This window comes from Pinus tabuliformis, chromosome 9, assembly GCF_031772625.1.
Source record: "Pinus tabuliformis cultivar Carrire ecotype Pingquan chromosome 9, CPIR1, whole genome shotgun sequence".
NCBI lineage: Eukaryota > Viridiplantae > Streptophyta > Pinopsida > Pinales > Pinaceae > Pinus > Pinus tabuliformis.
In genome coordinates, this window is record NC_142307.1 from 609497278 (window position 1) to 609569366 (window position 72089).

The following is a 72089-nucleotide window of genomic DNA, read 5'->3' on the forward strand; positions in this document are numbered from 1 at the left end:
ATGCAAGCTCTTGCATACTTTTAATTTTCATTAAACGATACTTGTGGCACATGACATAACTATACATATAAGTAACCATCGAATGGGAGCATACGAGATTGACATTTTATCCAAGTGATGTTGTCGTCATCGACTAACGCATTCCATTAACACACACATGGCATTGGGATTGTATTTTAAAGAGACGTGTTGTATGGAAGTGCTAAAGGAAGGGTAACATGTTTGGCACCTAACAATGCGACCATGTGAAGTGATTAAACGTTGCACTAGGAGAATACAATGAGTATATGAATAAAGGAGCATTGACAAACTTCTATAAACATCCATCGACTATTTAAAGTACCACAACGCACTATAACAGATAGATGGATGCGCTATGTAGAGAGAAACACCATTATTTAAAGGATAATGATAGCAAAAGAGGTCGTATTTCTTCATGTGCCAAGTGAAGTCAAGTGAAGACAAGGGTGGGGCATTATTGTAAGGATTAAATGGATGTGTTCATTGAGTAATGCACACAAAAGGCTGAACTCAAGACAAAATAAAGGAGGATTTGCCATTTTATTCTGACAAGAAACTCTTTCCTTTTGGATATCGAACATTGGGCCTTTTAGAAAGGGAAAACTAGAAAAAAAAGATGACAACTCTCTTTGAAATTAGTCAAAGTTTTGAGTGGTATATATATGTGTGTGTGTTACTAGACATCACAATACTTGAGTGCTAACATATGGAAATATTGAATGTGAAGGATGGATAAGAAGGATAAGTTTCCAATAAAGCAAACTTCGCCTTTATAATGTTGTTGCAGGAAATTTCAATTGCAAAGTAACTCAACATGTGCAAGATGCAATTTATTGCATCCTTGTAATCGCATAGTCACATAATCATGGCTTATGAAGGTAGGAAACTATGCAACTTGGCCTTTTATGTGGCCCTGTGACTCATCCTTTTATGCGACATTGCGACTTGCTCTCATCATAAACTATGACCTACCTTGTATTTAAAGATGTAACCAACTCTGTCCGTCAAAACCATCCACCTTTGGAATCCATTACATTAAAGATCAAAGGTTCTTGGAAGCATTTGAAACTGAAGGGAGTTGAAAAGGATCATTATATACCAACCGATTTTTATGATAACGTCACAGATGCGTAGTGGAATGCGATGGAGGAATATGAGCATTCTCTGAAAGCTTTATATGATGGAAAAACAACTCGATTCGACATCAATTTTATACATCACTAAAGCATAGGCCAATTTTATATGGTTCAAGAGGGAGGCTTCAGTGCCTAGTCCCAAAATAAGTTGAATAGCCAAACTGGAAGATCGAGGAGAGCTCCCAGTAGCACTAGAAGCCATATTTTCTCTTGGACCTGAAATACAGGGAAAGCATGAGGATATGTTTTACACGACACCTGAGAGCCTTCCATTTTATTGTACGAGGCCTTCCCCTATTGCATATGATGAAATAAAGTGGCCAAGATTTCATAATGAAATGGACAATATTTATATCTCTACAAAATCAATGATGGTGGGACAAAAAAAACTTGTCAACATATGTTGAGCTATATACAGTTCCATGCAATTTAGGATCATGTAAAAGGAGTTGATAAAAGGTCAATACAAGTGTTTCATTGAAATGTTACATAGGTCACATCTTTTAATCACACCTTCACACCTTCCAATTATGACTTGGATGGAAGGTCACACCTTCCCACCTTCTAGTTGTGATTACACTCACACAATGCGACTTGGACAGAGTCACATCATTACCCTTCACAAGGTTTACAACTAGATCGCTATGTCAACTCGTAAGTCACAATATAAAGCCTTAGACAAGCATAATGAGTGTGACCTTCAATATATTGTGACCATGTGACCTCCATGGGTCGTGTGTATGTTTGTTTCACGTCATTTTGTCACATTAGGAAAATTACCATCAATCTAGATCTTTCTCTATCCATCAAAGTGTTCCAAAGAATCCCCCTACAAGGCTATAACCCAAACAATTCCAAAGAGAAATAAATTTCTTGATCTCAAGGCTCAAAAATCTATTTTTGGCTTCCTGCACAGTTCCCTAGTCCATTTCTACACATATGCAGAAGAGACCATTAGAAGTTGCACAAAAGTGTGCTCTATCTTACACTATGGCCTACGCAAATGACTTAACACAAGTAAAAATAAAAATTAAAGTCTAGAAGCTTTTTTAGCCGAATATTTCCCAACTAACAACTTCAAATGGATGCTTACTCAAGCTTGATCCCTCCCATCATGGAGCTACTTCCCTCTCTTTGTGGATCTCCTATCCCACCATTTGTGCATCTCATCGCTTAGGAAGAGGATCCCAAACCTCCTCCTCTTGGCCTATAAATCAAAAACCGAACTGAGGATTGGAGAGGATCATTGAAGGTAGGATTATGTTGTAGAAATAAGGTTATGAGGCTTTTCATCTAAGTCGAAGGTTGGAGATTGTGAGAAGAGGCTTGTAACATCAAGGATTTGAGGTTGTAAGTTTGTTATCCCTTTTATTAAATAAAAAGAAGCCGTTATTTCCTAATCATGTCTTTTCTGATATCATTTGTGGGATTCCTTGATAACTCACATAGGTTATGATTGGTTATTGATTCAATTTATGATAGATGTTGAGTTAAGTTTTGAGAAAAGTTGGAAATTATCATGTAAGAGGAAAATGAAATTACTCCCATTCACAATTTTCATAAGTTCCATACTTTGATATATGAGGAAGCACACGATAGTATAGATTGCATTTTAGGTCTATAGGCAAAGGCCTCAAGGTTACCAATACAATCCATATAAATGGAACTCAATGGAAACCAATGACAGTTATTGCACCAAAACCATGGAAAATAACCAACCTCACTTTCTCATGAATTACTTGTGGCCTGTGCACATTAAAAAAAAATTCCTTCAAACTAGGTGTTCTTTGGTAGAAGTGGTTTTAGAAAATAAATTTATGGATCATTTTCTAGATAGTGTTTCCCATAAGGAAGCATTAGAGGAATTCACAATTGGATTGGCCTTTCTTATTTTGTTGGTTTTCTCAAGCTATGGACATGTAGCACAAGCCATGGGTTAAATTTTTCATTGTGTGAAAAATATAAAAGAGGACATGGTATGCTCATCGCCCTAAGTCTAACATGACTAAGAAAACTCGAATACATAGCAAAGACATAATCCAATTTTATAGCATTATGCCCCTTGGAAATACAAGACAGTGAAGCTACATTCAACACTTGTTCTATGGGTGATAATAGGCCCATGGATGAAAAAAATGATTAAATAAGCCTAGAAAGACCCTACAAAGGCCACTTTCTCTGACAACATTGTTACACAAAATGGGACTATACAGGGGTCCAATTAATGTCTGTCTTTCAGTCAATTGATTGTGTTTTAACATATTATTTGTCTACAAACATGTATAACCATTGTAATTTTCATGCAATATGAAGAAGGATGAGAAGGCCGACCTATGTGGAGAGAGTTAGGGTTTCTCACAAGAGGTTTTGTAACTAGGGTTTCCATCAGCAAGCGATATGGCTACTTACAAGAGTCATGATACTTTCAGGAATCTCAAAGGCATGGCATCAATGTTGGTTGCATGTAAATGAAGGGTAGTAGCAGACAAATATATTTTTAACTCTTAGTTCATTGGCCTATGGAAATTTCCATATCATTACAAAAGCATTGGCAACAAGGATTCTAGGGTTTCCAAGAACCTTATGTACTCTCCTCATGTCTTATGTGCTATCATAATGTAAATATTTCTCATCATGATGCTAGCAAATTTACTGAGATTGATTCGAGCATGTAATAGTCCTTAGACGAGAGAGCAATGAGGAAGCTCAAGAGTTGTGAGGGTATGTCAAAGGTCATGATAGGTGAACAATCACCTCACCTCTATAAATGTACCCTCATGCCTCATTAGGAGGGGACTTTTAGCACTTGAGCTAGGACTAGCATTAGATAGTTGATTTGTGCTTGAGATCTAGAGGCACTCAGGTCTTGGCAGCTAGTAGGGTGAGTAGCCAATGTTCCACTGTTGGGATTCGATGAATTGCAGGATATGTACTTACATTTTCACCAACGCTAATAAAAATTTCTTCATTTCTAGAACTGATTCCCATGCTTACTCACAGTGGTTGTAATGGTTGTATGGTATTTTCATTGTATTCGTATGTGTGCTTTCATACAGGAAATGTGTTATGGACTGGTATTTAGTTGCTGCATGTGTATTTGCATTTGAATATGTGCTTATGTATTCCATGCCATGTTGGTGACATATTGTGAACTAATTTACAGTGAACCTCGGGAATGTTCTTATTAATATATGTCTAAGCCAGTTTCAACCAACTGATCCTTCTCATGGCATATTACTTCTTATTGTTATTGTGACTCTCTTGTACCTTTTTCTGTATATTGTCAATATCGGATTGACTTTGTTTCATTGTCCAAGCATACATTCTTGTCCTCGCTTTAACACCATCACTTTTTGTCCATATGGTTTGGTTATGTTGATTTTTTTCTTCACCTTTTACACAATCTTAATACACATCGCCTTCTTTCACATTCAAATGTCCAGCCATGACATTACTCACTTAGTGAACTTATCACACAACAACTTTAAGACAACATTTTACTCATAGTTTTTTATCGTGGCTTTAATGTAAAAAAATTGAGGGCATAAAAACAGACTCGGGTAAAAACCCCAAAACTCAACTTGTGTTTATTATTAGGGGCCCGGAAAATTCATGCCTGCCAACAAATGAATTACATTCCTATTTGTATTTAAAGAAAGAAACATTTTGATGGTTCAAGGAATAAAGGAATCCTCTCAAACTTAAGTGTGTGTGTGTGTATGTGTGTGTGTGTGTGTATATATATATATATATATTCAGTATGCTTTTGCATCAAACACATAGTTGAAACTTCCCGTAAGCATTTCTTAAAGTCAATTGTTGTTGAGAATTCCTTTAAAACTTAACATTTTCCCCTTTCTATCATTCCCACATCATTCGAGAAGCTCTAGAAATAAAAAAACACCTAGATAATTTCAATTGGGAAGATGGCTATAGGCTTGGCCAATCATGAAAACCTATTATTCAGTGCCTTCAATATTAATAAGATTTATTCCTTTTTTATCTACCTCCTTGGATTTTATATTCGTATCTTTTCTTTTCTTGCTTAAACCCAATTTTCTTTGTGGCTTTATTAATTAATATTGTTTATTTTACTTGATGTTATCATTAATTTTGATATTCTTACTATTATTTTCTTTTCCATAATTCCTTTTATTCCTCCTCTACTATTCATCCCTATAAGGGAATCATCCTTGAAGACACATGCAAAGTTGTTAGAGTAGTACCTTTAGTCCTAATAGACGACTTTGCTTTATGGATTGATGGAAGAATACAAAAAGTCAGTGAGAAAATAAATTGGACTAATACTGCTCTGAAAGGATTGAAATTACATTCATAAGCAACCAATGCACAGATGGAACAAGTAGACTCTTTATAGGTCTCTGTAAATAGTGTAAATAAAAGTATGAATTAGTTTTAGTTTTTTGCTTCTACTATAGAAGGCTTTCTTCAAGAAGTTTATAATGAAGCAAAGACATTGTCAGCCAAAATAGATAGTCAATTTGAAGAAATAGAAAGTGAATTTCACAAGGGATTTGTTTTAACCATACAAAGATTGAAGACCTTTCCTCACATTTTTAAAAAATGTCTTTGACAAATAAAGACAAAGAGTTCCCTTCTTCACTATTATTTAGCCATCCTATTTCAGTACATTCTATCCAAAAGTCCATAGATAAATTTCCCAGTTTATTCCCAAAAGAAAAAACAAAAAAACTAGAATCCTCATATGATTCTCATCTTTTGTCGATCTATGAACCATTACCTAGCCAATTATTATGGTATTCTGCCCCTGATTTGAGCGGTAAAGGAAGTTGCCTGAATCCCACACATTTTTCACTGATGCCCATAAAGAGTGGAACATTGATAACCTAATCTCCAGCCAAATAAGGCAAATGATTGATCAAATGTTCATAGAATATAAATTGACATGAATCAGGGGAAAAAGTGAAGTAGAAGCCTGTAAGACATGTTGGACATTGGATAAACCAATGCTCCTTGTGTGTTTCGTGACATGGAAAAAACACCTCTCGTGGATCCTTATCTCTAGCGATGCAATCGCTAACTAACACCTTTGAGTTTTGGTCTAATGAAAATCATGGTTCCCAATAAGTGGTATTAGAGTGTAGGTCACGAGTCTGATACACACTCGACTTTCATTCAGGGGGAGATTGTTGGACATTGGATAAACCAACACTCCCCGTGTGTTTTGTGACATGAACTAACTACCTCTTGTGGATCCTTCTCTCTGACGATTCGATCGTTGACTAACGCTTGCGGGTTTTGGTCTAATGATAATTGTGATTCCCAACAACACACTGATTCAGTGTTTTACTAGTACCCTTTAGAGATGGTGGGAAGTAGAATCCTCTCCAACACTTGTAGGCAAAATGGCAGAAGAAAGAGTTAAAGATGAAATAAGAGATATTGTACATAATGAATATGGGAATCCACAAAACAACATGATAGGTTCTCTAACATAATTCATTCTTAAGCACTGGTGTGGTGCATAGACAAATATTTCAGATAAACACCCCCTGGTTTTAATGAATCTCAAATCCAAAATGATGTCCCAATATGAATATTTTCATAGGGATTGGGTCCAAATAATATATGAAGTGAAAGATAGCAAAAATATTTTATGGAAACAAGTATATCTTGTCGTTCTTCCTTCCAAATTTGTAGACTACTTGAAGATTCAAGAAGTTTTTTCAAAATCCCTGCGAATATTATACTTGGGGAGAAATGTACAACCTCATAACCAAGGCTTTGTTAGGACTCTATACAAGCATGAAAGTGAAAAAATCCATACAAAAACTATCTAAATTGCATGACAACAGATCTATCTATAATAAATATGGTCTATCAATAGATGATCCAGTTGTACATAGGAAAAGAATGAAAAATTCCATAAAGAAAATTTTCAAAAAAAAAGATGAATTATTTTGTTAAGCCCTACAAGTCCAGAAAATAAAAAGGATATTACAAAAGGATTCCCAGATCTCACTATTATGGTCCTCAAGATATTCATCTTAGGACACATAAGCAAGAGTCTTGGAATAAACTCACCTATTGGTTATGTGGAAAATAGGGGCATACTTCAAATAAATGCCCACAAAGAGAAGAATCAAAATTGCATAAAGGGAAAAATCACAAGAATTCACTAAGAAATACCAACAGTATAAAAAAAAAAAAGAGAGAAGAAAGGAAACCACTAGTCCAAATTAAATGTTACAAATGTGGTTCTAAATTTCATAAAACTAAAAATTGTCACACTTTTTAATTCACCAAATTGTAAGTAAAAAAATATGTACTAACAAAGAAAATGGGGGTGAGAATCTGCATTTTTCTAAATTGGTGAATTTAGATATAATTTTTTGAGATATTTGATTATATATTATTGAGATAAAAGGAACAAAATATTATTATTATTTTTATATTTTAAAATATTTTTTATCAAGTTATATGATTATGTAATAAGGTGTTTTTATATTATTATCAAAATTTGCTTTTGGTTTTACTTTTACTTGGATTTTTAATTTGTTTTATTTCATAATTTATTACTAAAATACATATTCAAAAATTTATTATATTCTCTTTATTTTAAATCTAAATGAGTGATTCAAAAATATTACATAGCATGAGAACTTAGTCTCTTATTAGCGATACCTTGTGAGTTGCAATAGAAAAGAGTTTTTGTCCATAATGTTTGTGAAGCACTGTCACTTTTGGTAAAATAACAAGAGTGGTAATTGCAATGCAACGTTATCCCTACTTCTTTTGATAGTTATCGATATACTAACGTGATCAAGGCAGTGTAAGGTCCACGTTTTGTTGTTATTTGAGAATCCTCCATTTCCATAATAATTTTTGCAATTTGTTGTTATTCATGCTTCTACACATTTCTTCCACACATCTCTACCTGTAGACGATTTCTTCTACATAGGAATTATTCCACACAATTGCTCTCGCATTTTTTTTCTTTCTCAGACACTTTCCTACTCAATGCTATTAATCGTTTCTATGCCACTTGTCATCACAACAAAGATCATGGTAGTTATCAAATCAATTTTTCATGTAAATCCAGGATTACCATATGACCTAGTCCATTTATTGTACATGTAAACCAAAATTTTCATGCGGAAGAAGTGATGTGCAGGTTGGATATGTGCAAAAGAATGGTGCAGAGAGGATAATGTATGGGAAGTGATGATGTGTGCAAAAGGAGGAATCATCCAGAAGAGACATCCACACTTCCACACCTTCCATGGGTACAATAGATTTTAATAGATAGTTATAGATATGTTGGCACAATTAAGACAATGTGGGCTTTGTCTCTTGTCATTTTTTCGAGAATGCTTGATTTCTATAATCATTTTCACAATCTCTCATTATTCTCGCTTTTGCATGATTCTTCCATACATCTCTACCCTGTGGACAACTGCTTTTGCAACAGGAAATATGTTGCAATAGTGCTTTCTTGCATTTGTTCTTTCTCACATTCTTTCCTACAAAATGTTATCAAGTGTTTCAACACCACCTATTTTCATTACAAATATTTTGTGGCAATTATCAGATCAATTGTTCATTTCAATCCAAAATTTCCATATAACCTAGTTCATTTGTTTTGCACATAAACCGAACTTTTTCATGTGGAAGAAATGTTATGCAGATTGGAGGTGTGTGAAATAAGGGTGCAGAGGGGAATTTGTGGGAAGTGGGGATGTGTGTAGGAGGAGGAAGAATGCAGAAGATACATCCACACTTCCACACCTTTCACACGTGTAGTAGATTTCAAAGTAATTTCAATAAATAGTTATTGATATGTTAGTGTGATAAATATGATGCAGGGTCTGCGTCTTGTCTAGAGTCTAGTTACATGTCAACACACCAATTTGTTGGAAAAAAAGTGAAAAAAACTAGGGTTCACATCTTGTCCTCATGAAAATGGATTTTGTATTGGTTTAAAGTAGTAAGCCAAATTATTTTTTTAATATACACTAAACCATGCTTTGGGAAGTTGATTGCGTTTATGTGACAATGTAAGGTCCCACCTTACCAACCATCAATAGTATAGAGAAGTAAAGGTCACATTAAATACTATTACTCAAAAAAAAAATTAACTCATAATATGACTAACTTAGTTATCATGTAATCATGTTCCTTCAACTATTTCAATGTAAGAATATAACATAAGAAGTTGGGGATAAATTTCCCTTAAAACCAATTCCAAAACACACTTCTCCTCAAGTTTAACAAAAGCATGTGCTCTTTTCATACTTATATGTGAGCTCTAAGTAAGATTGACAATAAAATCCACCATGATACCATGTGCGAGCATTAAGCTAGATCAACCTATTTGATCTCCTAGATTATTCTAAATAAGTTCTGCTTATTGACTTTTGACATCATAACCACAAAAGTATGCCACAAGAACCTAAAATATTATGCTTCTATCACAAAAATCACATATAAGGGTATGAGTATTAACCTACTTGTAACATGATAAATGAAAGAGGAATATGCCTCTCTTCATCAATAAATCTAATAAATATGATATGTTTATTGATTCATCAATTAAAAATTTCCAGTGGCATTGCTTCAATCATGAGACTCGTATAATGAATGTTGCAACAAAAGAAGCCACTGTTACAAATTCAGAAGCATATTATTCTTCAAAAATAGCCAAATAAAACAATGGACTTGCCAAAATTGGGAACAATAGTTTTCTACAGTCATTAAAGCATAGGACTGTACCCATAAATACATGCAACTCAGATGAAACTTATTATGTTCACTTGCACAAAATCCTACAAAATTAATCACTATAAAATTGTTTCCAACAAAATTAATCACTATAAAATTGCTTCCAACAAGAACCCAATTTTTATATGAAAGCTTCAGATAATAAAAGTAACAACTATCCTATTCTCTATTCACACTTCAACAACTTATTAAAAGAAGAATTCACATTCATAAAAAAAACTTGCAGAAATAGGACGCTACATCCATTAAATCATCTCTTCATAAATCTCTAGTACATGAAAGCTACAGTAAGTAAGACATTTACTCTAACAATTTATATGAACAAAAGCTATAGCCATTAAGGCCTTTTGAAAAACACTTTGCAAGCATGCAATCTACAACCATTAAGCCTTTTTGAGAAACAATTTCCAAGCACACAATCTATAGTCATTAAGGCATTTTGTCAAACATTTTGCAAGCATGCAATCTACAACCATTGAGGCATTTTTTCAAAAATTTGGCAGTAATTAATTTGAGATTCTTATTCTCATAAAATTCATAAACTGAAATTAAAATGTTGCCGTATTAAAACAGGGATTTTCACCCAAAAAAAACTCGACAACACGCAAACATGGTTAGCAACAACAATTTAAAAAACCACTCTGCTTTACGAACCAGGTTCTGAAAATATTTTTTTTAGAATGAAATCGGCAGTGACATGGTCATATGGTATGAATACCCCCTGATGTTGAGTTGAATCGCAATAAAAAGGAAAAAATATTCAATTCTTTAAAACAACAAAATTTTGGATCTCATTTACCACTTTTGTCAAACACATAGCATGCAAACTTTCATGTACAACTCTACATGAAGAAAGATAACTCAAAATTATGCTACTATGGGTTGTTTATATAATTTACAAATTTATGTGTTCACTATATAAATTCATGATAAAAGTAATTAATCAAACATTTTACAACCTACAAAGTTACTTCCCTTTACATAAGTTGACAAACTTATTGCAGCCACTGCTACAATTTGGAAAACACATGGCAGCCCTGAATGCTACAGTCATTAATACTTTCTATCAATTAATTTGCAACAAAACAACAATAAAAACTTACATACAATAAACTACATCCATTGAGGAGTTTCTTCAAACATTTAGTGTGCAACCTTTTTTTTTTTTAGAGATCTAAGTTTCAACCAACAACCCAATTCACAGGAAGCAAGAACCATGTATTAAATTGCTAAAAGGGACAATGAAATGCTATCAAACATAGAATATTAGCTTTAGATAATAGACATGACCTGCTATGGACAAAATTTCATTATAAGAAGAATTTGAAATCCTTGGCAACACATTCTTCTTTTAATTCCCTGCATGTAAATTCTCATACATAGCTGCCATGAAACTGTTAACTCATTGTGGGTTAGCTCATAAATAAATTTCTAAATATTTCATAAATATTCATAATTTTGTAATAATTTAAAGTAGCAATAATAAATTTAAAATCTCAACACTTTAAAACTAATAAGAAACCAAAATTTCAAGAGCATTTATAGATATACCTGAGAATATATAACTCGAAAAAGATGAGAGTATGCTCCAGCTCCAATGCCCTTACCAACTCATTATGAACCATTCGGTTTTCCACCACCTCATAGCCAGGGAGAAATTCACCCCCCTAGAACCCCTGAGTTGTAAGAGCTCCCAAGCAGTACCAAAATATAACAGTAGAGAGATATACAAGGCAAATTGAGGAATATAAGTTTCACTTCCTCTCAATACTACTCATGGACAACTCCACTAGGTAGAAATACTTAGTAATTTATTTTAGGAATTTCATATTCATTTCAACAACATTTGGCTACTCTCCAAGACTCTCCCTCTCACAATCCTCTTCAAGTCTCTCCAACCCTTCGTATTACAATGCACCTCCCCCAATTGAGAATACATGAGACATATATATAGGAGGAGCAACAAATTCTTTTCATAAAGGAGGAGTAATATGCATGCCTTGTATTCCATATAGAGGACTGTAACTCATGCCATTAAGGAGAGGTATGCATGCCTTAGTTAAGGAGAGTGTAACTTATGCATTAAAGAGAGCGTAAGAGGAATCTTTTATGACATGTCTTTAATGAGTGTAAGAGGAATATGTCATTCTTTGATGAGTGCATAAAAGAGAGTGTAATGTATTGTTAAAAGAGAGAGACTTACATAGAGACATGAGAGACATCAAGGAGAGGTGTGACGTAATTGAGAAGATGAAGGTGACTTGTAATTCCCTTTTAATAATAATATCATAGTTTCACAAAAGATAATGATAATATTAATAATATTAAGGATTAAGTCGAGATTGAACTATTAGGATTGATTAATGATAAGTTAAGTGATTTTCCTTCAACTATACTTGATTACCCATTGATTGAAGGTGATTTACTATTTTTGGAAAGTCATACTTGAGATGCTAGACATGACTTTCTATTTTTAGAAAGTCACTCCAGAATTGTTAGAAATGAGATTTTATTAAGGAAATTCATCCCTAAGTTGCCCATGAGTGGTATTTTTCTTCTGGAGAATAGGGATTCTGCATCCCTATTGCATACATCTTCGTGCCTTAGTAGATTGAGGACTCTGCGCCCTGATCTACTCCAAGGATCCAAGATTCCACACCTTGATCTTTTAAATATTTAGGACTTCACATCCCAATCCTTTTATTATAGATCCAAGACTCCACGTCTTTATCTTTCATGGATTTAGGACTCCACACCCTAATCCTTTTATTATAGATCCAAGACTCCACGTCTTTATCTTTCATGGATTTAGGACTCCACACCCTAATTTCCATGGCTTATCATCTACTCTACTTTGAAACTCCATGATTCACCTTAAGGTATTGATTGTGAGCTCATACCCATTTGATGGTTTGTTGTTAAGGCATTTTTCCAAGACTTGCACACATCACAATCTCATAGATCAAAGGAATCAAATGAATTTCATAATTAGCTTATTCAAATTTTATAAAATATTACGCATGACTTCCATAGACATTTTGGTTCTGGAGAAATGAATTCTGCAGCCATTTATAATTTGAACATCCTTCTTTGCAAATAACCACGTTCCCTATCACATCTTGCTCAATACAAGATTAAGCATATATAATCATAAAAATAACATATCATGACTTCTATAGTCATTTATAATTTGAGCATCATTGTTTGAAAATAACCATGTCCCCTGCCACATCTTGCTCAATACAATATTAAACATATATAATCATATAAATCATGTATCATGACATCCACAATCATATATATTTTGAGATCATGGTTTACGAGTAACTCGGTCCCCTGCCACATCCTGCTTAGTACAATATTATGCATATATAATCATACAAATCATATATATTCCATTAATCATAATTAACAATATGTTCCACATAACCATGATCATCCATGGATATATGTATCTCAATATTGGATTGCCATCCATGTCATACACCTATGTCCAAACTAGGATACCAAAAGAGAAAACATCGATAATATGATCTTAACCAAAATCAATCTTTATACACACAACCATAGATATTATCATAAGCGCATAGCAACCATGTGACCCAAACTAGGTCTATATCATATAAGCATGTACATAAGTCTCTCATGCATAATCTTATATCATTACATCAAAATCACCCTATCTAAGTGTCACAAAACTAACCCTGACAAGGTGGGACACTGCATACTCCCCCTCTTGGATTAAACTTGCATGAAGTTTTATTAGAGTCGTTGGATATATATATATATATATATATATATATAGTTAGGTTGTCCATGAAGACCAAAAATACAATTATTAATCAAGTACCATATATAGTTATTCCATACTAAATAGATATTAACGTACACTACAATATATACTATATCAAAAAAATTATCTAGTCAAACATATTATATCTAGATACTATTATTTGACAATGATCTCATATTACAAATGATTGTCTTTTCCTTATCTAATGCATTATGAATTAAATAATCTTTATTGTGTCATTCCCTTAGGTTTCTATAGAGAAATTGAGCTTGCCAACTCACAAAGAACTCCCACATTAGTTGTATAAACAACAATGATTATCCATCCCATCTCACAATCAAATTTGCATACAAGAAGCATTAAATCATCCACATGCAATATCCATTGAAACTATGCAACAAAACATGTCATATATATAACCCACTCTTACATCCCACTTGATTTATGTCTCTTCTCAATCCGATTTTTCCATTTTTCAATCCATAAGGCACCCTTGCAATCAAAATCTTTAAGATCTACCTACATTTTTTTACTAAATGCTACTCTTTAGGAAAAATCACAATTTTAGGTTCAAGACATAATATTTTTTTTCTTAACAAGCTAAGGTTTCATACAGTCCTCATTGACCCACTTTTATATTATACACCATTCCTTGAATTCACATAATCTTCATTTTTATTCACTTCTCTTACTTGAAAATCAATTATGAATGACTCAGTTAGAAGATATCCATTCCATAAACAACTAAATATATCTTTTCAAGAGTAGCTTGTAATCAAGAACAACTTTCATAATTATACAAATACAATATCTATATTATTGAATCTATCTTGATAACTTTCAGTCAACTTGTTTTCCCACTGCAAAATCACTCATGATTTTTATTCAATAATTTAAATCAATTCATTTGGTTTCGTGTCTTATTCCTTACTATTGATACATACACAAAAAAAACAAGCTACGAAAACCTCACATTTCTCAAACTACGAAGAATCTTGTTGATTTTAAATAATATTTAGACTATCATAAAGACATTTCTAGCCTTTTCAAAAGATTACAACCTTTTGCAAGATTACTAACTACTCATACAACTATACATCCAAGCACAAAATTCCTAAATCCATCAATCTCTTCCATTCCACATATAATACAATCATCTTAGGCTTCTATTTATCATGCAAGAATTCCAATTCATCAAAATGTGATTTCACTCTCCTTCAATTTCTCCCTTAAAAAATATCACAACACATATTCTTGTAAAACAAGAACTCAACTAAGATTTTCATTAATATCATACCTTTTTCTTTAAGTTCAAATAAAACAAATTTCTCACCACATAAAATGTTTATCTTCCAAACATGTTATTATCTTAACAATTTACAAGTTATAGATTTGATGCTTTTGTGATCTACATTTTGTGTAGTGATGTCTTCCAGAGTCATTGCATTCATGTTTTATTGTATCAACATTTCGAACCAACCTCTGTGATTCATCATAAGGATTAGATGTGTGAAAAAGTCAAAGAGTGATGGGTAATAAATAGAGGAGTGGGTTGGGATGGTAATGTATGGAGCCGACAGGTTTGATAATGTTAAGAAATAAATTTAGTTTAATTAATTAAATTTTATTGTTAAATTTTATTATTAAGTTTTTATTTTTGTTTCTATTAAATGTTTATATTTTTATTGATGATTATTAGTTTATTTGATATTTTTATTTGTTGAATTGAGGCTTCTGTGATCCATATCAAGTTTATGAGAAAAAAAATTCGGCGTAAATCACATGATAATACATTTGCCGACGCGTTTTGAACCAACGAGTGTGGTTCATTGTCAGGACAAGTTGAAGAATCAAATCATGGTTGCATATTAAATAGTGAGAGCAGATCAACAAACGGCTAGGTTTGATTGAAAAAACGGCTATACTAGATCATACTAGATACACGGTTAAGATTGACCAAGAACGGCTAGTTTTGACTATACAAGTTGTATAATTATATAATACTATTATGCTAAAACAAATATTATTTTAATGCCTCTCATATGTTATTTAAGTGAAAATTTAACCATATTAGAGTTAACAATATTACTAGGGAATATTTATAATAAAATTGTTTGAAATGTTAACATATAATAATATATCTAGTGAAAGTAATTGTTAGTAATCAAAAGGATTTAATAATAACTAATAATGATTAATATTATATTATTATTATAATAACATTATAGTATTAATTTTATTATTAATGTCTTGTGTAACTAATTAATATAAATTTAATAGTAAGGCTATTTAATTGGAATACGTATTAATAGATCTAGGGATATTAGTAAAAGTAAGGATTTAACATTAACTCAAATAATATTAATTAATGTTATATTATATATACTAGATCTTAACCGTGTATCCAGTATGATCTAATATAGCCGTTTTTTCAGTGAAACCTAGCCGTTTGTTGATCTGCTCTCACTATTTAATATGCAGCCATGATCTGATTCTTCAACTTGTCCTGATGATGAACCACACTCGTTGGTTTGAAACGCATCGACAAATGTATTATCATGTGATTTACGCCGAAATAATTTTTCTCATAAACTTGATATTTTTATGTTTATATTTTTATTGATGATTATTAGTTTATTAATTAATACTAGAATGGGTTAACTAAGGTTTAAATAAAATTATTTGAATTTAAGCTTAATAATTTTTATTTTTTTTAAAGGGATTGAAAGAGTACAAGGATGGGTTCTTGATTAATGTTATTTATTCAAATATTATAATGTAACATTATAATATTATAATGTTATTTATTCAAATATTGTAACGTTATTTGTCCATTAACTAAAAGTTTTTGTATTAATTAGTTTTGTTGACATTAAGATTATTAATGTTAAATTTACTCTGTATTAACATTAATGTTTTAAATGTTGCAAGATTTTTATTTTATAATTAAAACATGTTATTTAATAATGAAACTAATTTGGTCTTATATATATTACTAATTGAATGTTTATTATTTTTCTCTTTATTAATTAATAATTATTAAGATATATTGCTAATGATGTTCCTAAGTTTTGATGCTAGATTAATATTATATATCGATCTCGGTTTTTAATTAATACTAGATTGGGTTAACTAAGGTTTAAATAAAATTATTTGAATTTAATCTTAATAAAAAATTTAGGGATTGAAAGAGTACAAGGATGGGTTCTTGATTAATGTTATTTATTCAAATATTATTTTAATGATTTTAGGGATAGGTGAACCATAAGGAGGACCAAGAGATAATGGGGCCAGGAGCATCTAGGAGACAGTAGAATCCCCAGTTAGCGTAGGAATCCAATTATCACTTATTTTCCAACCATCATCACGGTTGAGGTTATTGGGGTGTTTTCCTATTTCAATAGCTTCTCTAAATTTTCTATGGTGATAATGATCAATTTTGACTACAACACAAGAGTTTGTGATGCAAATATGATGATTGGTTTGACTAGAGTGCTCGGCCAAAGCTGAGGTTTTGGAACGGTTATGGTTGATGTCAGCGACATGCTCTTGAATACTAGTTAATATAGAACGATCGGTCTCACCAATGTAGTCTTTGCCACATGAACAAGGAACCAAATAAACCCCTTTGTTGTGTTTAGGATCAATAGGATCTTTTATCAATTTTAGACATCTGCTAATTGTATTCAAGGGTTTGAAAGTGGTTTTTATATTATTGTTTTTTAAAATGTGTGAAATCTTATCAGTGGTGCCTAGAATGTAGGGAAGGTGAACCTTACCTACAAAATCATCCATTGGTTGTTTGTTTCTAGGATTCTCCACTTTTTTGAAAGCTTTGATCCTTTGGTGTCTTCTACATCTTCCTTTTTGAAATTCAAATAATTTTATTTAAACCTTAGTTAACCCAATCTAGTATTATATTAAAATAATAATCATCAATAAAAATATAAATATACAAATATCAAATGAACTAATAATCATCAATAAAAATATAAACATTTAATAGAAACAAAAGTAAAAACTTAATAATTAAATTTAACTAATTAAATTAAAATTATTTCTTAACATTATCAAACCTGTCGACTCCATACATTACAATCCTAACCCACTCCTTTATTTATTTCCCCATCAATATTTGAATTTTTCACATATCTGATCCTGATGATGAACCACAGAGGTTGGTTCGAAATGTCAATACAATAAGACATGAATGTGTTGACTCCGGAAGACATCACTACAAAAAATTTACAAGTTAATCAAATTCCAAGAATGTAGTTCATCACGTTCATAAACAATATGAATTTTAACTAGATCACCTAACTAACAATAGTTTAGAGCAGTTCATGAGTTCAATCCTCATAATTTCTCTAATTAATTTGGTTAAATAGAATTCAACCAATATTCAACTGACAAAATCATTAAAGAGACTATTATGGCTTTCCTAGACCTAATTTGTCTTAAGCCAATAGAAAAGATATTTCATCAACTTATCACAATAATATTTTTCTACATTTCAAGCATTTGAAAATCATTTTAATTCTATCTAAATCCAACACATACAAAAGAATTACAATACTAGAGGATAGATACCTAGTTCACACTTGACTCCATATATCAAAATCAATTATTCCAAACATTCTAAACCACCTAATGGTGTTCAGTATACCAATCTTAGTATATTATTTTGTAATAAAAATAAAATAGTGTAATTTATATGTCAAGAAAATTTATGTTACGGATCTCTATCCATTTTACTTTAATTACACATAATTAATCCTCCTTAATCATGTATATGAGATTCCATCCAAATATTTTTGTTCATTCTAACTAGAAGAATTACTTAGCTCATAGATATATGTTAGTATGGATTTCACACCCATACCTTACCTCATTACTTAGCTCATAGAAATATGTTAGTATGGATTCCACACCCATACATTTTCTCATAGATATATGCTAGTATGGATTCCACACCCATACATTAGCTCATAGATATATGCTAGTATGGATTCCACACCCATACATAACTTAAGGAAAACATAACCTTCAAGTGTTCCTTAAAATGGCTTCCACAACCCTTCATGCACCAATCATTTAAGCCTCTTGTTTATTAGGAAGGTCATACCTCAACCTAGTATTTGAGTAATTTCAAGTTATTTGATGCATAATGTCAACCCAAACTACACAAAATCATGTCAAAGAAATCATAGGAATTCCATTCTTACTCATTAAGAATGTATTCCCAAATCATATTTTAACACATCAAATTAATGCACATACATTTCTCTTGAATCTACATTCACAATTAAAAGTGACATCCTTCAAGGTAGCTTCTGTTAAGTTTCCATTAGTGTAAGTAAGAAAAGAGTCAAAATTAACATGATGAACTCAATCATCATGTTAATTGAATCTTGGCCTTACACTTGTTACACATTCCCAAAGCATACACACCAAGTTCATCATACTATAGTTTAGATTAGGCCAATATTTTTCTTGGTAGATATGATTTCAGCTAGTAAAGATGGCCAGTAGGCCCATATCACATTGATAATGCTGCATTGAACATATACGCAACCATGCATCCACTCCACATATCTCACTCACCCATTGATAATCAAGTCATTCACATGCTTGGGTTTAAACCCAACTTTCTCAATCATGTCCTTTCTGAGAATGTCTTTAAGTCCTTTACAATATTTCTAATAGTTTGTCTTAACAAAAATATAAAGGAATATAAGAAAACATTATTTTTCTTTCATGAGTTTCTAAATGACATAATAATAATAATAATAATAATAATACCCCCTATACAACCAATATGCTTTCAAGTCAACATACACAACAATTCAACATGCATGCAAATCAACATTCACACATCATCAACCTACAAGCAAGCATGTTGGCCCATTAGGCCCTAGTGTTGTAGTTGGCTCTGATACCATATGTAAAGTCCCACCTTACCAACCATCAGTAGTATAGAGAATTAAAGGTCACGTTGAACACTATTACTCAATTTTTATTTTTATTTTAACTCATAATATGACTAACTTAGTTATCATGTAATGATTTTCCTTCAAATATTTCAATGTAGGAATATAACATAATAAGTCGGGGATATCTTTCCCTTAAAACCAATTCCAAAACACACTTCTCCTCAAGTTTAAAATCATGTTCTCTTTTCATTCTTATATGTGAGCTCTAATTAAGATTGACAATAAACTCCACCATTATACCATGTGCAAGCATTAAGCTAGATCAACCTATTTGATCTCCTAGATTATTCTAAATAAGTTTCGCTTATTGACTTCTCACATCATAACCACAAAAGTATGCCACAAGAACCTAAAATATTATGCTTCTATAATAAAAATCACATATAAGGGTATGAGCATTAATCTACTTCTAACATGATAAACGAAAGAGGAATATGTCTCTCTTCATGAGTAAATCTAATAAATAGGATATGTTTATTGATTCATCAATTAAAAATTCCTAGTGGCATTACTTCAATCATGAGACTCATATAATGAACATTGCAACAAAAGAAACCATTGTTACAAATTCAGAAGCATATTATTCTTCAAAAATAGCCAAATAAAATGATGGACTTTCCAAAATTGTGAACTATAGTTTTCTACAGTCATTAAAGCATAGGATTGTACCCATAAATACATGTAACCTAGATAAAACTTATTATGCTCACTTGCACAAAATCCTACAAAATTATTTCCAACAAGAACCCCCTTTTTATATGAAAGCTTCAGATAATAAAAGTAACAACTTTCCTATTCTCTATTCACACTTCAACAACTTATTAAATTTGTTTTCAGATTCATAAAAAAAACTTGCAGAAATAGGAAGCTACATCCATTAAATAATCTCTTCATAAATTTCTAGTACATGAAAGCTACACTAAGTAAGACATTTACTCTAACAATTTATATGCACAAAAGCTACATCCATTGAGGCATTTTGACAAACACTTTGCAAGCATGCAATCTACAACCATTAAGCCCTTTTGACAAATAATTTGCAAGCATGCAATCTACAGTCATTGAGGCATTTTGTCAAATACTTTGCAAGTGTGCAATCTACAACCATTGAGGCATTTTGTCAAACACTTGGCAATAATGAATTTGATATTATTCTTCTCATAAAATTCATAAACTGAAATTAAAATGTTGGCATATTAAAATAGGGATTTTCATCCAAAAAAAACTCAAAAACACGCAAACACGGTTGGTAGCAGCAATTTGAGAAATCACTCTGATTTACGAATCAGGTTCTGAAAATAATAATAATAATAATAATAATAATAATAAATAATAAATAAAAATAAAAAATTGGAATGAAATCAGGGGTGAAATGGTCATATGGCACGAATACCCCCTAATGTTGAGCTGAATCACAATAAAAATGTTGAAAGATTCAATTCTTTAAAGCAACAAAAATTTGGATCTCATTTATGACTTTTGTCAAACACATTGCATGCAAACTTTCATCTACATCTCTATGTGAATAAACATAACCCAAAATTATGCTACTATGAATTGTTCATTGAATTTATGATTTTTTGTGTTCACTATATGAATTCTTGATACAAGTAATTAATTAAACATTTTACAACCTACAAAGTTACTTCCCTTTACATAAGTTGACAAACTTATTGCAACCACTACTACAATTTGGAAAACACATGGTAGCCCTAAATGCTATAGTCATTAATACTTTCTATCAATTAATTTGAAATAGAACAACAATAAAAACTTGCATACAATAAACTACATCCATTGAGGAGTTTCTTCAAACATTTAATGTGCAACCTTTTATTTTTTATTTTTTTAGCTATCTGAAATTTCAACCAACAACCCAATTCATAAGAAGCAAGAACCATGTATTAAATTGCTAAAAAGGAAAATGAAATGCTATCAAACATAGAATATTAGCTTTAGATAATAAACATTACCTGCTTTGGACAAAATTTCATTATAAGAAGAATTTGAAATCCTTAGCAACACATTCTTCTTTTAATTCCCTGCATGTAAATTCTCATACATAACTACCATGAAACTGTTAACCCATTATCGGTTAGCTCAGAAATCATTTTCTATATATTTCATAAATATTCATAATTTGGTAATAATTTAAAGTAGAAATAATAAATTTAAAATCTTAACACTTTAAAACTAATAAGAAACCAAAATTTCAAGAACATTTATAGATATATTGGAGAATATATAACTCGAAAAATATGAGAGTATGCTCCAATTCCAATGCCCTTACCAACTCATTGTGAACCATCCAGTTTTTCACCCAACCATATCCAGGGAGAACTTCTCCCCCTGGAACCCTCGAGCTATAAGAGCTCCCAAGCAATACCAAAATATAGCAGTAGAGATATATACAAGGCAAATTGAGGAAGATAAGTTTCACTTCCTCTCAATGCCACTCATGGAAAACTCCACCAGGTAGAACTACTTAGTAATTTAGTTTAGGAATTTCATATTCATTTCAACAACATTTGGCTACTCTCCAAGACTCTCCTCTCACAATCCTCTTCAAGTCTCTTCAACCCTTCGTATTACAATGAAACTCCCCCAATTGAGAATGCATGAGACACATATATAGGAGGAGCAACAATTCTTGTCATAAAGGAGGATTAATATGCATTCCTTGTATTCCATATAGAGGAGTGTAAGTCATGACATTAAGGATAGGTATGCATGCCTTATTTAAGGAGAGTGTAACTTATGCATTAAATAGAGCATAAGAGGAATCTTTTATGACATGTCTTTAATGAGTGTAAGAGGAATATGCCATTCTTTGATGAGTGCATAAAAAAGAGTGTAATGTATTATTAAAAGAGAGAGAGATTTGCATAGAGCCATTGAGAGCCATCAAGGAGAGGTGTCAAGTGATTGAGGAGATGAAGGTGACTTGTAATTCCCTTTTAATAATAATATCATAGTCTCACAAAAGATCATGATAATATTAATAATATTGAGGATTAAGTTGAGATTGATCTATTAGGATTAATTAATTATCATTTAAGTGATGTTCCTTCAACTATAATTGATTACCCATTGATTGAAGGTGATTTACTATTTTTGGAAAGTCATACTTGAGATGCTAGACATGACTCTCTATATTTAGAAATTCACTCCAAAATTGTCAGAAGTGATATTTTATTAAGGAAATTCATCCCTAAGCTACCCATGAGTAGTATTTTTATTCTAGAGAATAGGGATTCTGCATCCCTATTGCATACATCTTCATGCCTTAGTAGGTTGAGGACTCTGCACCCTGATCTACTCCAAGGATCCAAGATTCCACACCTTGATCTTTTAAATATTTAGGACTCCACATCCCAATCATCTTATTATAGATCCAAGACTCCACGTATTTATCTTTCATGGATTTAGGACTCAGTGCCTTATTCCTTTTATTATAGATCCATGACTCCACATCTTTATCTTTCATGGATTTAGGACTTCATGTCATAATTTCCATGGCTTACCATTTACTCTACTTTGAAACTCCACACTTCACCTTAAGATACTGATTGTGAGATCATACCCATCTGATGTTTCATTGGTAAGGCCTTGTTCCAAGACCTGCACACATCACAATCTCATAAGTCAAAGGAATCAAATGAATTTCATAATTAACTTATTCACATTTTACCAAATATCATGCATGACTTCCACAGTCATTTTGGTTCTTGAGAAATGGCTTCTGCAGCCATTTAGAATTTTAAAACCCTTGTTTGCAAATAACCATGTCACCTATCAGATACTGCTCAATACAATATTAAGAATATATAATCATAAAAATCATGTATCATGACTTTCACAGTTATTTATAATTTGGGCATCATTGTTTTCAAATAACCATGTCCCCTGCCACATCTTGCTCAATACAAGATTAAGCATATATAATCATAAAAATCATGTATCATGACTTCCACAATCATTTATAATTTGAGCATCCTGGTTTACAAATAACTAAGTCCCTTGCCACATCCTTCTTAGTACAAGATTATGCATATATAATCATACAAATCATATATATTACATTAATCATAAATAACCATATGTTCCACATAGCCATGATCATCCATGGATATATGTGTCTCAATATTGGATCACCATCCATGTCATACACCTATGTCCAAACTAGGATACCAAAAGAGAAAATATTGATAATATGTTCTTAACCAAAATCAGTTCTTATACACACAACCATAGATATTATCATAAGAAAATAGCAACCAAGTGACCCAAACTAGGTATATAACATATACGCATGTACATAAGTCTGTCATGAATAAGCTTATATCATTACATCAAAATCACCCCCTCTAAGTGTCACAAAACTAACCTTGCCAAGGTGGGACTCAATAGACAACCTATTCTCCCGCACAACACTTCTTTCTCACATGCGTTAAAAAGACACTTCATTTAATATTGGCTATTGAGTTTCTAATTAAAGTCAAAATAATTTCATGTTTGCAAAAAAAGGTTCGCTTTGCATCCTTGTTCTCTCACACATACCCCCCTTTTGCACATCCTTCATTCCTCACAAATCCTTGGCTCCATAAACATGTTCCCCTACACAGTTGAATATCTAATAGTTTAAAATATAAAAATTTTAGGAAAACTAGTAGTTGTGAATCCCTCTGCACATTTTTTATTTGTTTGCAACTAGTAAACTTTATTGATTTGTTTACAACTAAAAACAACATATATGCACACAACGTCTACCCTATGAGAACCCAATTCCATGGAAAACTTCATCTAACAAATGGAATTTCATTATATCTCTTGTCGAGAACCCAGCCAATTCGACCAAGTGAGGCTTCACTGCTCACATCTAACCCTTACTCTTTTCTCTCTATCCACTTCAATGCCACCATCACCTCTTAGAGGTTTTGCACTACCACTTGGCATCCATAGTCAACACACTTCTCACGTACCCTGCCTTCCAATATTCAATATTGTTGGCATGAATACAAGCATATTGACCCCTCTCTCCTTTGCATCTGTGAATATGGAGGAGCTTTGCATGGCTCCTTGTTATAAGTTGCCAACTATTTCCCTATATTCTTGGGATAATAGCTAAAATTAGTTCCCATGGTTCAAGTTTTTTTTTTATCTAATTTTAGTTTAGGAAAAAACATATTAAAGGAACATTTTCTTATGTAATGAAATTATTTTGTAACTACTTTACAAGTTGTGGACAAATTGAGAAAAAATTTGACAGATTTTTATTTATCCATGTAAGCCTGTAGAGGCAATAAGAACACAAACAATTGGAGAGTGAGTTGAATGGTTTAATAATGTATTTCTAAGAGTTGGATCTTGTAAATATCCCTTGAATGATAAGAATATTGATTAGCATTGACCCATGGATGTTTCCCTCATAAGGAGGGTTTTACCATGTAAAACACTGTGTCAATTTATATGCTTGATTATTCTACTATCTTGTTTATTTGTCATTATTTTCTGCAATTGAATCTATTTGCAAGGTATGCTTTCATTACTGCTCAACTCAACAAGTGGTATCATAGGTTTTGGGAAAATTTTATGTTAATGGTGTACATGTAGAGTGCAAAGTTTGAAATCGAAAATTTCAATGGGAGTAATAGCTTTGAGTTATGGAAGGTTAAGATGTGGGATATGCTCATGCAACAAGGAGTAATGAAGGCGTTGTTGGGCAAGGAAAAGAAACTCGTGGACATGGATGAAGAAGACTGGGAGGAAATGGATGCAAGAGCCCTCAATGTTATTTGTTTGTATTTGGAAGATGATATGTTGTTTAACATCGTTGGATAGAAAAAAATAGTAGGCTTATGGACCAAGTTAGAAAGCCTTTATATGATGGAGTCCTTAATAAACAAAATCTACTTGAAGCGACAATTATATAGTTTGTGGATAAAGGAAGGTACAAAGATATTTGATGATTTGAATTTTTTCAATACTCTTTTATGTTAGTTGTCTAGCATAGATGTAAATATCAAAGGTGAAGACAAAGCAATTACACTATTGTGTTCTCTGCCTGAGACTTGGGATTATTTTGTAACGTTTATCAATTCTAGTTCTACTGATACCATTGATTTTGATGCTGTTGTTAAGGAAATTAAACATAAATCTAACCTTGAAACCTCAACATCAGAAGAAATGGTTGCAAGAGGTCAATAAAAAGAAAAATATCAAAATTCAAGAGACACGTCAAGATTGAAGTCAAGAGGCAAGAAGAGTAAGTTAAAATTTTGTTACTGTAACAAATCAATGCATATTAAGAAGGATTATTGGAAAAGAAAGGAACAAGCTACTTCAAAAGACTCTATAAAGGAAGTTAATTTAGCTTAAACATGTGCGAGTATTTTTTATGAGGTATTTTCCACTTCTACTGTTTCTCAACATCATCATAATTGGTTGCTAGATTCTTATTCTTCCCATCATATGTGTCTTAATAGGAATTGGTTCCCTTCGTACCAATCTATTAATGATGGTATGGATTTCATGGGTAATGATGTTAAATGAAAAAATGTTGGGATTGGTAGTACCAAGATTAAATTGTATCATGGTATTGTTAGAACATTAACAGAGGTGAGGCATGTGCTTGAGCTTAGAAAGAACTTAATATCTTTGGGAATGTTAGATTTTTTTGGATATAAATGTACAGTTCAAGGTGGAGTTATGAAGGTGTTGAATGGCATCTTGGTAGTCATGAATGCTAAAAGGTTTGGGAACCTTTATAAGATTGAAGGAAGGACATAAATAGATCATGAAACAATAGTATCTGAAGGTGCAAGTAACTCTACTCATCTATGGCATCGACACTTGGGTCATATGAGTGAGAAAGGGCTAAAGGTATTATTCAATCGTAAGTTACTTACAAGCTTGAAATCTCTGAATTTAAATTTTTGTGAGCATTGTATTTATGAAAAGAAGTCTAGAAATAAATTTAAAATACAAAAAGATGTTAGTAAAGGTATCCTTGAGTGCATCCATTCATATATTTTGGGACCATATCCTAAAGTCTCTTTTGGAAGATCTTCATATTTTTTAACATTTATAGATGACTACTCTAAAAGGGTGTGGATCTATTTACTAAAAAGAAAAGCTGATTTATTTTATGCTTTTAAGAAATGTAGAGATTTGGTTGAAAAGAGTACTAGTAGGCCAGTTAAATGTTTGATAAGTGACAATGGAACTAAGTTTAATTCAAACAAAATCAAAAATTATTGCAAGGAAGTTGGGATCAAAAGACATAAAACCATGATTTATACTCCTCAATAAAATGGTGTCGTTGAATGCATGAATAGGACTCTTCTAGAGAGAGCAAGGAGTATGCTCAATAATTCCAAGTTGCAGTAGGAATTATGGGAAGAAACAATTCTTACAACGTGTTATCTAGTAAATTGATCACCATCAACTGCAATTAATCATAAGATTCTGGAAGATGTATGCACAAGTCAACCTTTTGATTATTCAAATCTTAAAGTTTTTGGTTGTGATGCATATGATCTTACTCCAAATAATCAATGTTCTAAGTTAGACCAAAATAAAAAAGACTAATATTTCTTAGATTTTATAATGGAGTTAAGGGATATATGTTGTGGGATCCTACTACCAACAAAATCATCATTAACAAAGATATCATATTTGATTAATCGTCACTCATATAATCAAATGTAGATGGTGAAATGAAATAGGAAAACGTATCAGCAAGTTCAATTTGAAACTCAATAATCTTCAAGGGAGGAGGATCATGAAGATGTTCATGAAGAGATTCCTACAGAAGTAGACGAGGATACAAAAATTTCACAGGAAACTGAGGAAATACCACAACAACTTCTATGGAGATCTACATGAATCAGATCTTTTCCTGAAGGGTGTGACGATTTTTCTGCATCTATTTCTTTGGTTGCTAATGATGGAGAACCTAGTTGTTATCAGGAAAACAATGGAATTATTTAATAGTGATAATTGGAAAGTAGCAATGAAAGAAGAAATGGATGCCTTACAAAGAAATAAGACATGGGATTTGCTGAAACTTCCTAAGGACAGGAAGGTTGTCAGTTGCAAGTGGCTTTATAAATTGAAGAAAGGAGTTGATGATATTGTTTATAAGTAAAAAAGAAAGACTAGTTGCAAAACGATATTTTCAAAAGGAACGTATTGATTTCTATGAGATTTTTTCAGCAGTTGTTAAGTTTGTTTCAATTAAAGTTGTGTTAGCATTAGTTTCATTATTTGATCTGGAGTTAGATAAAATAGTTGTTAAAACAACATTCTTACATGCATATTGGATGAGGATATATATATGGAACAACCAGATTTGGTTTGCTCAAAATCAAAACAAGAGGTTTGTTTGCAAACTCAAGAAGTCATTGTATGGCTTGAAGAAATATCCCATTAAATGGTACAAGAAGTTTGATTCCTTCATGATGAGCTACATTTTACAAGAAGTGAGGTTGATCGTTTTTTTACTTTCAAACGTTAGAAAATGTCATATTGATTATTTTGGTGTTACATGTTGATGATATGCTTGTAGCAAGCAAAATCATGGTAGATATAAACAAGTTAAAGGATCAGTTGTCTAGGACTTTCGAAATGAAGGACCTTGGAGCAACAAAACAAATCTTGGCCATGGAGATACACAGAAACATAAAAATAGTAAGTTGTGGTTATCACAACAAAGGTATGTGGAGAAAATACTTCCAAGATGCGGTATGAATAATGTGAAACTTGTTCAAATACCTTTAGCTTCCCATTTCAATATTTATTTAGGTTTGTGTCCTAGTAATGATGAATAAAAGGAGTATATGTATCGTGTACCATATGCTAATGCATTAGGGTTCTTAATGTATGCGATGGTTAGTACAAGTCTAGATATTTCACATGCAATTGGTGTTGTCAGTATATAGATGGAAAATCCAAGTAACAAGCACTAGGCAATAGTGAAATGGGTGCTTTGGTATCTTAGGGGCATAAGTAATTATTGTATCACCAATAATGGTAGCAGTGATTTATTCTATGGTTATGTTGATTCAAATTTTGTTGGTGAGTTGGAAAAGAGGAGATCCACTTCTGGATATGTTTTTACTATTGCAAGTGGAACTGTTAGTTGGATGTCAAAGCTTCAAAACATAGTTCCTTTATCCACTAATAAGGCAGAATACATAGTTGTCTCACATGTTTTCAAAGAGGCAATTTGGTTAAAAGGTTTGCTAGGTGAGTTTGGAAGGATGTACGACAAGGTAAATGTATTTTTGATGGTCAAAGTGTTATTCATTTGGCGAGGAATTTAGCTTATCATAGTAATAAAAAACATATACATATTAAATAGAATTTTTTAAAACAAGTTATTGATGAAAGTGGAGTGGTGGCTTTGGAAAAAGTCCATACAAAGAAAAATTGTGCGGACATGTTCACAAAATTAAGTTTTGTTAGAGAAGTTGAAATGGTTCCTAGCTTCTATTGGCTTACAAGGAAGGTGATGAATATTTTGGGCATAATATATCATGTAAATTGTTGTCAAGGTGGAGATTGTTATAAGATGCCAACTATTTCCCTATATTCTTGGCATAATAGCTAAAATTGGTTCCTATGGTTTGGGTTGCTTTTCTAATCCGAGTTTAGAAAAAAACATATAAAAGAAACATTTTTTATGTAAAAAATTTTGTTTGTAACTGCTTTAAAAGTTGTCGATATATTTAGAAAAAATATGGCATGTTGTTATGTATCCATGTATATTGTTGTAACACCCCTCTATTATATGTAACACTCTTTTTCGTCGGACCTAAGATAAGACTGTGTGGTAACAAAAAAGCTAGGTCTGAGGTGTAACAATGAAAGTAAATACTTTATTATTAAAAAAAATAAAGATAATTTAATCGCTTGGAAAACAAGACACCAAGAGATGAGATTCTTGCCAAATAAAATCCCATTGGTGAATGGGAATGCATAATTCTTTCACGATAAGACTTGGAGATCAAATTCTAAATAAGCTTAATGGATGGGAGATAAATATCCATTAAGTTTCTTATCTAGAGAAAGATGCTAAGTTTAAGAAAAACATAAAATCCTTGTTGGAGATAAAGGCAAGTTTTTATGGGAAAAGCCTTGTGGGAGAGAAAGATGAGATTTTTGGGAAAAGCCTAGGCAAATGGATAAAAAGATCCATAAAAGTGGGACGACGATAAAGGAAACCATATCATGAAAGAGGGTATCAAATACCCATTGAAGAGATCAACATGAGGCAGTTGATCCATTGAAAGAACTCTTGACTCGAGGGTGAACTGGAGGAAGTCAGTTCTAGGTTGGGTGGAGGTGCTCGGTTTTCCAAGTTACAATCTTTGCAACTAATCTAATTTGATTCAATTAAATGGGATGTTCTGTATGTGGCTCCTTACTCTTTATGTTGTCGCATCTTTAAACTTATGGGTATAATTTCATGTGTTATCTTTGTTGTTAAGATGATGAATATTTATGTCACATGCATGTGACAACCACTGAATATAAATTTGATCAAAGTTAAATTTAGTAATGGGAGCATAGTTGGTGACTATTAGGTTGGGTCAAGGAGGTATGTGAAAAATGGCATCAAATCTCTATGTTCAAATATTGTGGCCTAAGGGCCAACCCGCATCGGTAAGATATGAATGAGTTGTAGCTCCTTAACTAGGTCCTAAATGAATAAGAGATTTCACAGAAGGGTTTGGTCATAAAATTGCTATAATATATATATATATATATATATATATATATATATATATATATATATATATTCCAATGAATTCTAGAGTAGTGCCCTAAGGCATTAGAATCCATAAAGGTTGAAACTAAATCTTAAAATGATTTATTGGAGGAATACTTTAGAACCGAAGTTGTTGGAATCTATGAATTTTGAAATAGCTAAAGTTTGATATTGTAATGAAGAGTGAAATCTCTTATACTGCTTGACAACCAGGTCACTATTTGTGTCTTTAATTTCAAAATGGGATCCCTAAGGAATAGTGAGGGCCGAAGTGTTATGAGAATTATGTGCATGGAAAGGCTCTCAGCAAGCCTATTTTGTGAATCACTTGATCGTGATTTGTTTCCAGTCTACTCTCATGATGTCAAATCTTACTCTACTACGAGAGAATGGTGCCCCCTACTCTGTACATGGATCTCATGGAGATTATTGTGCTAATTCCATTCCATTTATTGATAAATGGTATGGTGTGGATAAGAGTGTTGAGCCTCTTAGTCGTTACAGACGTTCTACTGTCTCACTTTATGCTTGTAGCAATGATTTTATGCTATTGAATGAATATGAATACAAGCATATTGAATTTAAGGACCCTTATATTATGAGGGACATTGATAAGTCTGCGATGACTTTCGACCTACTCATACTGTCTATCTCACTCACCTCAATGATTGCAAGCTATATCCATGGCCACTTGTCTCATGCGTTGGGATCCCTACTGAAGCATAATGAAAATGCTCGGAACCTTGCCCATCAAGATAAGAATGCTCAGGGGGTTAAACCTTTGGACATCTTGTGCAATGCTAGATCTCATTTAGCTACCGTAGAATAAAAGGACAAGGTTAGAATGGTGTATGGTTATCCATTATGGTGGTTGATTTGGGAGTGCCAATTCTATTGGTCACCTTATGATGCAATCACTAAATCTGGTCACCCAGTTATGTGCGATCGTGAAATCCTCAAAGGTGGTATGTGGGATATTGAACATGGTATTCTACCAAACTAGAGATGGAGACGCATTGTGCAGACTCCCATGCCTTAACCTGACTCGACTGCTATTTAATGAAAATCCCAATTGACTTGACCTAAGGATTTTTAACATTTTGAAATGATTTTTGTAGGTGAAAGGGCGTGAGAAATCTCTACGGTCCCGTGAGGGAGAGAAAAAAGGTTGTGAGTTAACAAACACTAAATTTCGATCCGTCCATATTATTTCCATGATGTTAGCCTAAAATGACGATGTTCATTCTCATATGTATGAATAACTAGACGGTTTACTATCCCACGCATTCTTTTCAATTCTGCATTGTGGATGTGGATGACGTGTCGATTGTTGGTGCATTGTGTGGCACAGTCAGGGGAGAGAGAGGACACAATTTTTAGTATTTTAATCGCAAACGATTAAGGTTCCTGTATAAAAGATTGTTCACGTAGGTATACCTTATAATTATGGGCAGGTAATTCAGGTTCAGCAATCTGCAGTATTATGTTATGGATAAGTGAAATCGTTGTATCTGTGGAAATGGAAACTAGATATTAGTCGCTTGAATACCTGTATAGTTAAACAGACAAACATATATCATTTTTGGGTTTCCAATATCCAAACATCCACATCGATTATGACATTATCCGATTTGTTCACTTCTCCCTCACGTTACTCGGTCTTTTGGTACTTGTGACAGTACAATCCACCTTTGGGTGTTTTTGAGTGACAAGTTCTGGCTCCCCGCAATGTGATTTGAAATATAACGAAGAATTATTGAAAGTCAATTCCCTCTACAAGGATTGATATTCTATCAATTTCAGGTTGACTCACACTTTTGTTGTCCAATATCATCTCTAAGAGCCGAGAAGCCATGACACTTCATGCGCTGGTGGTACCAAAGCTTGTGTTCAAACTAAGAAAGTAATTCCTTTTTCAATTTCTTTCTTGCTTAAAAAAAAAAAACCCACACGCCTCTAAATCTAGATCTGTTATGGTAGATTTAGGAATCATTTGCTATTACTGGTAGATTTAAAGCTCAACAGGCACCCAACTAGATTGACGGATAAAATCATAGTAAGGACTGATGTTTCCCTTTTTTATCTACAATATTGCTCTGTCTGCTCACCTTATCCACTAAGCTAGAGATGTTTCAATAAGGAGCATACCTATTGGATAATGGTTATCCTTATGGACAGGCTCATAAAATAAATTAGTGGATAATGGTTATCCATGTTGTCACACCATCAATGCATTCTATTTGGATAATAGTTATCTAGTTTTTCCAACTGACCACGTATTAGCTCTATCTTATATTTACGTTGGGATCAACAAGATTGCTTTAAAAACCTCCTATATCCATTTGAGTTATCAACATCAGGTTTCACCCTCTTTTGTAAAGAAAACATGAAGAGTATCTATTCAGTAAACAACCCGTTCAAGTTCTTCTGCAGATGAGTTCGTTCCACCAAGAACAGAGATGGACAGTGTTCATCATGAAGGTAACAAACTGTCTAATTTATGCATCCTGTTCATTTTTTTTAGTTGGCACCCACATTGCCTGTGTTGAATTTTTTCAATCACTCACGTTGCCTTCTGTGAAGAGCTTTTCAATCGCGTCCATTACCATGGATTAAATTTTTAGAAGCCACGTTGTTTCTCATTAAAATTCTCAAGTATTATGATAGTGGAATGTCAACGCTCTATTTATATCTATTTATCAAAGGTTGCAACCAAAGCTTATGACCTGATCTCTCTAAAATTTTGGGATCTTCCTAGTGTTTGAACATGGTTTCCATGGGACAAGCATTCACCTTAATCACTCCTTGAGCTGCCATGATCTAAAGAAAGTCACATGACCTTGCTAGCGCCTTGCAGAAATTCATGGGGTAGCAACAACTATGGGATCCCCATGGAGAGTTTTATTCTCAAGTGAAAGTTGGTCATAGTTAAAAATGAGTTCTCTAAATTCCATGCACCCAAATCGAGTTCGATTCTCATGATGGGTTTCCTAGTTTAGTTGGAAAATTGTTCTCTAGAAGTGTGAGGTTTTTTCTTGTGTCAAGCAAGATTGCCAGTAAAGACATTCATAACGAAGGAGCCTAAAAAGTTATGTTTTGGAATTTTGTGACTAACAAAACTAGTGGTCGATGCAAATCTCCAATTTCGATTAGGAAATGTAAATTCTTTCCAGATTAGTATATGAATTAGAATATACATTTCTACATGATGGGCAGACATCGTAGCTCAACTAAATAACTTATGTAAGTGTATGTATTAGTATATGAGCTATTCTTGTTTATGCATAAATCATCTCATAAGTATATCACTACTGTCTCCTCAGAGTTGTTAATTTACATTATGCTTGAAGGATGTATGTTTATCCTTCTTGTTGCATACGATGAGTGGATACTATCCCAAACTCATGAGGTGATTTCATGCATGTGCTTACATATATGTATGGCTCATTTGTGTGGTTACAATGAGCTGCATTTGTATGCTTACATGCATGGATGGCTCAAAATTCTCACTAATTACCATGATTTAAAAATTAATTTAAGATACTCGAGCTTGACGGTTATAGTCGAGCTTGGTGAATGAACAAGTTGGATTTAATCCTTGCACTTTAACTTGAATTTCTCAAGTCTAAGTATGGTATTTCATACACCATGGTGGATAGCTATAATAGCATGGTGGGGAGGAGAAACCCGAAAAAGTTATATGGGAACAAATAATTATGCAATGTGGTTAAATAACATAAAACCTTGCAGTATTGGGTAGAGTAGAGAGTAATGCAAAGAAATAATAAACAATTAACATGTTGATTATTTTTAATAAGTAGAAATGACTAACCATCAATTGGTTACTTTTTTATTGTGCCTACTTATTGAGTGAGGAGAAGATTAAACCTTTATTTCGTTATTTGTAGTGGAATTTTCTCCAAAACTTAAGTTATGGTTGAATGCTCTTGTGAGGGCACAAAGACTCTATACCATGCTTTAAAATTGGTCTAAGATACTTACATAGTTTTAGATGTTCATAGTAGAGCAGGAGGAATGAACAAATTTGTAATAATTGTAAAGTATGTGGTGTGGAAAGGAGTAATGGTGGATAAGGAAAGTTGGAATCTTATGCTAATAGATCTCTCCTTCCATATTTTCATCAAATTACTTTACTCATATTAAAATTTAAAAAATGAGTTGTATGATTGCTAAACAAGGACATAGCTTAATAAAATACAAACTAATGCCGGTAAGGATAAACTAGTCAATGACATAAATTAATGGAATGAAGTTTATGCTTATAGAGATCCTATGAAAGAATGAAATATGAAGAGAAAAAATTTTGAACTATTATGAGGTAATTGGAAAACAAAAATAGATAAAATAACAAGTGCTCTTTCCATAGATCATGGTCAACATGAGGAAAGATTAAAATAAAAGTATATAGATGGAATCTATATAAGTCATAGGAAATAAGTTCATGACATTCTATCAAAAGTATCTAAAATCGATGGTTAATTGGTTTCAAACCTAGAACAGATTCTAAAGGTTTTATGTTCATGAAATTCCCATGAAATATCATTAAGCTCATGAAAGATAGGTCCTTGTATGTGGTATGCGACTATGTATTTTTATTATTTAAAATTGTCTTTCGATTTAATATTGTTGTGTTAATTGGTGCATCTACATGTAATGATGAAATTCATTTTTGGATATGGTTTTGTCAATGGTGGAACTATTTAATTCACCCTTAGTGGAAAATGCTCCAAAAATACACTAGTGGAGGGAACTAAACCTTACCAGGTCATTATTCAGATATTCAGTAGCAACATGCATGCTTAATTATATATGCATAATGTGGAACCTACAGGGTTCTTCTTGAATAAAGCAATATTCCAATAATTGTAACTAAGATATGTAATAGGCACAAATTATATTTCCAATCTAGACTGAACTAGGGTCAGAGTTGTGAAGTATATGCACACATGTAATACAACTCATTGTATACATGTTGAAGAAGACATCATACATTAATAATTTATGACTCTAATAATAAGGTCAATAGCACTGACACTCAAAAGTACATCTAGTGTAAATACATAATGGGAGTGTAAAATCAACTCCTAGTGCCTCTCGATTAATAGCAGAAAGAAAATATTTAATACAATCTCAAAGACACATTCTTAAGTTCACTCAAATTCCAATATTTCAATTTATTGAAACTCAAAGTATGCAACCTCAAACTACACACCATTGAGGTGCATATCAATCCAGATATAGATGGGTTTCTGATAGAAATATCTCATAAATAGGGACCTTTCAAATCTGCAACAAGAAGAAGATGCTTCCAGTAGAATGATTGTAGATATTACAAATGTACTTCTTGTGGGAAGTGATAAGATAAAAATGATTTGTGTGATTCTACTATATATCCATGCTTTATGAAATGACAAACATATTAGATATGGTGGTGTTGGATGCACTTGAAGTAGAAATAGAGCATGGTACACATAGTGCCTAAAAACGCAGCGGGAGTGGAATTGAGAACATTGTATACTTCATTTATGACTCATGTATATTGATTTTTCAATTGGTTTTGGATATACATTGAATTGTTCATGGCCAACAAGGTGTTGGAATTAGTGTAAAAAGAGCAAATAGGAAATCATATGACATAACTAGTTTATGTGTGGAGTACTTTTGAGTACCAAACAATTATTTTCTTGGTGAAAGACAAGGTTAAGATTGTTATTAAACCTCAAATATAACATTGAAGTCCATACTAGACTAACTATCCTAGTTAATAGTCTGCTTTATGATTGGGTGGAGGTCATATTCCAGTGTTATTAAGACCTTGTTTGTTGACAGAGACAATCCTAAAACCCAATTTTCTTGGTATTGTAACGTTGTATTATGCATGATTACTTCTATGTTATTATTTCCTCTTATTGTTGATATTTTCCTACAACCACAAGATATATGAACAAGATTAGCTCAATAAAAGCACTTAAATTCTTTGACATGAATTTATCCAGTTATGCTTTGGTTGCAGAAGTTGAACAGGTCCATTAATTCTCTATTCTCCAATTCACAAATTGAACATGGTTTGATTGGACTTACCTAAAAGTAGTGTGAATGAAAAATTGAAGGAATTTTTGGCATAATAATAACATGGTTGAAAACATGTAGATGACGTACATGTCGTGCAGGTGATGCTATTGACATTTGGTATTGTGTATAGGTAGTACTATGTACATGCGGTACATATGGTACTGGTATGGATGCATGTATTGCATGTTGTTATATGATGAGTATAGTTGTATGTGTGTGATAGGCACTAGGTGATTGCCTGGTGGGGCAACCAATCCAGAGTGTGTATAGAAGAAATGCAAAAGTGGAAAGGATAAGTATCAATAAACTATTTCAGTATAGTATGCATGTGGTTTATGATGATTACATGTGATTATGATTTTGATGGTTATGTTTGAGCTAAGCTGATGTGATATTTTTATACATGTTTATTAGTCAAATGTGCTAGTTTGACTTGTTGTGGCTAATGCAAGGAGACTGCATGAAGCAAGTGTTTGGAAAGAACACAAATGCATTGGTAGAATGTGCATTTCTTCCTATTATCTAAATACAATAAAATTGAATATGAGGAATCATAATTAAATGGCGGGTAACATTAACTCGTAGTTACTCAAATAGTAGTATTGTTATATCAAGTTATGGCATTAACTGTGGTAAACAAAATTGAGTTCTTTTGCATCTGAAGTCTCTCATAAAAATGACTGAAACAAATGTTACAGGTAGGAATGGAAGAAGATTTTCTGTTAGAACTCCTTTGTAACCTATATATTGGAAGATCTGATTCAGGTGGAAAGGCCATGGGAACTTGCAAATTCAGAAACAACTACCTATGAACAAGGAAATAAATTGTAAGATGCATTAATACACGAGGATGATGTAAATTTAAGGGGTGGAGTATGTAACACCCCTCTGTTGTTTGTAGCACTCTGTTGTTATCATTCTGAACCTAAGCTAAGACTGAGTGGTAACAGAAAAGCTAGGTCTGAGGTGTAGCAATGAAAGTAAATACTTAAATAAAGATAATTTAATCACTTGGAAAATGGGACACCAAGAGATGAGATTATTGCCAAATAAAATCCCACTAGTGAATGGGAATGGATACTTCTTTCATGATAAGACTTCTAGATCAAATTGTAGATAAGCTTAATGGATGGGAGATAAATATCCGTTAAGTTTCTTAGCTCAAGAAAGATGCTAAGTTTAAGAAAAACATAAAATCCTTGTGGGAGAGAAAGGAAATATTTTATGGGAAAAGCCTCGCGGGAGAGAAATGTGAGATTTTCTAGGAAAAGCCTAGGCAAATGGATAAAATGATCCATAAAAGTGGGACACTGCTAAAGGAAACCATATCATAAAAGAGGGTATTAAATACCCATTGAAGAGATCAACATGAGGCAATTGATCCATGGCAAGAACTCTCGGCTCGAGGGTGAATTGAAGGAAGTAAATTTTAGGTTGGGTGGAGGTGCTCGGTTTTCCCACAAGGGTTTCACTCAATGAACCTCTAACGTATCATGTGCATTCGTGGCATACTAAACAATACCCCTAATCCGACTACATATTGGAAAATACCTCTAAAAATCACATTATTTAAACCCCTACCAATACAATCCCAATACATTTCGCAATTTAAAAAACCCCTACTTTCATTAGATATTGTATGTATCCATTGTTTCATTAACATTTCTTATACCCCTTCATATTTTTTCATTAACTTTGAGCTCCATTTTTATAACTGCCAATATAAAGACCCTTTACCCCCTATATATCCCCCAATATATTATGTCATTTTTTTCTCAATATACATCCCCCAATATGAACCCATGTGGTATGGTATTTCTCCCCCAGTGAAGCCCCCATGGGTTTTCCAAGTGACAATTTTTGCAGCTAATCTGATTTGATTCAATTGCATGGGATGTTCTGTATGTGGCTCCTTACTCTTTATGTTGTCACATCTTTAAACTTATGGGTATAATTTCATGTGTTATCTTTGTTGTTAAGATGATGAATACTTATGCATGTGACAACTACTGAATATAAATTTAATCGAAGTTAAATTTAGTAATTGGAGCATAGTAGGTTATTGTTAGGTTGGGTCAAGGAGTTATGTGACAATTGTAGAGGCAATAAGAAAACATAAACAAATGGATATTGTGTTGAATGGTTAGGTAATTTAGGGTTGTGAGTTGGATGTTGTAAATCTCCCTTGAATAATAAGAATAATGATTATCATTTCCTTGTGGATGTTTCCCTCACAAGGAGGATTTTACCACATAAAAAACTATGTTAATTTTTGTTTTTTATTATCTTTCTATCCTGTTTATTTTCCATTATTTTCTACAATTGAATCTATATACAAGTTATGCTTTCATTAATGAACTCTACACTCCTTCATAATAGACTACACAATATATCATGGGGCACAATGAAAATAAAAAACCCTTTTTTTTTGTTTAGATCGCCAAAGCCAATTACTGATCCATATTATGGAGGCATGCAATCTTCCATCTGGGATAACGATGATAGAAAATTTTCAGTGATTAGCCAAGACATTAGTGTCTAGAATCCTCATTTCTTTAGTGACGCATCACATGACTCTTTTATTAGAGAAAACCATAATGCCTCAATGGATGGCATGCTCCATTATGTTAGGGTCCAACCCAAACTTAGAAGGAAGAAATCACATGATGGTTCCTTCATCCCTAATGGCTTTGATCACATTCACTTGGCCCTCTCTCAATACTGTGAGCACCCATCACAAATCTAAACACCTTGTATAGAGTAATTTCAATTATTGAGAACTCATTTAAATAATAGTTCAGTAGACTTAGATTTAACTGGATAGAATATTTTCCATCAGTTTGTGAAGAGCTTTCCATAAAAATAAATTATTCTAACAGAGTTGAAATTTTATTGCATATAAATGGGAATACTATTGTAAGACCTAGTAAATCATGTGTACCCCTATGAAATTGTCAATAAAGTCTGGTGTTATGCTTAGGTGATAGGGGGGCCATGGGGATACCCTGATATAAACTTTGAAAATCCTAAATCTGGGGAAAAACTAGCTAACAGAATTCCGTTGGATCCTTGGACAAATCCCTTGCCAAGGTAGCCAAGTGAACCTTCACCACTCACATCCCCTAGCCTATTACAATATATTTCCTCCTAGCCTTTTAAAGGCCCCATTACATGAATTCCACAAGCACAAAACCATGAGCAACCAAAAAACCATGGGCCCAAAACCACTACTATTGACCCAATCAATTTTGACTCTTTCCCTGAGTCAAGTTTACCTAATCCAAGTGATGTTGTTGAGAGAGGGTGATGTGATGCCTTTTTAAAGGACTTAATTGAGGCATAGGTACATTAATTTCCTTTAATGGATTCCTTCTTTACTTTACTTCCACTTATAGCTAAGTCAATCATACTATAGAAAAACTAAGGTTTAGTGTGTTGTGTGTGAAAGAGGCCAAAGGAGGAATAGTGTCTCTAGCTTAACCAACAGTGTAGTGATATGTCACTAGTTTAAGGCTAGCTAGGATGATATATCACTGGATTATTCAATAATGGAGCAATACAGTTAGGAAAAGATGATATAGAGCAAGCTTAAGACCAAATTTTGAAGGTGTGTCATTAGACTAAGTAACATCACTCATTTATATCGTTCGATTAAGTAACATCACTCATCTATATCATTGAACTAATTAACATCACTCCTCTATAACATTGGACTAAGTAACATTACTCCTTGTATCATTGAACTAAGTAACATCACTCACTATATTGTTGAAATAAGTAACATCACTCTTTTCTATTGTTGGACTAAGTAACATCACTCTATTGTATCGTTGGGCTAAGTAACATCACTCCTTTGTACCACTAGACTAATTAACATCACTCCTTTGTATCGTTGGAGTAAGTAACATCACTCCTTTGTATTACTGGACTAGGTAACATCAATCCTTTGTACAGCTAGACCCCTTCTTAAGGTGCCTTAGGACCACAAAAAAATAATCTTAGTTTGGGCAAAGTCAATCAAGTTTCACAAGGTGAATCATGAGACTTTTGATTAGGTGGGACCCACATTTTTCTCTACAAAACAAGATACTAAGAGGAATTGAGAGGGATTGTTGTAGCCGGTACAATAAGTAAACAATAAAAACCTAACAAAATTCATTGAAAATGTATTTCCCTAGCTTAACACAATACTAAAATGAGATGAATGTAATAAGTTGATAGATTTACTTCACCTAAGATTCTTTAAAATGAAAAACTAGTTCAAGTCAAATAATTTTCCTTGATAGTCTTGGATTCGCCATAAAATATTAACACAATAGCATAGGATTAAAACTTATTCCAATAGTTAAGATACATTATTAAAGCTAGATCAATGTAAAAAGTTCATGAATTTACTTCATATATAGGTTTTTTGAAATGAAAAATTAATTCAGACCAAATCCTTTTCCTTGATATTCCTATCTTTACTATAAAATACATATAAGATAATAGCATAAGATTAGTTATTTTGTTGTTTTTACATAATTAAGTTATCTTACCTCTGGGTGGAGTTATCTCAGGAGGAGCGAGAGTTTTTAAGAAGGTACGATTAGGGTTTGTAGTAGATGGTGTTCAAAGGGGGAGTGAGTGGGGCTCCCTCCTATCGGAATGTGGTAACGGACAAGGGTAAGGGGTTCAATGTAGGATTTAGGATCCTAATAGAATGTGTGTCAGGGAACAACCAACGTGTGGTTGGATTAACTGATAATGGTTAGAAAAGGGATGAGGATAGATGAAATAGGCCAACATCAGTAGCAGCAAAAGTCAAAAGGAACCACAGGGTCGTGCAATCCCAAAACAATGATGATCCCGAAAAAATTTATAATCATTGATACCGAGACCCAAGACTTTAGGGATTGCATGAGATCATATGCGGTCATAAGTTTGTGGGCCTCTAGCCCATAGAAACATATTTGTGTGATTGGATCAAGCACCACTGGAAACCAAGAGGGGAGATTGAGCTACATTTAGGGTCAAAGGGCTTCTTTACAGTGGTATTTTCCAATAGGGAATATAGAGACAAAATATTTGATGGATATCCCTATTTCTTTGCATCAACTGGGTTATACATGTGTCCATGGATGGAAAATTTTACTCTAGAGAAGGAGACCTTCACCAAATTCTTCTGTTGGGTTAGGTTGTACTCTCTACCTCTGGATTGCTGGCTACCTTCAACCCTCAAGCTTATATGAGATACATTGGGGAAGTTTATCAAAATAGTGGAGGAAACACTTTAGGGAAGATACACATCATATGCCAAAATATGCGTGGAAATGGATGTTTTTGGTGCTTTGCCTGAAGCAGTCAAACTCAAATTTAGAGATGAAATATGGTTACAAGTTGTGGACTATGAAAAAATTACCTTTAGGTGTAGACCCACATTATCAGGGAATGCCCTCTGAATAAAGTAGAAGAACAAGAAAAATAATTTGAACAAAAGGATGTTGATAGATTTGTAAAACCCAACCCAAGGAGAAGGGAAAAAAGAAGACATAAACAGGGAAATTAGGGAGGGAGAAAAACACACAGGAATAGTTTTGAAATTCTGTCAAAAGAGAACCCAAAGAGTCACGGGGCTAAAGAAGAAAAAATCGAGGATCCAGACGAGGGAAAAGAAGATGAAATGTTACAACAAATAAAATATATTGGGAAAACATGGATATCCCAGATATTTCAAAGGATTTTAAAGGAGACGTGGAGATGACCCCAAGCAAAGTGTGAATAGAGGACCTAGATCTGCATGAAATAGTAGAAAGTGAAGGAATTGGCCTTTAGAATATAGTGGAACAAGCCAAAAAAACAAGGACTGGAAGCCATCCCAGATGATTAAATGGATAGGACCCAGTATCTGTACCTGATGAGAGAAGAAGCTAAAATAAGATGTAAAAAATGACCACATACAAACATAGTCGAGATGGGAGTTAAGGAAACGCAATCCCAAATTGTATTGGTGCCACAACATAGCCACCGGAAAATAGGGACGAAGTATAATAGTGTTTCCCTTTAGGAGCTGGGAGTCATGCTGATTAATTCAGGTAAGATGAGAGCATTAATCTCGCAACCCATTAATCATAGTTAATCATGAAAGTTTTAACATGGAATGTAAGAGGCATAAGCAGCCTCAGGAAACAAATATTGCTCAAGAAGAAGATCAAAATGGAACAACCATACCTTATTTTTTTGCAAGAAAAAATGTGTTATGAAAATAAAATTAAATAATTAAGTAGAAAACTGTGTAGGAGGTTTGAGGTCACAAAGGTCGTAGCACATGGTTCTGTAGGGGGATTGGCGATTTTTTGGAACCCCCAATCTCTGATTTTACTTGATGCAGAAGTGACGAGGCCCTATTTATCAGTGGAAATTTAGATTATAGGGTCTCGAGGATAACTCGTGTTCATAAATGTTTATGGGCCTCAAAGAATAGAGGAGAAGCTCAAACTCCTTCAATACCTTAGAGAGATAAGAACTAGGTAAGGAAACCTCCCTTGGGTTATGGGGGGGGTGGAGGATTTCAATATGATAACCTCCCTATCAGAGAAAAAGGTGGGGCCAAAGATGTACAAACATGGATGTTGAATCTTTTAAGGATTTCATTGAGGAGGCTAATCTAATTGACATGGAAATTGCCAATGGTTGCTTTACATGGAGTAATAAGCGCAGAGGGCAACATCAAGTTGCGTCAAGACTTGATAGATTTTTAGTCTTGAAGGGTCTATTGATGAGAGGGATAGATGCAGAAGTAAATCTCCTTCTCCGTAGAGGATCAGATCACTGGCCAGTGATATTAATGATCACGATGTTAGGCACCCCTAAAAATAGACCATTCAGATTTGAGGCATTCTGGTTAGATCATCCCACCTTTATGGAAAATATCAAACAATGGTGGGGAGAATTGATCCCAATCAGGGGCTCTAAGATGTATGTATTGTAGGAAAGGTTAAAATACATAAAATTGAAATTAAAGCAGTGGAATAAGATGGAATTTGGTAATATCTTTGAAGCAAAAAAGGACTTAGAACAGAAGATGGAAACATTACAATAGACACTTATCACTAAAGGCTATTTGGATGAAAGAAGAGAAGAGGAGATGGAGCTTATGAATTAGTGAGAGTACATATGCAAACAGGAGGACATTTTGCAAAGATAGAAATATCGAGTGTTATGACTTTGGGAGGGTGAGAAGAACACTAAGTTCTTTCACCATTCACCGATTGAACACAAAAATTCCAATCGAATCTTTGGATTAACGATGAGAGGGGGAACACCTATGAAGTGCTTAAGGACATTGAACAAGTCATGGTTCAACATTTCCAAAAGAGTGCAAAGGAATCCCTAGCAGAAAGGAGGGAGGATATTCAAAGGATTGTTAGGCACATCCCTAAGTTGATCACAAAGGAACATAATAAGAATTTAAATAAGCATGTCTCCATGGAAGAGGTAGCCCAGGCAGTAAATGAGATGCCCAATGGTAAATCCCCTAGACTAGATGGCTTTACTATTGACTTCGTAAAGCGTGTTGGGAAATAGTTAAAGAAAATTTATATTAGGTGGTCACAGACTCTCCATACTTAGAAATTATCCTGAAAGCTTTAAATTCAACCTTTATCACCCTTATCACAAAGGAAAAAAGGGCTAGCACTCTAGATAAATTCAGGCCAATAGCCCTATGTAATGTGTTATATAAGATTATATCCAAGTAGAAGCAAACAAGATGAAAATGGTTCCTCCATGTTTGATCTCATAAGAACAGCTTGGGTTTGTTGAGGGAAGACAAATCTTGGATAATTGTATTCTTGTACATGAGCTAGCTCACTCATTAAACACCCACAGAAAGGAAGTTATGATTGTTCAACTAGATTTTTCGAAGGCTTACGACAAGATAAGTTGGGAATATATGGAATCAGTACTAGAGGTGTTTGACTTTGATGATCGATGGATCAGTTGGATTATGGCCATGGTAACATCTCCCAATTTTTCAATCTTATTAAATGAAGCCCTGACAAAACCTTTCTTCCTGTCTCAAGGCATATGGAAAGGGGACCCTATGTCTCCCTGCTTGTTTATCATAATGATGGAAGGTCTGGGGAGGGAAATTGTTGGTGCAAATAGAGAAGGCGATATAAAGGGCCTTAATCTACATGAAGAATGTTAGGCAACAATGCATCAACAATTTATCAATGATACCATGTTGCACGATATTCCTACAGTAAAGGAGGCTCGTTCATTTAATTTCATCTTTGATACCTCTACCTTGGCATTAGGATTGGAGATAAATCAGTCTAAGTCCATGATTTTTTTATTTAACACTCATATTGATATCTAGAGGAATTTAACTGCTATATTAGGTTTCCCAAGAAAATCCCTCCCATCAAAGTACCTTGGGGTCCCTCTAATGGTGTAAGCCTGGAAGAAGTCCAATTAGGAAAAATTTGTGTCAAACCTTGAGGATAGGGTGAAACAATGGAATGTCAAAGCCCTAAACCTGGTTGGTCATCTGATTCTAACAAACACAGTGCTACAAGCTATTCCAAGGTATATGTTATCTATCCTCCTTTCTCCCAGAGTACTACAAAAGGTCTGGGAAATCTAAAGGAACTTCTTGTGGCGAGGGGTAGAGGTGAAACGAAAATGGGTGCTAGTGGCCTTAAATAGAGTGCAAACCAAAAGATGCAGGTGGGCTAGGTCTTCAAGATCCAGAGATAACCAACAAATAAAATGGAGCAAAATTATGGTGGAGATGGTTAAAAGGGGGGTCATCACCTTAGGAAAGGCTTTGGAAATCAAAATATGCACCTAATTTCCATACAAAAAAGTTAGTCTGGTTATCAAGTTCCACTCAGGGGTTGGCAATTTGGAATTTAGCGTGGAATAAAAGAGGTATCATGCAAAAACATTATTCTGGGAAATCAGAAATGGAAAGGAGGCCCTATTTTGGGATGATGTGTGGTAGAAACAAGCTAAGTTAAGCAAGGAGGAATGGCATCCCTTCAAACTAAGCACGGAAATCTGAGAGTATAGAGAATTCCACCAATTCTAGGATCAGGGACTAGAAAATAACAAATGGAGGAGATGGAAATTTAATATCTTTCTACGGCCAACCCAGAATGACTTAGCTATTCAGTATCTAATAGAGGAACTAAGAAAACGAAGAATTATGTTCAATAATGAGCAGGACCAACTTAAATGGGGGAAAAAAGAAGACATGGAGTTCAATCTCAAGGAAGTCAAAGCTTATCTCAGTGAGGGATATACTAGTACAAATGATCCATCGTGGAGAAAACTATGGATGGTGCCACATTGGCCATAAATTAAAATTTTCATGTGGTTGATTTTACACTGGAAGGTCCTAACTCGGGACAAACTTATATAGAGAGGATTTATAGGTTCCTCTTGGTGTTTCCTCTCTAGAAACACAAAAGAGAGCCTTAATCATCTACTCAACACCTGTAACTATACGGAGGCACTATGGGACTAATTAGCTTCAATATTTAGATAAAGAAACCGAAATCGAGAGAGCATACAAGAAACAATAAAGAAATGGCGGGTGGATTATACAAAAAACGAGGTGGTGAACCTTACCTGGAATTTCATTCAAGGTTTCATCCTTTGGGAAATTTGGAAGGAGCACAATAGATGAATATTCTCTTATAATAAGCTCCCTGTTGACAACCTAGTGGAAGGAAAAATGCATTACCCAAAGGAAACATTAATTAGTACGGGAAATCAACCATCAGAGGAACAACCACCCCCCAGGAAACGCAAATTTTGAAGTATTTTGCACTCGAATACCTGAGTGGGTCAAGTCACCGAATAAGAGAGGGCCATCTTAAGTTGGGCTCCATGGTTTGGCTGGCTCCCCCTGAAGGATTCCTGAAGCTGAACTTTGACGGGGCATCGAAAGGAGATTCGACCAAGGCAAGGGATGGTGGAGTCATAAGGGACTAGACGAGAAAAATTTGCATAGTATATTTCATAAACCTGGGCCATACATCAAACAATGTAGCAGAATTCCAGGCCCTGGAGCATGGGTTGGAAATAATGATTCGAGAAGGAATGATGAATGTTAATGTTGAAGGTAACTCCACTTTAGTCATTCAAGCAACACATATGTTACAATGTGGCGCACAAATAAGTAAAGTAACATGGAACTCGCAGTTGCCCCTTTTAATCCAACGCATTCAAAAACATCTGGAGGTGTTGAAATTCATGGAATTCACCTTAGTTCAGTGGTTTTCAAATGTGTTGGCAAACAAGGTGGAAAATGAAGGGGTAGAGAATGTCCATTTGTTCACCGACATGGTGTGCGAGTTTTCAAAGGGCTAGCTAAAGGAGGAAACCTAAAGGTTGGCAGAGAGAGATCACTCCAAGCCATTAAGGCAAGTTGATAGAGAAGGGGTGGGCCCAAATCAGGACAGTGACCTACCAGTTCATACGAACAAATAATCCTTCATTATGGACATACTTAGGAAACAAGAAGGGGTATGTGTCTACAGTACAAGGATAGAGTGATGGTTAATCATGGGAAGGAGAGGATTTCCCCCATAATAGATTGTTAGTGTGATCGTCTCATTAATTAATAGGAGATGTGACAAGAGGAGTTGGAAGGTACAAAATCAAGAGGAGAAACATACAAGAGCAAGGTCAGGGTGATTATGATTTTGAACAAACCGCTCGCAGGGGAAAATGAGAGGAAGGATATCCACAAGTACACATGAATGAACAACAACATCGCTAGCAGGTCAGAGTTACTGAAAATGGAGAGGGAAAGTACTCAAATATCGGCAAGGCAAGTCTCATCTAGGGTGTCATCTTTAAATCGTAGCTAGGGAGTAGGCTTCATAGACATAAGGAAAAACACTGAAAGGTGGTGTAATTGTGAGTTGGTGATAGTAATTTCTATGAGGGAAATTCAGTTATCAGCGAGTGCAATGAGTAAGAGCTGGACTGATGCTAGTAGGCCAAGAGGTAGGCCCCAAGCATCCCAAGTACACATGAATGAACAACAACATCGCTAGCAGGTTAGAGTTACTGAAAATGGAGAGGGAAAGTACTTAAATATCGGCAAGGCAAGTCTCATCTAGGGTGTCATCTTTAAATCGTAGCTAGGGAGCAGGCTTCATAGACATAAGGCAAAACACTGAAAGGTGGTGTAATTGTGAGTTGGTGATAGTAATTTCTATGAGGGAAATTCAGTTATCAGGGAGTGTAATGAGTAAGAGCTGGACTGATGCTAGTAGGCCAAGAGGTAGGCCCCGAGCGGATGCTAAGGGCTTTGAGTTTTGCAAACAGACATGCATGGAGGAAGCAGCAAAGGTTGTTGCTAACAATTACCAAGCGACAGTCACGCAAAAGGGAAGGATATAGTGGAAATTTGGGAGAGTGAGGTTCGAAGACATTGTAGGGCTATCCTTGATGGTAGAATAGAGGAGGAAGTAGATTGGATCATCAGCACAGGGAAATCCAAAACATAGACGACTATGTACCACAAGAAGTTGGAGACCACTTAGCATGTCAAGGCTCTAGTGGAAAAGCTGCAAGCAAAGGTAGCAGAGTAGAGGAACAAGAGGCAACTCGAGACAGAAATCCAGTTAAAATCTATAGATCAATGCCTAAAAGGAATTGAAGAGGATCTCAAGGGTTTGGTTAACATAGAGAAATTGCAAGTTGGCAGAATTAGGGATCTTAACAAGATGTTCTCAATCTATCTAAATTATATCGATAATGTGGATATACCGATGGGTGTAGAGATAGGAGATCTAGCCCGCTTGAGGAAGTATCAAGTTCGAGAGGCTTGCATTGCAGGCAGCGGTCCACCGGCGACCCTAGAGGCTCTAGCGACAACCCTTGTGGAGGACCCAACAATGGGGCCAATGACGGCAACAACTTCAGGCAAATAATATTGTGTTAGTTGATCATGGCATCGACCAATCTTTTGTTTAGTTTCATGTTATGTTTATATAGGTAGTATTGTAGTTATTTTGTCAAGTTTAGGTATGAAGATCAAAGCTATATAGCTATTCAAATAGGCAAACCTACATATAGTAGTAGTGGGAAGGGGAGCTTTTTTGAACTGTATAAGGGAAACTAAAGACAGAAAAATCTAATGGCATGCCTGATTGAATGTGTGATAAAGACAATCTTCTTCTACAACTCGTCTGGTAAACCAGCTACTATTTTTATATTATATGTTTATTTAGTAATATATTAAAACTTTACTGACTTACAAAAAAAACTTATCTTATTATCTTTCCCTTTAATATATTGTCTATTAAAAATATATGCTACATATTAAAAGATATCAAACGCTTAGAAACCTAATCTTTCTTATAAATATGAAATATTTGATAGGATAAACATAAAATTTTATGTAAAAAAAATTAAAAAATATATATTGTATATTAAAATATATTGAATTCTTCGATATTTTTTTTACCACATCAAGAAATTTGATGAGGAATTTGATACCATATAAACTTAAAATTTTAATTACTAAGTCAACTATACGGGGTTATCGGGTTATCTTCCTTTTCAATATGTTCGGTTAAAGGATCCATGTTTTGTATGGAAAAAAATCAAATTTAAAAATAATTAAATTTTATTACTAAGTCAACTATATGGGGCCTATCTTACCTTTCAGCCATTTTGTATTAAAAAATATAAAGAATTTACAAGAATATTTGTTTACGAGGTGGTCGAAGAAATTTGATCTCTCTTTCAAGGCCCAGTAAGGTTCAAATGGATTTGCTCTAATGCAAGTGAGGACCAGCTTCATTTCGACATAAGGTTTTCAAGGTGTGAATATGCGAGGAGTGTTTATCATTCCAGCTGTTGTTATCGCAGAGGAAGATGTTTTTCTACTCCTTTACTGTTTCCATTCTCATCATCTTTTGAAGTGTTATAAGTAAAACCATATAAACAGAACAATAAAACTAACTGGGTACAGTGGTACATAGAGTGAATTCCAGACAAATGACCATATTTCAGCACTCTCTCCACTTGTAATATAAGATTGTCACAAATGACCATATTTCAGCACTCTCTCCACTTGTAATATAAGATTGTCTCAGTATTGAAATGTTGTTAACTCAAACTATTTAGTAATTCAGTTTTCATCTCCAATTCAATAAGTGCATTGTATTTGTAATTCCTCATACAAGTAAATACAAGTGAATTTAGATTGTGGATACCTTATTAGCCAACTTTGGAATTCAAAAGTCATAGGCAGTAGATATGCTGTGGCTCTTAAAAAAATTTAAACAGTAAAAATATGTAAAGTTTCAGGAAAAAATAATAAGCATTCTATCCAAATAATTATCCCTGGAAACAGTAAGCTCAATTGGTTTCAAGATCGTTGGCAACGATAAACTCTTCAAACCCACTTTATTTGGGTAAAGAAAACGTTCAATTGAGACCATATGTAAGAGAGCTGAGGAAAGAGAGATTAATCCAGACTGATACACTTCACCTAGTGAATATATGAAATCTACTAATGAAAACTATGATAAGAGCGAAGGACTGGGACAGAGTGCATTCCCCTTTGCTGGTCTTTCCTCGAGTATGCTACATGGCTGTGGAACTACAGCATTTGACCAGCCCTGAATAGAAGTGCAGTTCCATGGAAGTTTCTTGGACTGAGCCATAGTAATGGTAACATTTGAGAGACAAATGTTTTTGAATGGAGCTTTATCAATGCCCTCCAAATCCCCGGCCACACTTACATTTGTTGCTACTATATTGCTGTAGCTAATCCTTTCTACAACAGGAATAGCATTTGGATCATAATTGTTATCAGGGTGCGAACCATAGGAACCTGTCATGGTAAATGCCCACTTCATATTCACCATAGTCATTCGATTGACAAATATATCCTTCACAAACCCACCTCTTCCTGGGGATGTCTTTATTCTTATTCCTGTTTCTGAATTGATGGCAAGGATATCTTCTGCTCGAACATCTTGAATGCCCCCTGACATTTCACTGCCTAGTGCAATTATTGCACTTGTGGGTGAGATGCCAACAAGACGACGGATGACAATATGTTGACTGGGCATGCCAAAAGAAATTCCATATTCATCCCACCCACTCTTTATGGCAACTATATCGTCACCTGAGACGACATAGCAGTCCTCGATAGTCACATGTGAACAGGAATCTGCATAGGAAAGGGAAAACATATCAATTATCTAAGCAGCATGTATGGCATTTCTCAATGCTAGAGATGTCATAAAAAGTCTTAAAAGGAGTCCGTCCCTTGCCAATAAATTATAAGATTAAATTATGGCGAACAAATCACCCTCCAAACAAGTCAAGAAGTTATAGCAAGCAAATTACTTTAATCAAGCTAACAAGTCAAAATTTCAGTTAAATATAACCGAGGCATCAGAACTTCACTTGACCAACAATTTTCAGTATAAAAGCCTATTTGAAGTTTACTTTGATATTACTTTTAGGAAGTTGGTCATATATTACATTATAAATACTTGTACTTAAACACGTGTATTTTGATCTTGGTTCAGGAAAATATAATATATATTATTATTATGAATCAAAATTAAAATATTTCAAGATGAATATGTTTAATTGTTATAGTGTAGAAGTGATTTATGGTGAAAATTGTATCATGAAAAGTTGTTTGAGATTTTGGATTAACACTTCACTCATTTTTAAAGACAAGAAATAATAATAATTAGTTAAATAATTTTTCTAGATAAATAAATTTATTCTAAAATATATTAGTTCTAAAATACAGTATACTAAAGTGAATTTTAAAATTGTTGTATTTCCTAGGTGATATATTGGACTTGTCACAATCTTTTCATAGTGATTATTTTTGAGTTGTTGATCAAGGACACGTGACATATTGAGATAAGGCTAGAAAGGGTTTAAATATGCTATGTCTCTCACCCCTTGCGTAAGTTATAATTTCTAATCAATAAAATTATATGTCCAAGGACACTACTAAATTTCTCACGGTATCGGAGTAGAAGACATGGGATCTGAGACTGTGATGCTTAAGAACTTTACATGTGAGGAGAGGAGTAGTTTGTTTCTGTAATTTTTCTGTTTTTCATTGTGAGATAATTTATTGAGATGACATTTACGTTGGAAGATTTGAATACAGATTCATGTTCTATATCCATGATCAATGAACGAAGAGGCCACCAAAGTTATTAATAGTTCGGAGCAATGAGGCTGGATGGTTTTCTCCAAGAATCTCTTGAAAGGTGGGCGGAGATAAGAAAATTCCTCTGGGTATGGTGAAGAAATCCTGAGGCATCCAAGCTTGAATTGGTTTTGGTGATCTTTGGACTGGTTTAGATGAGATCACTATGACTTGAAGGTAGAGGGGGTTTAACCTATGGAACCCTTGTTTGGTTGTGTATTGGTTTATCCCATGGGATCCCACATTCATGCTCAAAATATGGCACAGGGATGTTTAGGCTGGAAGAAAGAATCGTTTTAGTTGCAATATATGGTCAGCTGGTACAAGGAAGTCCCTAACTTGGTTCGTATTATGCATATGTTATTATGTTTTATTCTTTATTATGATTAATGAGCACAAGTTTTGGCTTAATACGTGATTTTATGGTTGGTTTTCCATGGTTTGATTATGGTTAAATGTTGGTTACATGCATGGTATATTTCCTATTATATGATGTGCTCTTATTGATGATATTTCTCATGGTTTGACAAGTTATTGAATAGTCTATATGAATGCATGATCTAATATGTGTTTATTACAAATAGTATGAGAGGGTAGTGAGCCTTCTTGATGAACCTATCATGAAACTAATGAATAAGTGAATAAATATTCATTCATGACCTACAGGTACTATGTTTACAAAGTGTTTGTATAAATGATTATCATGTATTGGAAAATCTTAGACAGGAATAGAGGAAAGAATGAAGATTGAAGACTCCTACAAATGGTTGAGAGGCATCTGGAAAGTTCTGAGCAGATCTGGGCAATTGACCTATAGGCAAGCCCTAAAAATATGGAACAGGCCTTCTAGCTGTACTCTCTTAATTGGGAAAACTCTATTCTAGCTACATGGAGGATGAATTGTGTGTGCAGTTGGAAGCCTCTAACTGCACTCACAAGTTTACATGTGTGTCGTTAGGAAGTAAATTTAAGGTGAAAATGGTTCCAACTCAGGGAAAATTTCACTAGCAAAAATTGTATGACAATTGGGTGATCATGTGTCTTTAAGTGATTTAGTAAGATCAGGACAATGGACCCCATTTCCATAAGTGCATCTTGGAGGTCATGCATAGTAATTCCTAGCTCATGTCTACCCTGGTGAGGTTGTACATGTGGGTAAATGTGGGGTGGCGTGCTATATGGTAGCCATTTCCATAAGTGCATCTTGGAGGTTGGGTCATGCATAGTAATTCCTAGCTCATGTCTACCCTGGTGAGGTTGTACATGTGGGTAAATGTGGGGTGGCGTGCTATATGGTAGTATCAAAGCAGGTTCACAACATTAGACCTCAAGGTAAAAATAGATTGTTATGCATACAGATCACATATCTATATATTTAGCATGCATTATAAAATAATAGCAGAAATAATAAAATAGGATTAGATTACATCATCAAATTTTAGAGAGAAATAAGATTAGTTAATAAATTATTATTAATGATTAATAAATTGATATTAGTTTTTTTATTTAATTAAAATAGTTTTTTTTTAATAAAAAATGAATATTAATCACAAAAACTCCAAATCTCAATGCACCGTGTGATTAGAATACTAATATTATGGCACTATTTAAATTCTACTAGTACTCATTACACAAAAACACCAAAATCCAATGCCCTTTGCAAACTCATTAAAATGTGCATATAATGACAAATTAAATTCTATGAATACTTCCTCTACCACCACCAGCCTAGATCTATATAACTCCTTATACATGTAAATTTTTCTTCAAATTATTAATCCAAAGTTATTAAATATAATAATATTATATTTAACATTAATATTAATATTAGATTTAATGATGTTTTTTACATGGCAGGATAACAAAATTTATAATAAAACTATATCAAATTAATATTTTCAAATATTAGAACTTTGACATGGAAATATGGAAATGTTTATATGTTTAAAGATTTGAATATATTTATAGGATACTTTTTTTCCTTGTAGATATTTATTTTACAAATATCTAATTAAAAGAAATATTAAAAGATTTTTTTTTTGTTGAATTGTATTGTAATTTTTCTTTATCTATATAGTTATTTTCATTTTTATTTTGTGCCAATCTTAATTTTTTTTAGCTATTTTATTATATATGTGAAATAGACATTCCTTTCTACTAGATTGTAAAATAAACCTCTAGATGCAATAAACAACTTTTAATCTATCTTTAGTGAGAAAAAAAAAATCATAAAACAGAGCGTAGGCTAGGCAGTAAGAGAGAGAAACTTTCAGCAATATCAGCTCACAACCATCATCAAAGTCTCAGTGCAATTTTTTTTAAAACCCCATAAAAATCTATAAAGCAACAGGTGATATAATAATTAAAAATATGAACACTAACCTGGATCAATTCCATCAGTATTGGGTGAATCAAGTGGTGCAAGGATAGTCACCTCCTTTATAAGCACATTACTGAACATTTCAAACACCAAATGCAAGTGCAATGGTCAAACCTTCTGCATAATTCATCAGAATAAAGCATTTCTGGTTGTATACTGTGATTGATATGTTGACATACCTGCTGTACACTGGATGTAAGTTCCATGCAGGTGAGTTTATGAAAGTCAGATTTGAGATTGTTATGTCCTTAGAGTAAATTAATTCTACCAGGTAACCTCGTGTGTTTTCCAATTCATTTTGGTGAAATTTTTGCCACCAAATTGCTCCTTGCCCATCTATAGTACCATTGTCACCTGCAAATCCATTTAAGATGAATTAGAATATGAAAATGATCTCAATAAATAAAGTAAGAAGCTTGTCAGGAAACAAAATTGACACCTGTGATCACAACATCTGTAAGGTTATATCCATTTATCAGACTGCTATATCTTGGTCCTGGTGCATCTCTGCCTCTTCCATAGGAAGGCAAAGGTGGGATCAATGGCCACTCATTAAAATCCTGTACAATACATTATCAAAGTTGTCAGGAATCCCATATACACTAACTCGAAAATTAATATTATGTAACTCGTTATAGGACAAGATAAAAAAATTGTTTGGAGGATGTGGTTAAATATTTATGCACAGGGATTTGGTCTTTATAGGTTTTGTGTTCCAATTTTGTGGTCCAATTTTAACATAGACTGGATATACCTGAGAGCTAATCCAAACATGATTTCTTCCTTTGAAAATAAAAATAAAGCATAGCATATATATTTCATGTTTCTAGAATAAAATTGTTGGAACAGACTCTTCTTAGCACAGAAAGATTGTTATATTTTTTAAGTTAGGATATCAGATAAGGTGTAGTTGGTTTACTTTTCTTTATAAAAATTGTATATTTAATTATGGTAGCAAAAAAACCAAAATGTTTATAATAAAATTGTATAATAATAAAAAATCTAAAATAATAATCAATTAAACCATCTGTAAATATATATGACTAAGTTAAGTTGAGGTAAATAACAATATGTAACCAGGAACTGTATATTTTATATATATATAATTTTATATAACATTTAATATAAAATAATTATTTTTTATATCATATAAACAAATTGATGAGGTAATGTTTTCACTGTGTAACCTTTAATGCATGTTTATAAAAAATCAGAGTGGTCACTGATGACCAGTTAAAGAAAGCATGAATTGAGTAGAAAGTTCTTCAAAAGCCTGTAATTGTGAGTGACTTGCTTGTACTTTAATCTGAATTTTTTAATCATAATTTTTAGTATTTAAAGATTTAAAATTGATATTTATGTATATGTATAAAAAATTAATTTTTATTAAGTTGAATTGATATTTAATTTTTTTTTTAATCTTTATGATTTGGAAAAAAAATATATATTTTTATATTTAATAAAAAATAATTAATTATATATATAATATAAGAAAGAAAAACCAATTCAAAACAAAATTATTTTAAACAAATGATGTAAAGTGACATAACTCCAATCAAATCATATTTACTCAATGTTTTCGCATCTTTAAAATTTGATACAATATTTAAAAAAAAAAAATTCAAATATATTTTGATATATATATTTCAAAAAAAATCAAATATATTATGATATATAAATTCCTTACGATTAAATTATTTATTTAATTTATAAATAAGTAAATAATTATAACATTAAATATATTATATCCGCATTATTGGCATAAATAAATCCCCCTTTATCAAATCTAAGCAAGTATATATAATTTAGGTAATTTTATAGTTATTTTATAAATAATTAAGTAATAATAATATTATTAAAAAATAAGATTTAATAAATATATATTTAAGTTTTAAAAAAAAATTATAATTTTAAATAATAAAAAAAGAACATGGGTTTTTTAATTTGCAAATTGATTCCAAATAAAGGTCTTTCAATATCAATCTAAAATTATTATGGAATTATACATGTTTTTGTTAAATTTAAGTTTATATGTTGTGAATAAATATTTTTGTTTTTAGAATATAAATTTAAAATTATAATTTTAATGATGAAAATGTGATGTAATTGAATAAATTTTGGAAAAAAAAATTTAAAAGCTATGAGCAATGGCATGTTTCTAGAGGTATATATATATATATATATATATATATATATATATATATAACTCGTTTTGGTACAAATTGTTTTTAAATTTTAAAAAGTCAAAATTTTGAATAAAATAATGCCAGTATTAAGAATATATTGAAATTTGAGGATATTCCATTTGAATAGATGATTAGGAAAGAGGTAAATTGTTTGATTTTTTTAAATGTGTGTTAATATGAGGAATACTTTTAAATTTGAGGATTATTCAATTTGAATGCGGTATTTTTATTTTGATTACTGATTTACTGAATATTTTGTAATAAGATGGATATAATGTAGTCAATTATTTGGTTTTCATGTCTGTCTGATTATCGAATATTTGGGAATCAACAATGAAGATAAACTTAAGTGTTTGAATATGATAATGAAGAAAAATAAATAAATTATTATGAAGAAAAAAAAAGAAAATTGTTTGATGTTTTGATAATCAAATTGTGAAATAAATCAACCTAAGTTTAGTAAACAATTAACAACTAAACATACAGGTCAACATACTTGAGAGCCCATAATCAGATTCAGAGATATTCCGACCTCTGCAATCAACATAAGTTCAGCAGACAATTAACAGGTCGACATACCTGAGAGCCCAGAATGACAGCTTCTTTATCAAGATAAAGAGTGAAGTGATTTGTGAGATTGAAACTCCCGGTCAACCATCTCCCAGGTGGAATGTAAAGCTCGCCTCCTCCTTGTGTCGAGAATCCGCTGAGAGTATCAATAGCTTTGCGAAAAGCTTCGGTATTTACAGTGATCCCATCCCCCACAGCTCCAAACTGCTTAATCGATATGCTCTCCGCTCGGAGCGGACGCGTCGCATCACTGTAGGACCAGCTCCCGATCCGACATTCCACTTTTACCCCGAGCAATATCAAACACCCCAACAAAAGTAGTACCTGAAACAACTGAACCATAGTTTCTATCAAAGGGTAAAGCCATTACAAGCAATACTCAGCAGGTTTCGATCTCACGACCCTGCATATTCGCAAGAATTGGGAAAAATTATCGAAGACGAAGGTACTTACATGGATTCTCTTAAAAGCCATCTCTAAATAAGTCAGCCGTATTTTAAGTCGAAAAAATCACACTTGGAGCAACTTTCAAGCGTACATAATATTCTCAATTTACATCGCATTCAAACTCTATTTCAGTCACCTATATTTATAGACCTCCCTTCAGTCTTTATAGCCTGTACTGCATTCAAACTCTAATCCACGCCCCCATCTAAGGCAAAAATTTCGTCACACAGGAAAATTTATCAAATGCCCGCAATGGAAGGATGATCAGGTATGCCACCCACGTTCTGTGTTCAAAGTTTGACCTGTGACTACAAAAATGTACGTTTGTCTCATACCGTGACCAAATTCCCGTGATCTTCCTTCCCCATTGGCCTGTTAAAAAGCAATCCTCTCAGATACTATGGCATGGATTTCATTTTCCGGGTGACTTGGATCTCATTTTTGTGATATCCCGAGCAACACGGGCGTAATGGATTGACGATGTCAATGTGACTTCAAATTTTGTTGCATGATCGCTATCGGATCACTATACGTAAGAAATGGATAATGAGTATTATACGTGGCACCTGCGAATTGGTCTTTGACAAGGCTAAAAATATCAAAAGAATTTATGTCACAATCAATCTAGGTGTCAATTTTCGTCGATTTTCAGTTGAGCATTATCCGATCTTTAGCTAATAGATTAAGTTTGAATCTTCATTTAAGGAGAACGAGAAAGGTGATGGGTTAAAGAAGTCCTTTTTATAGGTTTTTTTAATAGGAAATAAGAAGAAAAATAAAAAATTTCAAAAATTCACATTTTTTTACGGTTTTATTCTACCATGGAAACCATTTTTTGATATGAGGAAAGGCTTCAGGGTTCTTCAAACTATTCGCAGCGGAAGGTTTAAATCACTTTTGTTTTTAAGGAGAATGGGGTGTAAGCCTATGCAAGTATAGATGTGGTTCTACTCCTGAATATTCCCATTGCCCTAGATCTGCATGAGGTCAGAGAGGCCAAGGTGTAGAGGATTATTCTCGATGGGGTCAAAGATCATCTCATACCCCATTTGTCAAAGAAGGACACTATGAAGAAGATGTGGGATGCACTCATGAAGCTATATTAGAGAAACTATCATAGTCTAAATATGATGCTCAAGGACAAGATGCATGTCACAAGAATGTCCAAGGGGAGAGTGTGACATCTTATTTGTCCAGGCTGACACGGGTCAGGGGAGAATTGGTTGTTGTTGGAGAGATGATCATTGAGGAGGGGCTAGTGCATATAGCCTTGAATGGAATTTTGAAGCACTGGGAGGTGTTTGTCAAGTGTGTTATGGGCCAAGATCACCTACCTAACTAAGTAAAGCTTTGGGATGATTTTGTCCAAGAGGAAATCTAAGAAAGTGGTCAGTGGAGATATCAAAAGAAGAGGTTCAAAGAAGAGAGAACCTTGCTCTAGCAAGCAAGGGTACGAAGAAAGCCAAGAAAGGGCCAAGTAAGGGGTCCTTTCCCAAGGGTGAAAAGAAGAGAGATCCAAGCAAGGGTAAATGCTTTGCATGCCATTAATTGGGTCACTACGCTAGCTAGAGCTTGAATAAGAACAAGGGAAAGTACAAGAAGCAAGTTGTTTCTATCGTAGAGTTGGAAGAGTTTCCAACACAGTTTGAGAATGATTTTTCGCGCATTACATGTCTCTCAAGTCTAATTGCCACCAGCATGTGGTACATTGACAATGGCGCTTCTTGCCACATGACGAGAGTCAAAGAGCATTTTGTTAGTTTGAAGGAGGAGATTGATTTCTACATAGAGCTTGGAGACAGTGCTAAGTACCATCCAAATGGCATTGGCACGGCCAAGTATCAAAGGGAATCCGACAAACCCTTTTTGGTGGAGGTCGTGTTGTATGTTTCAAGTATGAGAAAGAACATGATCTCAATTGTTACCTTGGAGGACAAGGGTTACATTGTGACCTTTAACAGGGGTAAAGTGTATACTCAACCCAAGAACTCCAAGATAGCGAAAGTAATAGGGGTCAGGAAGGGTAACTTTTTTCTTTTACAATTTGAGCCAGCACATGCATTGGTAAGTTGTAGTGAAAGGCTGGGAGAATCATGGCATAGGAGGATGGCTCATATTCATCATGGAGTACTTAATGTGCTCAATGAGATAGTGACAGGGTTGTCAGAACTTAAGATCGAGTACTATGAGGTGTGAAAGGGTTGTGCACTAGGTAAAGATGCCAAGACCAGTTTTCCAAGCAGCAACACTAGGTCCAAAGGGATATTGGATTAAGTACACTAAAACGTGTGTGGGCCCATGTCAATGGTATCCTTGGGCGGGTTCCAGTTTTACATGACCTTTATTGATGACTTCTCCATGAAGACTCGGATCTATTTCATGAAAAATAAGGAAGAGGTCTTCAACATATTCAAGAAGTTCACGGCTCTAGTTGAGAATCAAATAAAGAGAAAGATTAAGACGTTGAGGGCGAATAACGGAGACGAGTACACATCTAATGTCTTCAAGGACTTTTATGAGTAGGAAGGCATTAAGAAGGATTTGATTGTTCCATACAAACCCTTAGCAGAATGGGGTTGTAGAATGGAAAAATAAGGATATAGTTAGAGCAGCCAAGGCCATGCTCCATGACTAGGATCTACCTTGTTTGTATGGGTAGAGGCTTGTAACATTGTCGTATACTTGCATAATATAATCCCACCCAAAGTGTTGGGAAGATTGACACTAGAGGACGTGTTTGTAGAGAAAAAACCATATTTGGGACACATTTGTATCTTTGGGTGCTTTTTGTATTGCATGTTCGCGAGGAGAAAAGGACCAAGTTGGAGGCTAGTGGAGATAAAGGTATCCTTGTGGGTTACAACAAGAATTTAAAATCCTATCGTGTTTACATTCTCTCTCAAGAAGACAGTAGTGTATAGGGATGTGAAGTTTGAAGAAGAAAGGGATCTTTGCAAGTCTGGTAGCACGAATTTGTCTATAGTTGAGGTTCAGGAGGATCAAGAACCAAATTTTCATTCAACATAGATTCCTCTGACTATAATCACGTAGGTTAGTGAGAAGAGCAAGCAAACCAAGCAGAGAGAGCAGAATGAGGAACAGGGGATTCCTAACACCCAACCTCAAACTCAAAGCACAGGGAGGAAGCAGGCCAAGTGGGAAGAGCAAACATTAAGAAAGGCCTGGGAATATGTTGGTTCTCCTCGATGCTTTTCCAAGTATACGACATTAATGAGTGAACCAATTGAGGCTAAACCTACCATCTTTCAAGAGGTATCCTAACAATAGGCATGGATAGATACCATGGTGGAAGAATATTCTTCCATCATGAAGAAAAATATATGGGAGCATTAGAGAAATTTTCATGTCTAAAATGAGCCTTCTAAGGAATATTATAAAATAATAGTGAAGATAATAAAATAAGATTAGAATACCTCATCAAGTTTTGGAGGGAAAAAAAAAAAAGAAAAAAAAAAACTACTTTTTCAACTAGTATTTTCAACTTATCTCCCTATGATTTTGCTCAAATATCAAGCAAGAGCACTCATTGGATGCAAAATTTAATTTTTCATCTAAGGAGTACCCATGTTGCATACTTTCCATGGACCCTACTACACGAAAAATTTGAAATACATAAAAAAAATGTGATGGAATCATGTTTTTCATGTTTTCACATTTTCCATGTACGCAGGTACATCAAAAGTATGTAATATGGGTACTCCTTGGATGCAAAATTAAATTCTCAATCCAATGAGTGCTCCTTCTTGAAATTTGAGTAAAATCATAGGGCGATAAGTTGAAAATATGAGTTGAAAAAAGTAATTTGTTTATTTGTTTATTTTTTTAATCTTTTAATCTTTTTACTTTTTTACTCCAAAAATGGTGAATTATCTCCCATGCTTGAAATCATCAGGTTGAATCCTATTAGTTCTTATAAAGTTGAATTTTTTTTATACATTTTTGTTTTGAGGCTCATTTTTTACCCCAAAATTTCTCTAATGGTTGTGCCACAACCATTAAGCAAGTTAGTGGTGGGCTCAATATGGGTGTACAAGATCAAGCATGCTGCAGATGGTAGCATGGAGAATTTCAAAGCCCAATTTGTGGCTAAGGGATTTTTGCTAAAGGAAGGGATTGATTATGACGAAACCTTTTCTCTAGTAGCCAGATACTCATCCATTAGGGCTATCATTTCTATAATAGTGCAAATGGGTTGGAGGATTCACCAGACAAATGTGAAGACATCCTTCCTCATTGAAATTATTGGGGAAGAGATTTACATAGAGAAGATGGAGGGTATTGAGGTAAATGGGAGGGATTCCGATATGCAGGTTGAAGAGAGGATTGTATGGGCTCAAGCAAGCTCCCAGAGCATAGTATGTGTTGATTGATAGTTATTTGCAAAGCATGGATTTCACCAAGAATGAGGCAAACCCAAACCTGTACTACATATTGGTGTTGTATATTGATTACTTGTTTCTCACAGGGTTTGAGGAGCTCATAATGCACCGCAAGAGGGTTCATCCAGAAGAGGTAGAGATGAAGGATTTGGGACCAATGCATTACTTTCTAGGGTTCCAAGTCTGGAAGAGAGAGGGAGAGATTTTCCTTAGACAAGGGGAATACATAGATGGAATCTTGAAGGATTTCAGGAAGGAGGACTATAAACCCATGGCTACACCACTTGTGACTAATTGAAATAAGATCGATGTTTCTAGATCAAAGTTAGTGGATCCTACCTTGTATAAATAGTTGATTGGATCTCTCATGTATATTTTCGATGTAAGTCCAAACACTTGTTTTGCAATGAACACACTCAATCAGTTTTATGGTGGAGCCTAAGTGAGTGCACTTGGTAGCTACAAAGCATTTTTTGAGACATCTTTAAGGCACAATTAAGTATGGGTTGAGGTGCATTCAACAGGATGGAGTGAGGCTAGAGGGGTACAATGATGCAAATTGGGTAGGCAATACTAGTAACAAGAACAAGACTTTTGGGTGCAATTTCAGAGTGGGATCAGGAGCAGTCTCTTGGTACAACAAGAAATAGAGGTCAATCGCGCTTATTTTTGTAGAGGTTGAGTACATGGCTGCATGTATGGCGGCATGTGAGGCTATTTATCGTTGGAAACTCCTTGTTATGGTTTTTGTTCCGAATCTAGATCCAATTGTCATTCACTATGATAATCAAATTCATATTAAACTCTCTATGAATCCAGTATTCCATGAAAAGTTGAAGTATATTGATATTAAGTACCACTTCATCAGAGATTGTGTGCAGAAGGGGACAATAAACTTGTAATATATTCCCACAAATGAGCAGGTAGTAGACATCTTAATGAAAGCATTGATGAAGGGAAAAATTATATTCTTCATGGATAAGTTAGGTGTTGTGCAAAACCTTCCTCGATAAGAGGGAGTGCTAAGATTGTAGCTTGGAAGGTGATTCTACATGTATCAGGTGCCATGACATGCAACAAGTCATCTTAATTATCTCCTACAATAGTTAATTAATGAATTTCACAAGTCAAGTCTCATAATTTAATTCAATTGTTCGGTACCTTTTTATAAAGTGGAAAATAGTTTAATGACATATTAAGTCATAGTCATTGATCTCAATAAGCCGAGATATAATATTAGCCATTGAGATTAGGGTTGTTGCTTGAGATGAGGGTTTGATTTTTTTTATTAGGAGATTCGATACAAAGGAGAGGTACATTCGATTTGACACAAGTTGGATTTTAGTGGAGGGAAATATTTGGCAGTGAAAGTGAGAAAAGATTAGATCGAGCTATCTAGAGTGAGATAAGCAGAGAGGCTAAGTTTTCTCTTTGGCCAAAAGCGAATTTCCTTGTATGTAGAAGTTTTCAATTGGGCCATGTGCATAGCTCGTACAAAAGTTGATTGAGAGAGAGGGATAAAAAACAATTATGGGTACTTGGAGAAAATTCTTGTGTAATTGTTGTAAGAAAATATTTATCCTAAAGTTGAATAAGAAGCCCAATTTTTGTTGGTTTTCCCCAAATTAGGGTTTCCAGTGTATATCGTGTATTATTCTCTGTTGCATGTGATTGCATGTGATTCGTTTCATGTATTTTTTCTTCTGTCGTTTATTTAATTAAAAGCCATGAGTATTTATTGTTACAACTCAGATTAGAAATATTTATTTATTTCAAATCTATGATTTATTTTAGACAGTAAATTTGTAACTAGGTTTAAAGAAATTAACACAAAATGTGTCTACCTATGTGAATTTTGAATTTTCCTAACATTGGTGTGTTATTTTTGCTGCAAAATAAGATGCATATGTTTTTGTTAGTGCATCCTTTGAGAATCTAAATGATGATTGAATCTTGCTACAAAAACTTGTGGAGTTGTAGAGAACAAATTGTTGTTGTGCATAGCTATTTTTCCAAAACTTATAATCTGAATTTCACATTTTTTTTTAAATTATGAAATTCAATATATCCTTGAAATTACAAGGCCTCCCATTATCAAACATTCCTTCTATTTTTTATATTGTAGGTCTTAATGTCCTCTAGTGCACCATATTTTTTCTTTTAAATGGTTAAGGCCCCAAAAAGTTATAGTGGAAATATATGAGGGATGTATTATAATATTTTGATATAAGTTATGAGAAAAATGCATTAGAAACAATAACAACTATTAGTTTTTTAAATTATATATTTATAATCTACATAGTTGACTCTATATGGATATATAGTTTCATGGACAATGGATTTGTCTAGCTTATAGAAAAATAACGTCAAAAATAGAGATATATATGTGTTTCATTTCAAAATTTGGTGTTTTCATGTATTTGTATCCAAAACCACTAGGTTCATGATCTTGAATCGATATCTGAAGCGACCAAAAATCCATGTACATAGGATCCCCACTAGGAAAAATTTAAATTCAAAAAAATACGTGTGTTAATAACATGTGTGTGTTAATAGCATCTGTGTATTCTTAGTGTCAACAATGCTTGTGTGTTCCAAAAATTTCTGTTCATTTCTAGTGTTAGGATCATGCACTCATTCATGTAACTAGTGACTTTAACACATGGGAAATGGTTGAGGTGGGTTTTGGGAGGTGGGGGGGATGAGAGAGGGTGGGACAGAGGAGCCAAGGGAGAAAAAGAGAGAAAGAAGAAGAAAGATAGAGAGATACCAAGGGGTGGGGAAGAATGAGTTGGAGGGAAATGGTTGAGGTGGTTTTGGGGGAGGGGTTTTGAAGGGTGAGAGAGGGAGGGGTAGAGGGGACAAGAGAGATAGAGAGAGAGAGAGAGGAGGAGGGGTGGGGAATGATGATTTTCTAAGTGAGGGGGGAGAATGACAAAGATTTGAAAAGTAAGAGATATAAGGAAAGACGATGGAGAAGGGAGAGGGAGGGAGATATTTTTTGTTGGCAAGGGGAGGAAGGGAGAGATAAAATTGGAGGGGGATATTATGAATGTGTGTGTGTGTTAGAGAGAGAGGGGGGAGGAGGGAGGAAGAGGGTGGAGAGAGAGGGGGAGAGAGTAAGAGTGAGAGATAGAAAGATGACATAAGGGGGGAGAATAATAGAGAGGGAGGGAGTGAAGGAGAGAGGGTGGGGGATGGGGAGATAGAGAAGGATAAAGGGAGGGAGATATAGATAGAACTCGAGGGTAGATAGAGAGAGATGGAGAGGGGTTGTGGTGAAGAATGGATTGAGTGAGGGAGGGAGGGATAGATAAATAAACAAATGGGGAGGAAGGAGGGATATATATATTTTCATACCCTTCACTAAGTGAAGAGTATGAAAAATAAATCGATACTTATTATGTTTTGAGTAACACAGTGAAGTTATTCAATGGATTCCATGCCACATGGAATATCCATAGGGAAAGTGGGAAAGAATGACCCATTGTTGATAGTTATCATTATTAATATGTTATGCTTATGCTTCTAAAATTTGTTGCAAGTGTAAATGGAAATGATAAAGGCTGGAAATTGACAGCATGAGAATAGCATGGAAAAATACATGCTTGAAATAGATACAAATGAAAATTCAGTTATGGAGTTTTCAATGAAGTCTATAAATGGTCGAGTTGTTGAATTTATGACTAACGTGTGAGGTTGATACCCTTTCAAGAAATATTGTGTATTGCAATAGCAATAATGTCATCAACCGACTACACACATCAAAAGGTTTTCACTGAAAGCATTGGTAATGACAACCAAGTCAATAAAGGAGGCAGTAAGCCTAGGTAAAGAGAGTAAAGGAAAGGAATTGGGTAAGAATTCCTTCAGTGAAATTTGAAAATTGTTGTTTCAAATTAATGCATTCTTTGCATGGATATTAGGAAATGGTATGGTGAAGGTAAGGAGCCTTTAGTATGAAATTTTGCAATGGATTTTGTAATAGTAGTTGAGAGAAATGGAGAATTAAAATGCTAATAAATTTAGAAATATGAATTTCTCATTTTTGACTCATTAGTTTGCTAAAATAAATGTTTAGTTTCATTATGAAATTCTTGGAATATGTGACGTCCCCTGGCTAATTCCCCTATTGTAAATATTTTTAAATCATTTTGTTGTAATTAAATTGACTAAGAATTGGGACACATATTTCACAGCTTGGGCAGAGAAATTGCTTGGGAAAATAGAAGAAGCTTTGCTATTTTAATGACAACCATAAAAGGTTGACCAATAGGCATTGATGTGGCTAATTGTGTTTTTAATCATCTAGGGAACAAATGATGATCCTAAATTCCTATTGGGAGAATCCACTAGCAATAGAGGACAAAAATAAAATTGGTGGAATGACCACACTAGAAAGAAAACTCACTTGGGAAAATGCAAGAGGGAACAACAATACTAAAGTGGTTACAACAGTAGTGAGGAGCTACAGTTGGTAACACATGAGTGGGATAGTGGAAGAGGAAGGTCAAACAGACTAAAGAGGAGGACAACGAGCAAGAGAGGTAGATGAATAAGAGGAAAAGCATGTAGGTGGAAGAGAGGAGAGGCATCACTATTTGTAGAAAGGGAGAGAAGAAAAACAAAAACATGGAGATTGAAAGATCGGTGGGGAAAATAGTTATTCATGTCCTAAAAAAAGAAATAAAAGAAAAGAAATTCTCGACAGAGGAAATTGCACAAGACTTTGCACTACCACTGGAACAATCGAAGGGAAGAGAAGAATTTTGGTTGAGCACTAGAGGGACTAATAGGCATCTCTCACGTGAAGGGTGAATGTCTTTGGATTCTGTATTTTTTTTGGAGGGTGGAGATGTTTTATTCTCTGGATTCCCTTGCTTAGATTGTGGGGGAAGGCCTTACTCTTTGGATTCCTGGCCACGGAATATCTAGTGTCTTCCTTTGCTTGTTTTATGGTTCATTTTACTATGAGTTATGGACTCCCAGTTTGGGTGGAACCACTAAGGGTTGTTCTTTAAGGGTGGAAGTGGTATGACCTTTGGATTCCCTTAATCAGTTGGTGGGTGGAGGTGGTATAACCTTTGGATTCCCCATTTCATCTTGATTTTCTTGATTAGCTTGTGGGTGGAAATGGTGTCGTAGATAGATTCCATATTTAAACTGAAGGGCAGAGATGGAGTAATCTCTAGACTCCCTTGATTAGTCGGTGGGTGGAGGTTGATTGACCTTTGTTTTCCCTATTTCAGTTGGTGGCATTGGTTAATTCATTTGAGCACTCTTCCTCAAGCTCTAAAATCTAAATTGCAAGTGATTGGTTGTAAGAAAGATTATAGTGCAATCCAATCAAAGGTTGTACGGAGAGTTAGAGTCTCAATCTTCGTTGCCAAAATTCTCTCATAAGGTAAGTGCTCACTTACATACTTGTGCATTTGAATATTATGTACATGCTTATTGTGCTATTAGAATAATTATGCTAATGTTGAGGAATGTTTATTTCCTATGTATGATTCATGAGGGATATTTGTTGTCTGTGTTAATAATAGGGAATGTCATTTCTATATAAATTCCTTGTAGATTCAAATTGCTAATTGTAATTTACTAAAATAATAGACTTGATTCTACTCTACTCATCAACAGAAACAATTAAACGATCGTGAAATCGTGAATCATATAAGACAAAGAATTCAATCAACACATTACACAATGATTTCCTGGGGAAAGCCACTTCTAAAAACCCTCTGCTATTGTATATTTCATTAGTCAGAAAATATGAGAATATTACAATGATTTACTCAAGCCCAAGGAACCTCTTCACTATCTCTATCTGTCTCATTTCTTCCTAGACAAGCCTAGGCCAATACTTAACCAATTTCTCACTTGTCCAAGTCCCTATTTCCTTGTGTTGTTTCCTTGGGAATTAGCTCGTATTAATTAGGGAAATTCTTCAATTTGAATTGCACAATCCTCATAGGCCTTCCTATGAATGCATGCACCACTTGTACAACTCAGATGATTATAAAATTGATAGTACAATGTCCCTGAACTCCAATCTAAACTAGGTAACTCTGACATGCATGAGTTATTTATGAGTGAATTATCAGTTAAATGGTTAAACACATGAAGCAACACCCCACTGTTTGACCTCCTACTAGTTCCTCTATTAGTTGGAACTAGGTTTACTAACTTTAATTCAATTAAACTAAATCAATTAATTACAACTCAAAATAATCTCAACTAGGGCTCCTATAATGTAGGAGACACTCTACATGACACTAGTTATACCCTCAACTAGAATTAATTGAGCCAAATAAGTCAATTTAACTTAGTTAATTTGAACAAGTTGCCTTGTGATATGGAATTACAATTTTATTCCTAGTTTAATTCAAGGACAAAATTAAATTAAGATTTTCTTGTTGCATTTTCAACACTCCCTCTCAACAAGAAAGGTATTATCTCCTACTCCGATCTTGCCTCTATGGAACTCGAATTTTCCTCTTGACAGTGAATTAGTCAAGATGTCCACGTCATCTTCCTCTATAGGAATGTATTCCAGAAACATGATTCTCCTCTTCACACAATCTCGTGGATGGTGATACCAGATGTCGATATGCTTGGATCAATCATGAAAAACTGGATTCTCAGAGAGTTTGATATAAATATGATTGTCACAATAAATCACTATAGGATCCATCTACTAAACAAATAACCCAAAAAGGATCTTCCTCATCCAAATAGCCTCACAACTTGCTTGACTAGTAGCCATGTACCCTGCTTCTACCGAATTGAGTGCAACTAATATCTTCTTCATGTTCTACCAAGAAACTAATTCTAACCTAATACTAAAGATTCCCCTTGATATGATCTCCCTGTCGAATGGAATCCTTCCCAATCTACCTCGATGAAGCTTTGCAGATTCACTCCCTCTGTCTGTATGTACCAAATACCAAACTAAGTCGTGCCTCTAGGGTATATCAACACATGTTTAGTTGCCTTCCAATAAATTTTGGTTGGCTTAACCATTGCTTGACTAAGTTGGTTAATTGAAAAACATATGTCCAATCGTGTATTCACCAAATACATAAGTGAACCCACAAGTTGCATATAAGTATAGCCTCCACTACTTCTCTTGAAGTAGCATATTCCTTCCTCTAGGTCCCTACTTGAGGAGTCTACATGGATTTGTTGTTATCCATGCGAAACTTTTTTAGTATCTCATTGGCATAATTTCCCTGAGAGACAAACAATTCCTCATCTCATTTCCATACTTCGATACCGAGGAAATAATGCATGAGCCCCGAGTCCTTCATCTCGAATTCTCTTGCAAGATCCTATTTGCAATATTTTACCAGCGTCTCATCACCTATTAGAATTAAATCATTGACATATAATACTATAATCAACTATTTAACTTCAACCACAATATGTAAATACTTTCATCTGCTTCACTTTTGGTGAAGCCCAACCTAGTGAAATAGTTGTCAATCCTAGTGTACTAAGCACGAGGTGCTTGTTTCAATCCATACAATTCTCACTTGAGTTTTCACACATGCAACTCTCTATTGAAGGTCTCAAATCCTTCTGGTTGTTCAATGCACACCTCTTCCTCAACCACTTCATTGTGGAAGGCTCTCTTCACATCCATATAATGTATATTCCATCTCATTTGCATTGAAAAAGTGCTATAATAGATATGATTGAAGAGTACCTTGCTACTGGAGAAAAGGTCTCCTCGTAATCAATTTCCTCCTTCTGAGAGAACCCTCTGGCCACAAATTTGGCCTTGTGTTTCTCCAAACTCCCATCTATTGCTTTCTTTACCTTGTAAAGCCATCTGGAACTCACCATTAACTTGTCTGTTGGTCTTGGGACCAATTCCCAAACATTGTTTCTAATAATGGAATCATACTCCTCTATGATGGAATCAACCCATACAGGTTATTGCACTGCTTCCTTGAATGAGTATGGCTCAATCTCTACACTCTCGCTTATCAAAGCCATGTAGCCAGTGTACCGATATAGTGACCTCCTCTTCCTACATTGTGATGTGGGTGCTCCCACATTCTCTCTAGCATCATGCATCAATCTCAGCCTCTCTGGTGTGCCTCCTTCCATCTCTAGAAGTATATTCATGAGTGGGTGATTCCAATCTCTACTCCTCTACATGTGTCTTCTTCACATCATCCTAAGGTTCTTGCTTTGGAGCTAAAAGCTCGTCATCTACATGCAACTAAACTTCCCTCTCAAGGGACATCTCATCACCTTCTCTCCATTGAACTTCACATCTCTACGAACCATTGTCATCCTATGAGATGGAAGTTACACTTGATAGTTGTGAGGTGTATCAATTTACCCCACAAATATGCCCAACTAAATTGTTGGCTCTATCTTTTTCCTTGCATCTTTGGTAACATGACAGTAAATTGATGAAACAAAGATCCTGAAGTATGCTACATCCAGTTTCTTACCTGAAAAAGACTTTTCTGGTGTACTCATCCCGAGAATCTGATGAGGACTCGTGTTCTATAAATATACAAATGTGTTGCATGCTTCAGCCCACAAGTGCAATGGTAGGCCTTGATCATGTAACATTTCCCGTGAAGCTCCAACAATACTTATGTTATTCCTTTTAGCCACCCCATTCTGTTGTGCATTATGGGGTGCTATTAATTCCCGTTTGATATTTATTTTGCATGACTAAAATTGAGCACATGCGTGAGAAATCATATATAAACATTACATAATACCTGTTCTTGGTCGTGGAGGCTGTCGAGAATGGTCCACACATATCTGAGTGAAATATTTCAAGGATCATTTGCGTTCGATTGTCCTTATCATGAAAGGTGGCTTTGGTGTATTTCCCCAATGTACACCCTTTGCATGTATCTCTCTTCTCTAGTGTACCCTTGGGAAGTCATGTATAAATCTATTGCATGATCTTCAAAGCTCTGAGGTGCAAGTGACCCAATATTCTATGGCACAATTCATCAATGTCTCAACTCTGCACCTTCTCTTCTTTTGTGCTCAAAGCAGCACAATATTCTACATCCAACTTGTAGAGGTTCTTCACCCGAACCCTGATCTACTTCACTTGTCCTGAGGCTATATGACGAAGGAAATACTATATTTTGCTAATATCACATCATAGCCATGACCCTCCAACATATCAACTGAAACCAAATTCTTCTTCAGACCCGGAATATACATGACATATTTTAATGTGAGAGGAGAACTAGACTATTTCTAAAAAAGTAACAATACGATGTCATTCGCTCTATACCTTCCATAATATCCCATTTTGATGTGCATCTGGAGGTCCTTCTCCTCCAAGTCATTGAAGAATTATTTTTTTCTGGTCATATGGAATGAGGCTCCAATATCCAAATACCAAACACTACCCATCACTGATGTCACCATGCAAGCAATGACGGTGAAATCCAACTCGAATTGTGAAGCAAGAGCTTCACCTTCCGCTCCTCCTAGGGGTTCTTGTCAGTGTTCTTATCGGACATTTTATGGCATAGTGTCCCAGATCATGATAGTGAAAACATTTAATCTTCGACAAACCCTTCTTCTTACCTACCTAACTAGAATATGATTTGGAATGGGATGACTTCCCTTGCCCTTTCTTTTCCTTTCCGTCCAAGGCATAGTTCTCCTCATTAGCTTGCTTAGATGAGGATCCATCTCTGGTGTTCCACCGAATCTCTTCTTGCACCAAGTCAAAGAAAAAATTGTCCCACTCTAGTAGCTTCTCCCTCCCATTTATCGAATCTTGGTAGCTGTGCCAGCTCTTGGGAAGGCCTGGAAGTTCTAGGCTAACCTGATCATCTTCAGCAACTGTAACACCTACACTTCCAAGCTCATCCCGACATTGGGTGAACTTGGTCAAGTAATTTGGTATTGTGTCGCCCTTCTCAATCTTGATTTTCCAAAGCTTTTCCTTCAGTGCCATCTTCATGTGGCCACTGCTATTCTAAAACAGGTCTATCAAGGACTTCCACATTGCATATGGAGTCTCCTTCCCGTGGAGGTTTGGGACAATATGATCTCAAACTCCTTCTAGTATGATCCTTCTCGCCTTTGTAACACATTTCCTCCACTCTGCCATATCTTAAGCATCAATTGCTGGAGGCTTAGGAAAATCTTTTTCTATGAATTCCTTTAGCTTGTTGTCTTCCAACACTGCCTCCATCCTATCCTTCCAAGCAATATAGTTCGAACTACCCTCAAGGGCATATTTGAGTCTCAATCCATAGAACAACATCTTGTTGGCTCTGAAGAATGATACTACAAATTCAATTTCATCTGCGAAATATAAACTCACATTC

The 72089-nt window shown here is 34.2% G+C and overlaps 1 protein-coding gene across 2 annotated transcripts; it reads right to left on the reverse strand.

Moving 5' to 3' along the window:
• Positions 1-49934: 49934 nt before the first annotated feature.
• Positions 49935-57679, reverse strand: LOC149150069 (putative polygalacturonase). 2 transcript variants are annotated; one of them, XM_089438518.1, is made up of 6 exons: positions 57365-57679; positions 56921-57235; positions 54595-54715; positions 54335-54509; positions 54158-54228; positions 49935-50764 (listed from the first exon to the last, which is right to left on the reverse strand). In XM_089438518.1, exons 1-6 carry the CDS (start codon positions 57383-57385, stop codon positions 50109-50111), a joined length of 1359 nt encoding a protein of 452 aa, XP_089294644.1. In that variant the 5' UTR covers positions 57386-57679; the 3' UTR covers positions 49935-50108. The 2 variants fall into 2 exon arrangements, with proteins under 2 accessions (XP_089294644.1, XP_089294643.1); XM_089438517.1 differs by having other exon boundaries at positions 56921-57244.
• Positions 57680-72089: the final 14410 nt, after the last annotated feature.

What these genes read in the sequence shown, in the direction of transcription:
- LOC149150069 (XM_089438517.1), bottom strand. Translation starts at nt 57,385, where the DNA reads ATGGCTTTTAAGAGAATCCAT. An exon ending in TACAGATGTTGTGATCACAG is followed by an intron (nt 54,510 to 54,594) that starts GTGTCAATTTTG and finishes ATGGATTTGCAG; the next exon opens with GTGACAATGGTACTATAGAT. An exon ending in TACTGATGGAATTGATCCAG is followed by an intron (nt 50,765 to 54,157) that starts GTTAGTGTTCAT and finishes TTTCCTATGCAG; the next exon opens with ATTCCTGTTCACATGTGACT.